A 66,745-nucleotide genomic window follows, 5' to 3' on the forward strand; every position below is an offset into this window, starting at 1 on the left:
GCCTTTTAATTCAAAAACAAGATATGCCAAGATATTATAGTATATCCAATATTAAAATAAATATACACAGTTACACAATATCCACATTATACGTCAATTTAATTAAAATAATCTCAAATATTTAGTATTACCTCTCATCTTTAATGTAAAATTCATTTGACTAATTTAAAGAAATTAAGAAAGTTAAACAAATATTATATTTATTATTTTTTTCCAAACTAATTTATTGGGCTTATAAACTGATATATAATTTAATGATATATATAAGGTTTTAAAAAGATCATGTAAAATATTTAGCTTCCTTAATTTTTTCAAATCAGTCAAATGGATTTTATATTAAGATCAATAATAGTATTATAGTAATATTTTAATTTCTATTTAGTTTAATGCTTAGTAATTAAGAAACATCTCGTGCATAGCAGGAGTGCAAAATTTTTCTCCGAAATTACAAATTCTCATGGCTTTGATTATATATATCCACTCGCACACAAAAACACACCCATCCACGTTCTTATGCTTAGTTATATCCCAACTATTTAACTTGATAATTGTATAATAAGATGGGTCCGCATGCTCTGCTGATCCCCCAAACGGCACTGTTTGGGGGTGAGACCCATCCCTTTTTTTCCCCCTAATTTTAATTAATTTTTATTTTTATTTATTTGGGTTAAGATGGATTCAATATTCTAAAAAATTTTTAGAAGTGGACATTATTCTAAATTGATTAATTTTAGTGTATACAATACCATAAAGTATATTTTTAAAAAGGAAAAACCATATTGAAGGTACCTATACTTTCTCTCAATTTTTAATTTGGTACCTATGTGTTTTTTTCCCTTTAATTAAACATTTAATTTTATTTTTTTAGCAACATTAACTCTTATAACTTTGTTCTATTGATATTTTTAGTCTTTATATAAGGATTAATGATGTTAATAGAGGAAAAATAAAGATTTAGTTAAGAACAAAAAACACATAGGTACCAAATTGAAAATTAAAAAAAAAGTATAAGTACCTCCAATATGGTTTTCCCTTTCAAAAACACTAATATCTTAAATTCATTATTTTTAGTGCATTCAGTATTTAAAAATATTTTTTCAACAGCACTTAATATTCCAAATTAATTAAATTTTAGTGCATTTAATATTAGGAAATATTTTTTGGTCCTAAATTAATTAATTAATTTTTAGCGCATGCAGATGCACTACAAAATTTTTAGTAGGTATTGGGTGCTACTAGGCACTAAAAATTAATTAATTTATGATACTAGGTAAAATTTTTTTTTATAGTACTATATATAATTAAATTCAAATAAAATTAAAAAAATTAGAATTAAAAAAAAAACCAAGAAAGCAAGTTGGCATGTCATCGAATGGATGAGGGAATGTGGATTCCTCCCTCTCAAGTTTCTTAGGATTTCTTAGTTATTTATCTAAAGATTTTAAGGAACTTTTTAGTAATTAATTTTTTTGGATTGGGATTTTTATGTAATTTTCTCTTAGTATTTTTTCACAAGGCAGAATTCTATTTTTTTTCACTGTTTGCAGGTTCTCGGTAAAAAAGCCACTGTTTACTCCACACTCCTATTTTGCTTGTTACTCCCTGCGCTTCTTTCTCTGCGATTTTTTCTGGTAAAAAAAATTTAGATTAGTTGGATCTTAGGTGCTCGTCAGAGTTAGGATATACTTCTAGGTTCAGAGAATGCTTATAGAGATACTTACAGATTGTCTATTAACAAGATTTTCATATCAGTAGCGAGATTTCAGCTTACGACCTTATGAGTTATGAATTGATTTCTTACCAACTGAATCAACTCTTGTTGGTTCCCTATCATTTTTTTTTAATGTGGCCATAAAAATAGAAAAGACATAGTTAGAAAGAATGGATGACCGACAAAAGTTTTTTTTTTTTTTAAATGATTCTGATAGAGTAGCTTCGGCATGGGAAAGAATGAAAAGATAAAGAAGGCTTATGTAATACTACTTCATATGTTAAATATAAAAGTTATATTGACTTTTAATTTGATTTTAAATATAAGATTTCAATTTATCTTGTCTCTTATATTTATATATATTTTTTAAAATAGTCCTTGTAATAGTTGCATATATTTAATATTCAATTATATGATAGTTTTAACTAATACATGAGTAATAAGGGTATTTTAGAAAAAAACAACACCCAATTATTATAAATAACTAATTCAACAAACTTTCTTAATCTACTCAAATTAGTCAACTAATTTTTATATTAAGAACCGGAGGTAATATTTAATTGGGAATTTTTTTTTTTGGTTTTAAAATTTTTATACTCAATTAAAACTCATTCCTCAAGTATAGTCAGTATAACTTAATCTTTCAATTTTTAAATCACTTGCTTAATCTATGATTTGTTCTTTTTCATATTTGGCAATTATATTCTTATTCTTTATAACTCATTACAAGTTATCATTGAGTCAGCCTACATGATAAAAAAAAAAATACCATTAAAAATTCTAGTTCAACATGAAGTGTTGCCTTGGGGATCAGAAGGTCTTTTCATTAAACAAAACTAGTCACCGTAATTAGAATCAGAAGTAGTCAATTTCTAAAGTAATGTACTCAATAGAAGGATTTCAAATAACTAATTTACGGATAATAAATAATTAGTTAAAAATAATAAATAGGTTATAAATATATTTTTATCTTTAAATATGTTCTTATAATAAATGAGAAAAAAAACGAAAGAGAATGTATTGAAAAAAAATGTGATAAAAGGGAGCATAACAAAAAAGAAAGAATAAAAGCTACGTGGGACTTGGTCAAACAGGGTGCAGAGATGGTGCAGAGGAATGGGGTGCCTCAGGTTCGGTGGAAACATGAAAAGAGTGGAGTGTTTTCAGTAAAATCAGCCTACCAACTAGTTGCGAAGGAGCAGAATCGACAGAGCCCTGAGTGGGCGAGAATTTGGAGACTACGGATTCCACAACGGTGCAAGACGACGTTGTGGTTAATCCTGCATGATAGACTATTCACGAATGAAGAGAAATTTCGACGAGGATTGCATCAGGATGGGACCTGCAAGTGGTGCTCTGGGAAGAAGGAGGACATCATACATATACTTCGTGACTGCGATCTAGCTAGTGCAACTTGGGAGGCCTTGGGTATCCCCAGAACAGATAATAGTTTTTGGCAACAGGAGCTGAAAGAATGGATCCACTATAATCTGTACAGTCAACGAAAAGACCAGCAAGGCCGCTGGGATGCGAGATTTGGGATCCTTTGCTGGGTGCTCTGGAAAAAACGGAACGAAAGGGTACATCAGGATACCGACACAAGCGCCCCGGCATGCATCGCGGAAGTTAATGGGATCCTACGTTGCATGGGTAAGGCGGTACAGATCCTTTCTCATAAAAGCAAGATCATTAAACAACCGAGCCCAGAACTAGACAGAACAGAACCCAGAGAACGTGACCGTTTTGTCGCTCTAGTTGACGGGGCATTCTCCTACGCTTCTCAACGTGTTGGTTGTGGGGGAATTATCAAGAGCCCCGATGGTAAGATCGTAGAGGCATTCATGCTTCGTCTGGCAGATGGGGACAGCCTCACTGCGGAGCTGTGGGGGTGTATCATGGGCCTTCGTCGTGCATGGGACGTGGGGATTCGAAAGCTATCTCTCTGTACGGACGCACTGGAAGTTTGCAAGCTAGTAGAATCCGATGACGGTGTAATGCACAAGGATCATAGCCTCATTCGGGATTTACAAGACTTGATAAGAAGACATTGGGATATGCAGCTGATTCCAATTCAACGGGATGAGAACAACAAGGCCGACTTCTTTGCAAAGCGCTCTCTCTCTATGGGCATAGGCCTACAAATCATTTCGGGAGATACGACGGCAAGACTTCTCCTGGAGAGTGGGATCACGTAAGCAGGATGCCACTCCCTGGATTTTATTTAGTTTTATTTAGTTTACCAGCGTTGAGTTTTCTCTTTCCTTTGTATCAAAAAAAAAAAAGAAAGAATAAATAATTAAGGACAAAATTTTAAAAAAAATATACATTAAATATTAAGACTAACATAAATTGGAGTTCATCAAACGGACCACATACAATGTCAAATTTAAAATTTATAAATAGAAGTGGAGAGAGAGTATTTAACAGAGTTACAGAGCTCCTGCTAGAGGCGTTTAGGGAGTTTTCCAATATATGAAAAGCAACATTTTCATTTAAAACAGTTTTAAGGGAGAATTATCAAGAAATTTTTGTAAAAAAATTAATTACTAAAAATTCTAAATAACAAGTAATCAGCCTGAACTTGCTATCATTTCTTATTTTAAAATTTTTTATTATTTACTCTTCACTTGTCAATAAATTTGAAAGTAATTAAATCCTATCCTTAAAACCTAAGTGTAATTCTCCTAAATTTTACTTGTATTTTGGGAGGAAAAAAGGAGTATTGGACCCAAATTATTAAAAGAAAAAAAGAAAAGGGTACAGCTGGCAAAAAAATGTGGAACAGAATCCTACTATTTTGCCTGTTACTCCCTGCGCTTCTTTCTCTGCCATTTTTTTAACGTTATTATGTAAATAGAAAAGAGGCAGCTGGAAAGAATGGATGACCGAAGGAGTAGTCTCGGGATGGGAAAAAATTAAAAGTTTTTTTTTTTTTAACTTGACCCAGATTTAAAAAATAGAATAAAATAAAAAAAAGTACACACTCCTGGCTTCGCTCCTTCCTTCTCCTCGCTCATGCACTCTCCATTTCACGCCACAGCCGAAACCACCCAACCTTCTCGTTGTTCTTCCCATAGCCGGCGATCTCCTCACTCCCTCCATCCATCACCGTCTTCTCACTCACCGTTTCGCCTGCGATAGTGCTGAGGAAGAAGACGCGACAGCGAGAAGTCGGATAGCATGGCTGTCTAACCTTAGACCTTCGATTTCACCGGTAACCACTTTGGATTTTGATTTTGCTGTTTTTTTATGCCTTCCATTTTTGCAATTGTTTTTGCCCTCGATTTTGCTTTTCTGGGCTCGCTATGGGTTGCTTTTCATCCCTGCCTTATTTCTACTTTATTTTTATTCTGTGCATCTAAATCTGTTCGATCACCTCATCCAATTCTTTTTCTTTCCTGTAAATGGACGCAATTATCCTGCAATTTACGAAATTTGATTATTGAGTTGAACAACTGTACTTTTGATTGTGGGTTCCATTGCTGATTTTATGGGCTTGATCTGAAGCTATTGTCGGTTTGTGGGTTTGATTGAACTTTGGGTATATTATTGATGCACTTTAGCCCTAGTAAAATGAACTACAACCTAAATGATGGATAGGGAAGATTTTTAAAGTGAAGTTTTCTCTAGGATAAAATGTGTACTTTTTTCTCGAATATTTTTGAGAGAAATTGTCTCCCAACAAAATCAAAGAGAAACTTCAATAAAATTTTTCTGCCATCAAATGCGCACTTCCTCTCTAATTTTCTCTTATATTTTTCTCATGGTTCATTTTTTCTGGAGAAACTTCGAGAGAAAATCAAAATAATAGAAAATCTAGGAGAAATTTCTAGAGAAATTCTCTCAGATATTTTTATCTGAGAAAAAATTCTTAAAAAAAACATTGTTTTTATTGTTGTGATCATGCCTATGACTAATCAATACTCCTTGCGTTTCTTGTTATAAGAAACATTTGATGCTTATAGCATGTTTCCATATACAAGAGATACTTAAAAGTTGTCTCTATTTTTTTGTACTGATTTCCAATTTTACCCCTATTTATTTTGTCTCCAACTCATACTCTCTCTCCCTTCCATTTCTCTTTTTTTTAATAATTTAATTGTTCTCTCTCATACTCTCTCTCCTTATTAATGAGGACATTGTTGGAAAAAACATTATAGTTTTTGCACATTAATTGTTCTCAATTAATTTTAACTGTTTTTTTAATCAACATAATTTAGTTATTTGTCTCTTATAATAAGAAATGGAGGGACTAGTATTTCTCTTGAGAAGTCAAACAAAACAGTTGAAAAGCTACATTCCTTGCAACGATTCTTTGCTTGTTTTGTGGATGGTAGTCGTCGTCATCATCATCGTCATTTCATTTGGGTTTAACAGTCCCTTCTTTCCCAAATATCCCATTTATTAGTATCGAGTATAGCAGTAGAGAACTAATAATGCATTTATAAAAACTGCACATTATGATCCGTCTTTTTATTTGTGGACGGTGAGATCAGACCTCTTAATATGTTGTTTGATGACTTCCCCGATCCCTTTTTTCACCTTATCCTTGCTTTTTCCCTTTATCACAATATCCACTTCATGAAAAATATGCTTTGATTAAGAAACCTATATTGTTGAATCCCAGATAAGAATCTGGTTATCTACTCAATTTACCTCCTAGGGTCATGGGGTCACATGGAAGAAGACCAGGAAAGCTTCTCTTTGATTCTTTTCGAAGTTGCTCTTGGAGGATTGTGCCGAAAACCCAAATTTTGCTACCCAATAAAAGATTTTCCCAGCATGAACACTTCTTATTGATGCCTGCGTGGAATAGATTGAAATTTCATATTGGGATTTCATCGCACTCTCTTGCATCACAGCGACTAGGATTACAAGGTAGAGCCAACAGGAACTTATGTAACCCATTTCTGAATGAGGCGAGGAGATTTTACTATGTTTATAATGTGCAGCAGCAACAATGTAAGCCACGACGTCTTAGAAGGTGGTTTCTTGTTGGTTTGTTGATTTATTCAGGGGTTTGTGCCAAGATATACTATGATCATTTAGAATCTGTTCCCTATCACAAACGGACTCGTTTAATTCTCATTTCTGAGTCTCAATTGAGGAGCAGTGGAGAGAGTATTCCAAGAGAGAGAAAGAGTCTTTTGGAGACAGAATATTGCCTGATACACACCCTGAAAGCATTCGGGTAAGAAGGATAGCTCAGGACATAATTGATGCATACGAGGTTGAGATTCAGCGAGAGGGGTCACAACTTAGCACTACGCGGTCACATTCGGATGGATTGAAGTGGGAGGTGTTAGTGGCTAGTGGTTCTGGAGATGCCTTTTATTTGCCGTATGGGAAGATTGTGATGTTTGATTGGATGCTTGAGCACCTCACAAGTGACGCAGAGATAGCATTCCTCCTTGGACGTGAGGTGTGTGTATAGATATAGATATATATATATATATATATATATATATATAAAAGACAATATTTCTGTCAAGTTACTTATATTTATGTTAAAGTGAATCCAGTACCCGAAGTCTTTTGTCAGACCCATTTAGTATCTTAAAGTATTTTGTGGTATAAAGTATTTTTTCAAATGTGTCCAGTATCCTTAAATATGTGTCTAGCACCTTGAACTTGTCTTTCAGGTGCATCTATCACCCTAAAAAATACTGAAAAAAATACTTTATATTGTGTTTGATATACATTGATTTAATCAACCTTTTGAGGAGTTCATGATCAAATTAAAACTACTCGTGAAATAATACTTTAAAAGCATTACTGCTTCTGAAAAAATTAATATTTTAAGAGTAAAATTACATCATAAATTATTTTAGGAAGCTAGATGAGCCTAAAAAAATATTTCAAGGTACTGGACGTATTACAAAATACTTTAGGATGTTGAACGTACCTGATAAAATACTTCGGAGTGATGAATACACCTTAACCCTATCTGTTATTATGTCTAAGTTCTCCAATCACAATTTTTAAAATATTATCATTAAATTATAAACCTACGTAAAAAAAAAAAGGCATATGGCTATTTGTGGTGGGAGAAGTTTCACATAATCTATATCAGGGATTTCATATAATTATTTTTCACACCCACATATAAATGGTGTTGTAGTTATTTGGCTCCTTATTTATTGTGTATTTTTATACTTGGAATGTTACGTTGTTATAGATTGGGCATATTGTGGCGAGACACCATGATGAAAACTTGACAATGGCATACTGCTTTCGCATTATGGGGTCCGTACTCAATCCAATTGGCTTGTGGGATGTATTCATGAATAAATATGCTGTTCTTGTCATGCGTATCTTTTGGAAGTAAGCTATATTCACTCTCAATTACTGATTAATTTACATCTTTTAATTGGCTTTATGACTTTGTTGGTAGATTTGATGTGTTGAAATACTACTTTCACTCTTCAGTATAAGTACTATTTAGAGGTTGGATTTGATCATAATTATAAAACCTAATTTTACTTTGTTTCCTAAATTTATAATTTTTTTCCAAAAATGTTCATATTTATTATACCTATTAAGGAGGTTCCTATCAAAAGACAGTTCCAATGCACATGATTGAATATGATACTTTAGGAAACTCAACATATACTTATTATAAATAACCAGTTTATAACTAATTTTTTTTAATATCTACAAGTTAGTTATCTAGCTCTTGTATTAAAAATTAGGGCTAGCTATAAAATTCCTATTCTAAGAATGTAGCATAGCCATTTTGTGATGCAATGCGATTTGGTTGTTTCAGGCAAGAGTTTGAAGCAGATTACATTGGGATGTGTTTAAGTGCTTCGGCTGGATACGATCCCAGGGAAGCTCCGAAATCGTTGGAGAAGATGGACAAGCTTTGGACTCCCAACATTACTCATCCAGCTCCTAAAATGAGGGCAAAATATCTTTCATTTCCTCATGTCATGGAGGAACCTCTTTCTATATACTTACGAGGATGTATAAAGTAGGACTTTGAGGTTTGCCTCCTTGTTTGTTTGGTTGGTTGGTTATTGGGAGGGTTTGGAATAAAGGGCTTTGGAGGGCATGAGTACAATTTAAATTATTTAAATTATGTGATCAGAATAACTTCATTATTTGCTTCAAATTTCGTCGTTCTCAGCCTCGTTTCCACAGATATTGAAAACAATGGTGATGGTGAACGATAGCATAACTGTTTTTAGGCTAAAATCCAAAAAAATTCCCTGATTTGGGTGTGTTGCACATCACTTCTCTAGCTTATAGAAGTTTAAAACTAAGACCCTGGAATTTTATATTTGGACTATCAACTCTCTTACCATTAAAGCTGTTGTTAAACTTAACAGTTTTATGTCATCTCGCATTTTTTTTTTTAATTGAACAATATGCCATATCACTCTAATAAATAGCACTTGGCATTGACATGGAATTTTAAAATACTTAGGGTCATTATGTCATTTTCCCATTAAATTATAGGTTTTCTTCTCCACTTTCCGATCGATTATCAGTAACCAATGCGTTGTGGAAATCAATGATGGCGGCCTGAAGAAAGAAAGGCATGTCCCATCTGAATTGGTTAAATTCTTTCGGCCAGTTCTTCACTTCTTGATATGAATATTGATACGTGTTAGTCCCTGATCTGATGATTGAGAGCTGACAAGATTCTCCCTCGTTTCCTTTCCTTGATTATAGTTGATGCGCGCGCACGTGCATATAAACACTTACAGGATGATGCAATAGTAAAAAAGTCCTTTCAAATCAAGGGGCTGTGAAGAAGCAAATCTTGTAGGCGAGAATAGTCACCTGAAGAGTTAAAAAAAAAAAAGTGATGAAGGAGAAAGCGGTGCACAGTGTCTTTTAGGCGTGGGCACCATTTTTTTTAGGCTTACTCTGCTCCTATATATTACTATCTTATGAGGTGTAAGTTGGGTTGCCTGATAATAAATCTTCTTTAGGATACAATGAAGACCCTTAAATATAAATTGCACTCGCAAGATTAAAGTCAAAACAACAATGACATTTACAAAGCGATAATTTGACTCTATCTTTACGTGTACTCAAAGACAAAAGCAATGAGTTTGAACTTAGTATATTTGTGTTTGTTTTGTGTGTATTTCTTTCTTATCTCTTCAAATGGAGTGATGGTGAGAGGTATATATAAACCATGAAGTGAAAAGATGCCTTCTGGAGTAAGACTTCTTTAATTAAAAGTCACAATCATACGTTAGTTCATGAACTAACATAATTTAAATTACCAAAGGATATTTAAAATCCTTTCCATAAAGAATTACACTTTTTAATATGTAGGGTTGCCTTAAGAAAACAGCACAACCTTTCACCAAGTTATAGTTACTACAACTTTTATATATGCTTTAGAAATCAACATTGGTGTATTTTGGTGTTGTAATTTCCTACATAACCATTTTGGTGTATCACATGTTGTGTTCTCATATATTAATTTATATGAGAACACAACACGTGATGCAAATTTATTAATTTAATAAATTTATACATAATTTTTTTTCAAAAACATATGCTGTTATTTTAAAAATATTCCAACAAGTCTAATCTCCACCGTGAGGCGTGATGGATCATTCTTCTTGGTAGATTATCCAATCACTTCAAATCACAAATGGAATTAAAAAGAACCAACTCAAGCAAAGGCCTTATGAGTTACAGTTTGAAGAAATTTCTCATCTTTCGAAGGCGATATCAGAGTTGATGGTGCGCAGTTTCACGCCTCCTCATCGAAGAAATTCTCCCACCTCCCAATGCTACTTTGACGTAGACTTTTTTCACGGGGAAATGAATATGCATGGCATGAACATGAAAGAAAAATAAGATTAACTTTTCTTGTGCTAACAAAATAATTATAAGAAATGGTGAATTGTAGCCCCTCCTTTTAAAGTAAAAGTGAAGAAAAATGAAATAGACCATCCAACTATCTTTCAAGTTGTTCAGGGAATCCAAACTCCCAAAATCAGAAAACTATAGATTCCACTGAACATTATTAGGGAGAAACAGATTTGATATTTTGGAAGAAACCAAATCACACAAATTGATATACTGTTGGACTTGCTGCGGTTTGGAAAACGTATATGATGCATATGCATTTGGTTTGCATTATTTAGTGACAATGGGTACATATAGGGAGGACAAGCCGCCACAAATGCTTCTATGGCACCATTACGTGCTATGATAATCATAAAGAAAGTCCCACCAACAAATTTATGTAGTTTTCATGGTAAATTTATGAGACCTTAATTTGGAGCTCCTGAGCTCAAAACCAAGAAAGTTCCACACTTAGCGCCCAGAAAAATCTTACAGAGATGACTGAATCAGTGAATCTAAAGATGGCTATTCGGGGTTAGGAGATACTATCTCCAATCCTTAATATAAAAACTTATTTGACTTTTATCTTGGTCTTAAGTATAAGACCCAAATCTATTTTGTCTTTCATATTTATTTATTTTTTTTAAGGTAATCTTTGTAATAATAGTAATTTTAGTCAATAAACTTGATTAGCAATGATATTTTAGGAAAGCCAGTACTCTCTCCATCCCTTATCACAAGTAATATAGGACTCTATTACATAGATCAAAAAGTGAGATAAAGAAAATAAATAAGTAAAAATTAGAAGTTCTTTTTCCAAAATACCCTTATTGATGGGGGAGTAAGAGTGTAAGAAAATTATTATAATAAAGAGAATTATGAAAAAGAGAGGATGTGTGATGGAGAGAAATGATGGTTTGAAAAATGAGATAATAAATATATTGAATATTAAAATAAGTAATTAATGAGGGCAAAATAGAAAACTTGCTACAAAAATTTAAGACAACTTGTAAATGTTGCTTATATTTAAGGACAAAGGAGAGATGATAGTTGTTGCTCATAAAAAGGGAACAGAATGAGTACTTATTTATTACAAATAACTAACTTAATTAATTTAACTAATTTTTTAATATATTCAAATTAGTCAACTAACTCTCATATTAAGAACCGAAGGTAGTATTACTCTTGGGATCAGGACAATAATGTGCAGCAACATCGTAAGTCTCGAGGTCTTAGGCTTCGTTTGGATTACCGTCTGAAACGCTAAACGGCCCTAGGAAATTGTGAAACGGAGGTTTGCATCTGAATTGAGCCAAAATGATTGTTTGGCTGGGACAATTAACGCAACCAGCTTCTGAACCAAATGGTAAACGTTTCCAACGCAGCTGGGAGTTACTTTTGGAGAGTTTGAAACTGAGATATACCGTTATGGAGCATTAATTGCATCTGAAAAATATGACCTACCAGTATTAACCCTCACTCCATTTCCCCTCCCCCGAACGGCCAAACCCACCTTCATTTCCATTTCAGGTCACTCCCTCCGTTCGTAGAGCTCACCCCCAGGCTTTCATCTTCACCGTGACCGGCTGCTCTCCCTCCGTCCCTCTCGCCGGCGCTTCTCCGTCCGTGACTGTCACCGGTGATTCTCCCTCCTTCAGTCTCTCCATTTTCTCCCACACGGCCGAGCGTTCTCCCCTGCTCTTCTCTCTCACGCTCTCCCGTGTTCTTCTTCCATTTCAGGTGGTCCTCCGGTTGTTCGACCGAGCTCGCAATTTCGTTTGCTGTTGGATGTGCCAGAGATTCGCCGGAGTCGATTTGCTGCAGATCGGTGTGGTCTTCTCCCAGATCTTCATTTCATCCTCAGTTTTTTAGTTTCACCGGATCTGTTGAGCTTCACCGTGCTTCCCGTAGATCCAGCCATCTCTGCTCCATTTGATTTCTGCTAGTCGATTTACCGTGGCTGCCTCAACTCGGACGCAAGTCTTCAACTCTGTTCTGCTCCACTCGATTTACCGTGTCCATTGAAGTCGGCACTTCTCCCTCCGTCACTCTCTTCTGCTTGGGGCTGGTTGAAGGTCTTCAACTCGCAGCTCCAATTCGCAGCTCCGATTCGCAAGTAAGGTCACCGTGTCTGATGCATATATACATATATATATTTGAGCTGGACTGATTGTTGTTCCAATTCAGCTCCAATTCGCAGCTCCAATTATGTTTGAGTTCTGATTGTTGTTCTCCTTTTCGTTTAGATACATTGTGAAAGCAGAGGGAAGTTTTGTGCCTTTCGATTGCTACTGCTTCTGTCCGTTTAGCTTCACCCTGCGTCTGCGTCGAACTTGTCTGCTCCTCTGACATTGGTTTGTGGTTTTAATTCTCTTGTAGTATCTGATGAATTTGCCCATTTTTGATTAACCTTGAATGTGATGAATTTGCCATCTGTGATGAATTTGCTTCACGTACAATGACTCGGTGCTACTGCTTCTCTACGTTTGCCTGTGTTGTTTGTGCTGTTAGGAGCCATTGTAGGAATATAATTCAATCTTGAATGTCATATTTGTGATCGGGTTTAACATCGAATTTGGTTTCCTTTTTCAGAATATAAAATAGTTTTTTTTTTCTAATTTGTTTTAGCATGTTGTAAATTCTGTTATTTTCAAAATATCATTCTTAAGAATATGTGAGACTTATTATTTAGGGGTTTCATTTAGAATTTTGTGATCTTGGTGAAGAGGGATGTGGTTAGGTTGCCCTATGGTGAATAAAGTGGATAAGATATATAAACATTATTACTTTAAAAATGTATTGATTGATTGCTTCTAAACAGAAAGTTTAGGCACTGTTAATTGTGGGTTTATTCCTGTGTGTTACTGCTTGATTCTAAACTTATTGTGGATTTGATACATTTTTAATTTCATCAAGAACAATGAGTAACGATAGAGGCAAAGCGCATTGGGATGTAAGCACTACTGGTGTTTTTCTCAAAATATGCGTGGACACAATTTATAGCAAACATCGTCAAGGATCCTCGTTTACAAAGCAAGGCTGGGACATCATTCACAAAACATTCAATGAAAAGACAGGGAGAGGATATGAGAAAAGACAACTGAAAAATAGGTTGGATAACTTAAGAAAAGAGTGGAAGGCATTTGAGCAGCTAATTGGTAAGGAGACCGGTATAGGGTGGGACCCTGAAAGGAACACAGTGGTGGCATCTGATGAGTGGTGGGAGAGAAAGAAGCGGGTATGAACTAGCTTCTGTTAATTTTTAAGCAGTTAATGACTTTTGAAAATAATTTAACTTTTGTTTACTTTTGGCTTTGCAGGAAAATCCAGCATACGAAAAGTTTAGGCAGCATGGGTTAAAGTTCCGGACTGAATTGGAAACTATATTCAAGGGCACTATGGCATCAGGACAGGATATGTGGTCACCTTCTTCGACCCAGCCTGAGCCACAGAGGGCTGATCAGCCAAATGATTACCGACCCACAATGGATTGGGAAGAAGGTTCAGGGGATAGTGAAGACGGGCTGATAGGTGTTGACACTGGACGCCGTGCAGGAGTTTCGGATGATTTGGACGGTATAAATTTAACTGCAAACACATCAAACACTGCACCCAATATACCTAGTGGTTCAGGGAGCCAAGGAAAGAGGAAGAGAGGTGGAGGGTTGGATAAATACAAGAAGCAAAAAATGCCAGCGACAAAAAGAATAGCAGATGCAGTAAGCTCGATTGAGAAGGCTTCCATTAGTACAGCAGCGGCAATAAACAAAATCTCCAATAGTGATAACACTACTGAGCTGACTGCTGATTTGTTGAGTATGGAGGAAATTGTCAATGACACTCATCTTTGTGTCATGTGTTGTAATCTGCTGGCAAACAAGACTTTCAGGGACATATATGCTGGTCTGAGAGAAAATCGGAAGGTATTAGTGGCTTGGTTGAAGCACAATGCTGAAAATCCACCGCCGTATGCTGCACCTAAGAATCCTTGAGTTGTGCCAGGGGACTTGTTATGACTTCTGTTTTTCTACCTTAATGTTGTATTATGTATTATGTGTTATGACGATGTATTTAATGACTAGGTTTAATGTTATGTGTTTCGTGACTATGTTTAATGACTAAGTTTAATATTGTATGTTTCATGACTATGTTTAATTATTATGTTAAAGTTTAATGATAATTTGTGTATTATCTTTTCTTTTCTTTTCTTTTTTGTGAAAATTTTTACTTACCTTTAGTATTTATCTATTCACAGGTAACACACATTTATTATGTCTGATTCAACGGAGGGTTGGGGCGAGGGTTGGGAGGATGATTGGGGAGATGAATTGTCTCAATTAGTTCCCGCTTTACATGAACAGACAACACAATTATCAGAGCTAAGTGTGTTAATGGGTCAGTATGTGACACCTTTTCTGTGCAAACAGCCATGTAGAACTAGTGAACAGACTGGTTATTTGTGGGTTCAAGAACTTTTAGACGGGCATGAAGGACGGTCTAAGGATATGTTTCGAATGGACATAGAGACATTTCATCAGTTATGTTCTAAATTGGTTGAACATGGGTTACAAAATACTAAGTACATAGGTGTCCATGAATCTGTTGCCATGTTCTTGAATACAATTGCGCATGGTCAGTGTAATAGGATGATTCAGGAAAGGTTTCAGCGTTCAGGAGAAACTGTCAGTCGGCATTTTCATAGAGTGTTGGCTGCTTGCCTCAATTTATCTCGAGAAAATATCAGGCCAACTGATCCTACATTTTCCTATTGTCACCCAAAAATAGCAAATGATCCACGATACTTTCCATTTTTTAGGGATGCAATCGGAGCAATTGATGGTACCCACATACATTGTACGGTTAGTCAAGCTAGGCAAGACAAATATATCAATAGGAAGGGATTTCCTAGTCAAAATGTCATGGCCGTATGTGATTGGAATATGTGCTTCACATTCGTGTTGGCGGGCTGGGAAGGTAGTGCACATGATGCTCGTGTCTTTCATTCTGCTATCTCAACTCCATCCATGAATTTCCCTCATCCACCTGAAGGTATATTTCTTTAATTTCCAAATTAATTATTTTTAAATTCAGCTTCACTTGTATTATTTTCACCTTAACATACTTGAGTCATGATTTTTTAGGAAAATATTATTTGGTTGATGCTGGTTATCCATCACAAATGGGATACCTTGGCCCGTACAGACGTGAACGCTATCATCTCCCAGACTTTAATCGTCACCCAGGATTTACAAATCAGAATGAGGCCTTCAATTATTATCATTCAAGTTTGAGATCCGCTATTGAAAGAACTTTTGGGGTGTGGAAGAAAAGGTTTGTAATCTTAAAAAATATGCCCAGATTCAAGTTTCAAACACAGGTCTGCATAGTTTGTGCAACAATGGCTGTCCATAATTTTATCAGGCAAAATTCTCCAACTGATGATCACTTTGTAGAAGCTGAACATGGAAGTGTAATAGATGAAGACAATAATCATGCAGCTGGTGAGGCATCCTCGTCAAGTTTAACATCTGCCGCACAAATGAATCGTGTTCGTGACTCAATTAGGGACCAAATTGTGCAAAGCTTACTATCTAATTAGTTATGTGATTTCATTTACTTTAATTAGAGACCAAATGAATTTTAATTTATATTCATGTTTGTCCATTATGTATACTTCATTAATTATCTATGATGTGTTTTTAATTTTTTTCTCCGTAATAAATATTTTTATTTCATAATTTCACAAATAAACTATTTATGTTTTATCATAATAATTTTATACTTTTTTTAAAACTATTATCAAATTAAAAACATAAAATTTTAAAAACTACTATTCAATAAAATCCATACCCTTTTTAGTCATTTTACACCTAAACTAACTTTTTCATTCATCATCCAAACAACTTTCAGCTTTTTCAACTGACTTTTCAAAAGCACCTATCCAAACATACTCTAACTGACTTTTACTCTAACTTCAGTTACAAAAGTCAGTTGAGCTAGAAGTCAGTTTTGCCCAACGCCAATCCAAACATACCCTTAGACGGTGGCTTCTTTTTGGGGTCTTGATAGTAACATCTTGTTGTTCAGGGGTTATTGTTAAGACATACTATGATCATTTGGAAAGTGCGCATTGTTGTTCAGGGCACATTGTTATGACGCCTAGACTTTTAAGTTGCATTTTTTTTATAAGATTAAACTCACTCTTCAGCTTCCATACTTTTAACGAGTTTTTATTTTGATTTCTATATTTTTGACGAGTTTTGGTTTTGATTTCTACAAAAAATTACATTAATCATCAATTCACATTAGCCTACTTTATAGCGTTAACGCCACATTTCAGCGAAGTGAACACTGTCAGCCATAGATTTAGGTCCTTATAAAATTTCAAAGAACCAATGTTTTTTTTTTTTACCCCAAAATAGAGACTAAAAGCAATTACAGGAACCAACGTTCTTAACACGTATATTTTGTATTTGGTTGGCTGCTTGTGACATCTAATACATGTTGGTCTCAATTGGATATAATGGATGAACGAAAATGTTGATAAACAAATTACAAAATTTGCAAAACAATTAATAATAAATTATTTTATGATTTTAATCAAAATCAAAATAATTTTATTATTCATAATATAAAACATCTTAACATCCATAACTTACTATGAAATTTTCAAATTATTTTTTTATAAAAAATTCAAATTAATTGACAGTAATTTAATTTTGAAGTTTGAAATCCAGGCTTTTTTTTTTTATTAATTTCACTGCTTCTAACGTTAAAATTATAGAAAAGATAAAATTTCGTCTATCTTTTAGGAAAATTTTGTATATAAAATTTAGAAAAAATTCATCTTTTAGTCTATCAAATTTCACTTACTACTTATGGTCCTAACTATAAAATCTCATTTATAGACTACAAACAGGGTCTTATAATTAGAATCGGAAGTAGTATAATTAACATAGTATTGAAGGTAGTATAATTAATATAGTCTCTCAACTATGACTCATTGCAACTTATTCCCTAAATTTTTATCTCGCCCATAACACAATGCCTAATCTTTTACATTTAATAACTTAATTTTACTTCTTAGCATATATAACTTATTTTGAGTCATCAAATTATAACTATCCTACATGGCAAAAAATTACCTAACACTACTAAAATGCACACATTCTTTCTAAATTTCTCTCATGTTTTTCTCACAGCTCATTTTTTCAAGAGAAACTTCGAGAGAAAACAAAAATTAATATAGAAAATCCAATTAAAATTCCCAGAGAAGTTCTCTTGATATTTTTCTCAACAAAAAGTTCTAAGAAAAAAACTTTGTTTTTTATTTTGTTGTGGTTATGGCTATGACTACTTAATCAATACTATTCCTTTTGAAAATCAAACAAAACATTGTGGCTCCGGCTTGAGGGGATTGTTATTTCCGTTGCAATGCTCCCAAGAACATCGCTTCACTAGACGTCCCGTTGACATGATACCAAGAATATCTCTCCCCCCAACCTTCTGCAACTACCATTCGAATGCATCTAACTAACTAACAATCACTTTCAGAATATGAACACGTGTCCACTTTAGCTATTTCTTGGTCTTGCTAGCTAGTTATTGGAGGAACATTGCCTCGGAATAATCACATATTGTTCAATCTCAGACAACAATTTGGTGATCTGCTCAATCTACTTTCTACGACAATCATGGGGTCTCACGTCAGATCAGGAAAGCTTGTTTTTGATTCTTTTCGAAGCTGCTCTTCGAGGTTCATGCCCAACGCCCAAATTTTGATAACCAACAAAAGGATTTCCCAGTTTGAACAGTTACTGGTTCCTGCATGGAATAGAGCCAAGTTTCATATTAGGACTCCATCTTATCACTCTCTCGTATCGCAGAAAGCCAACAAGAACTTATTGTCTAATCCATTTCTCAATGAGGCTAGGAGATTTTACTATGTGGATCAGTACAATAATGTGCAGCAGCAACATCGTAGGCCACGAGGCCTTATTAGACGGTGGTTTCTTGTTGGTGTCTTGATGATAGTAACATGTTGTTCAGGGTTTATTCTAAAGATATACTATGATCACTTGGAGATTGTTCCCTATCATAAAAGGACTCGTTTAATTCTTTTCTCCGAGTCAACGTTGAAGAAGATTAGAGAGCAGTATGTGAAGAAAAAGAAAGAGCGTTTTGAAGAGAGAATATTGCCCCAGACACAAGCTGAAAGCATACGGGTAAGAAGGATAGCTCAGGACATAATTGATGCATACGAGGATGAGATTAACTGACAAGGGTCACAATTTAGTGCGACGTCACATTTGGATGGATTGAAGAAGTGGGAGGTGTAGTAGTGAGTGGTCATGGAAATTCTGCCTTTACTGCTATAGCAAGTGGTGGGAAGGTTGTGGTGTTTGATTGGATGTTTGAGCATGCCACAAGTGATGCAGAGATGGCATTCCTCATTGGAAGGGAGGTATGGATGTGTGTGTCTATATACATACATACATATATATATATGTGCATATTGTATGCTTGGCTCCTTACATATTCCCTCTCGTACTAAAAGTAGGAGCTAGTTAAGCGATTTGCTCTAATCCTAAATTTAAGACTTGAATTGGATCAGCTTTTTCTTCTAAATTCATCATTTTTTTTGGGTAAAATAGCATCCAACGTCGTGATCATTTTTTATGATGCATTTAGCACTCTTATCTTATCTTTTTGGTAAATCTGGCACCGTAATCTTTTTGATGTAACTAAAAAGTATAATAACATTAGAGTAAGGTCAAGGAGTTGGATACATTATAAAATAGATCATGCACCTGCAAAATAAGATTAGGGTGTTAAATGCTGGAAAATAAGATTAGAATGCTGGAAGCACTTTTACTCCCTTTTTTATCTCTCAACTACTCTTAGTGATATTAATTGCACATATTAATATTACATCGAATACATGTTATGGTCTTTTAGAATGGGCATATTGCGGCTCGACATACTGCTGAAAACTTGACAAGAGCTTATGGGTTCAAGATTCTAGAGTACATACTCAATCCAATTGGCTTGTCAGATGCATTCAAGGATGATTTTGCTAAACGTACCATCACCATGCGTATCTTTTGGATATAAGCTACACACACACACACACTCTTAATTACTAATTAATTGTCAACATCACTTATTAATTGGCTCTGTATGTGACTCTATTAAGCTCCTTGTTTATATATTGGTAGGTTTTATGTGTGCTGAAATAAAATTCTGATTCTGAGTAAGAATATGATATATATATATATATATATATATATATATAGCCCAATTAATTTCATCACAACATTGCAGGCAACAATTAGAAGCAGATTACATCGGGATGCGATTAAGTGCTTTAGCTGGATATGACCCCACGGAGGCCCCGAAATTGTTGGAGAAGACGGACAAGTCGTGGGACGACAACAATATTTCCCACCCACCTCCAAAACTAAGGGCAGAATATCTGTCATATCCTAAGATCATGAACGAACCTCTTTCTATATACTTACGAGGATGTCAAAGTAGAAGTTGAGGTTTATTACAAACTTGTTTGCTTAACTCATTTGGTTGGGAGGCTTTTACTGGAAGGCATGGCTACAATTTAAATTTTTAATTATCATGTCAAAAAAGTATCCTTATTAGTATTTGCTTCAAATTTCATCATGTTCTCAGCCTTGTTTATACAAATGAAATATTCAAAACAATGATGATTATATGATGATTTTGACATAATGTTTTCTTAAGAAAATAAAATAAAAAGGCTAAATTATATGAACACCCTCTAACCGGATCATTGTACTTTCATCTCTTACTGGTTTCTTGTGATTGCATAAGCACTCTTATAAACATCACTTCAGAATATAGAATTAATATATGAGGTTTTTTCTTAAACCCCCTTATAAATAATATGATAATATCAGATTCAGAAAAACTATCCAAAATAAAAATCCTCAATCAAAGTAAGCATCACAATTATAACGACAATTGCAGACCAATCAGCCTGATTGAAACCAAATGGACTTTTACATTTTAATGCCAATGTTCATGGCACAAATTCCAATAACAATTCTTCCTACTTCAAATAAAGAGCTAATTGTGTCACAAAATATTCTCTCTTCAAATTTGCAAACAGCATATAAACAGCGTCCATTAGAATCTCAATAGCTACAGAATGCTGGCTGATCTGTTTAATATATGCAGAACACACAACTACCAGTCAAAATTAAATTAGATTCCAAAATGCTTATAAAGCTAAATCAGAAAGAATCAGCAATACTTATCCATGGAGTATGGGAAGAATCAGCACACAACTTTCCAAAATTAATTTGGATTCAAAATTTAGAAATTGGAAGTATAGAACAAGATCGGAAAGAATCAACAATAAGAGTAGCTGCCAATTAATTCGTTCAGGAGGACAAAAGTTTAATCCTTTGTGCCCATGTCCAGCAATGATCAACTGTCCAGATTAACAAGAATTGTAGGCATCTATGTTCCTGTATGCCCATCTCCAGAAAAAGTTATTCTCTTAGTTAACCTTCCCTTCCCTGTGTATATCATCAGAGACGTGTGAGCATGTTGCTTCTGAGAAAATTCAAAAGGAAAACTGAAGGACAAAACCAAAAGGATATCAGAATACTCCCTTTCCTTCACCATTGTAGACGTGGGTTTCCAAACGGAAAACTCTTTACCGGAAAGTATAAGGCATGGGTGAGCAACGTATGAAATCCAAAGCATTTTCTTGAGAAGACGATAAAAAGTGAGGTTGTGGAGGCAACGGACGACGGACCAGCCGAAGGGAAGAATGGAGCAGAGGAAGAGACTATCTCAGAAGAACATGTCGTTTGAAAATTTGAATTTTGAATTTGAATTGGTGTGAAGCGATTAGGAGGACAAAAATTTGAATTTGTCAGATAAAGTGGAGGTGATCCTGGTCTTCTTCATTCTGCTTTTCACTCCTGCTGTTTTGGGTTACTCTCCCTGCTTCTTTCTCAGCCATTTTTTAATCTTTCCTGAAATTAGAAAAGATGCTATTAGAAAGAATGGAGAGTTTTTTCCTAATTGGGATAGAGGTAGGGGTCGGGGAAGGGAAGGGAAAAGCTGAAGAGATAAAGAGGGGCATGTGGTATATTTAATTTAAAAGAGATCAGAAGAGTAACACTCAACATCTTCATCGCTGAGCATTTCTTTGTCTCTTCCATTTTAGCATTCTCCTCCATCGCATTGAACCCTAGGCGTGAGACATCTTAGAGATATCATCAAACGCCTAACTGCCTAACTCATCTACCCCCGAATTCCGAGTTCTCCTCACCTTCGCCGTCGTGGTCCTCAGTCTATAAGTCGTGCAGCTCGGCCATTCCCTCAGTTCGTGGTGCTCGACTGCTCGTCGCCGTCTCCACTGTGTGTAGCTCGGCTGCGTTTCAGTTCATGGTTGGTCCATATGGCTTCTTTCATTCTGGATTTTCGGTAGGCTCCCCCCCCCCAAAAAAAAAAAAGCCGGTGGATATATATACATATATATTTCTCCTTATATTGTGCTAGTTTAATTCAGTAATGTATGTGTTGTAGCTTTATGTCGGTCATTTGCTCCTACCAAGTCGATGTAGCTCTTCTTGGGGCAGAACAGATGTGAAAAAGAGAGAGAGAGCGTTTTAGTAGAACTTGTTAGGTTTTGATGAACTAACATGCTATGTTGCATGTTTCTGAATTACTGCATCATATTTTTTACTAGATGAAGGAATTCTTATTTTTAATGCCCCAATTTGCTATTCTTTTGGTGGTAACACAAGTATTGGAGTTGGTTTTATATCCATTTTGATATCCTGTTAAATCCGCCTGTCCTAAACAGTACACCATTTTGAGATTTTAAAGCCAAAATATATCGTGGAACCTCTAACAGAACCTATTTATGTATATGCAAGGATGGATATTTACAAGTGAGCATTTAGCACCAATTAATAATCTTTGATGATTCATTTATTTTTTTTAAAAAAAATTCCCATTCACACCATAACTGATAAATACTAACCACAAAACTTTCCTGGTTCTTTCTAATCTTCAGAACTTGGAGAGTTGTCTTTTTTGTTCTTCCCCCTCTCCAGAACTTGGGGGGTTGTCTTTTTTGTTCTTTCCCCTTATTTCTCGCAAGAAACCTCTTTGGACCATTTCTGCAATTTGTCTCAAATTTCTTATGTTCTCTTGTAGATACACGGTGGAAATCAGTTTAAATCTATTTTCCTCTTCAGGTACATGCTTGCAAAAGGTCTTGGCATTGTTTTATCTATTTGCCTATTGGAAGCTTGTTTAAATATTCATTTCTTTGTATATTGATCTGTAGACTTTTAAACTGTACTTATTTCCAAACAGCTACAGTGCTCTGTATTAATGTAGAAAAGTTCAAAATACAAATGCGAAGATAGAGATATCTGAGAGCACACTTCGTCAGTTTGGGTGTGGAAGTGGGATTTTCCCCTTATACATGCATTTATGTTCCTGTACTACTTTCAGCTTTGGGATGTGCTATGGCCCCTAGAAGGGAAACGGCAGAGGTTATTCTTCCTATTGGGATTGGGACTAATTCTGGAGCTGGACGTTGAGGGTATTAGAACACTCTTACCTGATTGGTATGATCAATCTTCTCTCATTTGTGATTGACATCTTGAAATTTGATTTATAAAGTTTTCCCTATGTATGATGTGGTTGGGATCCGGTTCATCATTTTGTAGGTAGAAAATTAAACATATGTCAAGGGCTCAGGTAAAGCCTCTACTATATCTGTAGAATGTATTTGTCTTGACTTCAGTATGTAAAATCATCTATTTTCTTCTTCAGAGAAAATCTATTGCTAGTGCTCTTGGCATGTCATGTCAAATATCTATAACAAGTTTGACAGTGTTGTGGAGATTCCATCCTTTTTTCATGTATGTTTCAAAATTTTCCTAGGGGAAACTGAATCTTTATTTCTGTAGGGGATGAATTAAAATTACCTTCAATTTATATTTCCTTTCTCAGTAATATCATACAGAGTCAACTTGTAATCCTTTGTTTTGCTGAGCCTTATATAAGTCATGGCAGATTCTTTGATCATCTTGATATTAATCACTTAGACTTACGTCCTCACTACTAAGAGTTGTCTTTACTTTATTCAAGTATTGAAGTCCCTAGGGACTAGTACGGGATTATATTTTGTACCAAAATTATCTTAATGCTCTAAATTGGAAAAAAATGAAATAACAAGCATAGTTTAAGAGTAATAGTTTTAACATAATAAATGAGAACAACTATTAAGAGGACTTCGCTGATGGTGAGATCTCTTAACATGTTGTTTGACGACTTCCCTGATCCCTTTTTCCTACCTGAGACGCCTATTCTTCCTTTTTCCTTAAGCACAATATCCTCTTCATGAAAATGATGCATATCAGGTTTCATTTCTTACGTCAAGAAACACATATTGTTCAATCTCAGATAAGAATTTGGTGATCTGCTCAATTTACATTCTACGATCATGGGGTCGCACGGAAAAAGATCAGGGAAACTCGTCTTCGATTCATTTCGAAGTTGCTCTTGGAGGATTATGCCCAAAACTGAAATTCTACTATCCAATAGAAGATTTTCCCAGTTTGAACACTTGATGGTTCCTGCATGGAATAGAGCTAAACTTCATATTGGGATTTCATCACACTCTCCTATATCACAAAGACTACGCTTACAGGGTAGGGTCAACAGGAACTTGGGTAATCCATTTCTCAATGAGGCGAGGAGATTTTACTCTGTGAATCAGTATGATAATGTGAAGCAACGGCGTAAGTCACGAGGTCTTAGATGGTGGTTTCGTTTCAGTGTGTTGACAGTAACATGCTGTTCATGTGTTATTGTCAAGACATTCTATGATCATTTGCACGTTGTTCCCTATTACAACAGAACACGTTTAATTCTCTTCTCCGAGTCTGCGTTGAGGAGGCTCACAGAGATGCAGTTCATGGAAAAGAAAAAGTCTTTTGAAGGGAAAATATTACCTGATACTCATCTTGAAACCATACGGGTAAGAAGGATAGCCCGGGACATAATTGGGGCATGCGAAGAAGAGATTCAACGACAGGGGTCACAACTTAGTACTACGTCACATTTGGATGGATTGGACTGGGAGGTGCTAGTGGTGACTGGTTATGGACATTCCTTTGCTACGGTGTGTGGGAAGATTGTGTTGTTTGATTGGATGCTTGAACATGTCACAAGTGATGCAGAGATAGCATTCCTCATCGGACGTGAGGTAGGTGTGTGTGTGTGCATGTGTGCTCGGAATATAATTTGTTGGCTTCTTGATTATATGATTACAAACGAGATCTTATATTCAGAACTAAAGATAAAATTTCGATATTGTGTTTGCTATTTGTGACTTTGAACTCTAACATATGTTCTGCTCTTTTAGATTGGGCATATTGTGGCTCAACATTATGCTGAAAACTTGACAATATCTTATTGCATCAAGATTCTAAAGGCCATACTCAATCCAATTGGCTTATGGCATGCAGTCAGGAATAAATATGGCCCTCCTGTCATTCATATCTTATTGGCGTAAGCTATATTCACTCTCAACTACTAATTAACGTTCAACACCTTTTATGTCTTTATTAAAACTGCATGCTTGTTTACTCCTGGGTTTGATTTGCTGAGATAAAATTCTCATTCTAGGAACGTAACATGGCCATTTTGTGATGCAGTGCAATATAATTGTACCATTTCACCCTTTCACAACTTGCAGGCAAGAATTTGAAGCAGATTACATCGGGATACGTTTAAGTGCTTCAGCTGGATACGATCCCAGGGAGGCTCCAAAATTCTTGGAGAAGATAGACCAGTTTTGGGTTGCCAACATAGACAAGTTTTGGGTTGCCAACATTGTGTCCCCAACTCCAGAAAGGAGGGCAGAATATCTATCATCTCGTAAGAACATGTGGCAACCTCTTTCTATATACTTACGAGGATGTTTAAAGCAGGACAAATGAGGTTTACCTCCTTGGTTGGTTAGGGGGAGGGTTTGGAAAGAAGGGCTTTGGAGGGGATGACTGCAATTTAAATCATTTTAATTCTGTGATCAGAATAACTTTATTATTTGCTTGAAATTTCGTCATGCTCAATCTTGTTACTACTAATGTTGGAAACAATTACGATGATGTGATGAAGAATTGTAACATCAACTGCTTTTAAAGTAAAAATATTTCATGTTTATGAACAAGAAAAAAGATAAGATTACCCTTATATGCTAGAAAAGAAAAATTCATACAAGAAATGGTGAATTCTGACCCCTTTTTTCCTAAATAAAAAGGGAGAAAAATGAAATGGGAAGTCTGACCATTTTTTAGGATGATCGGTTGGTTTGAAGGCTCAAAAAACCATAAAAAAATTTTAGATTCTGCTAAAACATATTGTTGGACTTGTGTGGTCATAAAACTCAGCAGTTGAGCAATCAGTACCAATTAATGTCTGAAAGAAATGTGACTTCAATTTTATTACATGTCATTTTCTCAGACATTTACGGTCTTCAAGAAGTTTAGAAAAAACATTATGCATGTATTTGATTTTTATTATTTAGTGAATATGGATACACACAGGGAGGATTGGCCGCCATAAATGCTTCTATGGTGCCATTACGTGTTATACTAAAGATTAACAATGATATTTTGGAGAAGACAACAACTAATTATTATAAATAATTAACTCAATTAATTTTTTTAATATACTTTAATTAGTCAATTAGCTCTTATACTAATAATTGAAGACAGTATTTAATTGGAAAATTTTTTTTTAAGTTTTAAAATTTTTATACTCAACCAAAACTCATTCCTTAACTATAGTCAATATAACTTAATTTTTAAATCACTTTCTTAGTCTATGATTTATTCTTTTTCGTACTAGGCAATTTTATTCTTATTCTTTATAATTCATTACGAGTCGTCATTGAGTCATCCTACATGATAAAAAAATGAACATTAAAAATTCCAGTTCAACATGAAGTGTTGCCTTAGGGATCAGAATGTCTTTTCATTAAACAAAGCTAGTCACCGTAATTAGAATCAAAAGTAGTTAATTGCTTACTTTTCACTTGTGAATAAATTTTAAGGTAATTAAATCATATTCTTAAAACTTGACCATAATTCTCTTAATGTTATGAATATAATAATATTTTTGTGGATGTCCATATATCTCCCATTATCTTCTATATTTTTATAATTTCTAATATCTCTCATTATCTCTGTATCTGACAATTATTTACTATTATTATGTAATCTGTAGATTCTATCAAAGGTATAAAGCCGTGCCTATAAATAGAAGCCATGTATAATGTATTTAGAACTCTTAAATAGAATGAGAAATACTTTCTCTTGTTGATCCTCTCTTCCTCTATATGACTCTTTTCTATTTCTTCTTTATTTATAACACGTTATCAGTACAAAACTCTAACCAAGGTGCATATAATATACCTTTCTAACCCAGCAAAATTTTAGAGCATCACTCTATAATTTTTCTAGAGTATCTTTTGCTTTGTTCAAATAAAAATATCTTGAGTATCATTTATATAATATTTTGGAGTATCCGTTTTCCTATTTAATTTATCTAGGATAATCTAAACCATTATATGGATTTAAAAGGATTATCAACTGTTGTTTTAAATATCGGGTTCCATGATTAAAATGGAAGATTATTATTACTTTATATTTGTTCACTACAATTTATTTTTAATATGAATATTATTTTTTTGAATTACTTGTGATATGAGAAATTTGTTTTCTTTTCTTAGTGACATGATGTTACTATCTTCGATGAAACCTGAAGTTTCAGTCGATATTTCTATACATCCCTTAGTGACCTAAAGTCACTAATTTTGATAGAACCAAGAGTTCCAATCAATAATTATAATTATATATGGCTAATGCCAAAATTGAAAGAATTTGAGGGAGTAATAATTATAATATGACTAGAAGTCATATTCAAGCAAATACCCTATGAATATATTTATTGAAAGTAAATGACAAAATTCATTGTGAAGCCAAAAGGTCACAAAATATGGAATAACCCTCAAAAAAATTCAAATGCTGAAAATAAATGCAAAATTTGTTGTGGACCTAAAAGATCACAATATATGAGGATAAACTTTTGGAAAGCTTTAATGCTGACAATAAATATAAATTCAATTGATGCTTGAAATCTCCCTAAAGGATTATCATCTAAAACAAAAGCCATATAATTTTGATTTTCTATATTATGATCACAAGCCATATAACTTTTAACTTTTTATCTTATGACTAGAACCCATATAAATATATATATATATAATTTTATATTTTATTACATGACTAGAAGTTATATAATTTGAATTTTCTATTTTACAGTTAGAAACCATATATATTTAATTTTTTTATTTTATTAAATGGCTAGCAGTTGTATAACTTTGGTTTTTTACCTTATAGCCAGAAGTTATATATATATATATATATATATTTTTTTTTTGATATCTTATTAAATGACTAGAAGTCATACAACTTAGATTTTCTATTTTATGGCCAGAAGTCCTATATATATATATCTAATTTTTTATATCTTATTAAATGACTCGTAGTTATATAACTTTGATTTTCTATCTTATGGCCGAAAGTCATATATATTATTTTTTTGTTATTTTATTAAATGGCTAGATCCCATATAACTTTACATTTCTATCTTATGATCAAAAGCCATATATCTTTGATTTTTTTTATTTTAAAATTAAATGGCTAGATGCCATGTATCTTTAATTTTTTTTAATTAAATGAACTAAAGCCATATAATTTTGATTCTCTGAAAGATCACTATATGATTTGTTTATAAGAAAAAAATTACGGTAATTAGAATTTTTATTTGAAGGCTATAAATATTATAACCCACAAGACTAATGGCTCAAATGTCTTTTATTATGAGAAACTATTTATTATATAGTGAAGGATGTATTGGTACAAAAGTTTACTTTTTCTTCTTATTTCATGTTACATTTATATTTTACTTCTTATTAATTTAAATCTTAAATTTTATCCTTATCTTATTCTCATATATTCTTGACATTAAATTTGATATTTATTAATATTATAATTTCTTATTACTAAATGGTCAACAATCAATACACTCATGTTATTGAATGACATAAAAATAATAACATATGATGCTTTTAAAGCCCGAAGGCTTATGGTTCAAATATTAAGTGACACAAATGATCTTTAAAAATATATATATTTATTATATAGAGCCTTGAAGACTAATAACTTATAAATAGTTCTGAAGGCTTATGATTCAAATATTCATATCTATATAGTTTGATTTTAGTCCTTATAGATCTCTTTCTGTTGAATTTATAAATTTATAAATAAGTTTTAAAATATTACATAATATATACAAAGAAATAAAGTTTTCGAATAACGAAATATTGAGAAAATATATATGTTTTGTTAAAAAAATACTTCATTTTTTGAAAAAACATAACAAAAAGTGAAGTATATCATATAGTGAAATAATAATATATGTTAGTTCCTAAAGAACAATATGTAATAAAAAATTAATACAGTTTTAGAAAAACTAATAACAAAATATTGATATAGTTCCTGAAAAACTGGTAACAAAATCGATATAGTTTTTGAATAACTAATATAATTCCTCCCATTATTTTTGTGGGCAAAAAAAGAAATTGATAATGAAAATCATGACTCACAAATATACATATTAGAATATTTATTTATCAAAGGGTCTTAAGGTGATAGCTTAATTAGATTGAAATCTATTATTATATCTAAATCAGGAAGCATTTAGATTTCTAAGTTAAAGATATGTTATTAACTTACTATATAGTATTCACTCTATTTGAAATACAGAAATAAAAAATATATATTTATGACTCACTTGAGGAGAAGATTGTTAGAATACAAGTGTGAATCATGGTGGATAGAATTTGTTATCATTAATATTATATCATTAGTTACATCTCATATTTCTTTTGAAAAAAGGCTAAGAGTCTATGTCACTCAATCCCCATGAGTGTACAAATTTCTATCACGAGGTAAAAGATAAAAAATATAGCTCTAGAAGAGTTATATCAGAATTTGTTATCCTAAAAATAAAATCTATAATTGATACTCCCCCATCTTAAATATAAGACCCTTTTTATAATGTAAATTATACTATAAAAGGGGTCTTATATTTAGGATTGGAGGAGTAACATATTCCTTGTGAAATATTAAGGTAATAAGAAGTTTACCAATAATTGAGAATAATTTTATAATAAACCATAAATTTATGTATTTATAATTTGGCATGACCGATCAGATCATCTCGGATCATAATAATACAAAATATCATGAAAAAAATGTGCATTATCATTTATTAAAGAACTAGAAGATTCTTTAAAAATGATATATGATTCAAGAATTTTTATTTACTATTTGTTCTCAAAAGAACTAAATAAGAGAACATCACTAGCTGTACTCAAAATCGGATCTGTGCAGATTTATAATTATCAAATTTATATATGGGTCCATTTAGACACCATGTGGATCAAAGTAATACTTTATAAGTGAAAAATGCATTTATAAAATAGTCACAGGTGTTTATGATCAACTTGCAACCTGAAATTTGCAAATATGTCCAAATAATTACATTGAGTACATAAGTTCCTGATTATGAAATCAATATGATTCTCGTTGAGATTGCTAGTGATTGTTCCTCACGTTGCTGATAATTATATGCTTAGTAAAAGCCTCCATAAATAGTTAGACCAGAGTTTATGAGAATAAAATTCTCATTTGAGTGTTGGGATGATTGATTTTATATATTTTTGCACATAAATACATCAAGCCAACAATATATTGTGAATTCTCCCATTATAATTTGCTTTTGGTCAGGAGCCAAATATTTTTCATCTTAGAATGTGCAATATCTATTATTGCACCGCAATAATGCACATAGATGGATATTAAAAGTAAGTTGGGATTACTGTTGGATAAGAATCTCTTTATTCTTGTGTTGTCTCTAAATGAAACAAAATAATATTTCTAAAGGAGATTTATGGATTTAGGAGACCTATACTGCATGTTCCCAATATGAGGGGGAGAAAATATAACTGGAAAAGAAAACACATAAAATATATTTTTACTATCAAATGTAGATCTTCAAATATAGTAGTATGAACTAGAAGTTCATAAAGTATTGCGTTCATAAAATATTATTAATATCTGTTAGATGCAATTACCGATTCAAATGAGAATTTTTAATTCTTAAATTTCAATTAAAAGTGCTCCTATTCTTGAAGACATGCTAAAAACATGAGAGTATGATCAGTTTTTTGAAAGAAAAAAAGAGAGCAAATGATCATGATGGTTATACTAAAGAGGCATGAATTGCAAAAGAAGTTAAGGCATAACTATTTGACCCTGAAGAGGTTTAAGTGTCTGAAAGTAATGAAGAGATCTTGATATGTTATGTCATAAAAGAAAAAGGGACTAATAAAAGAATAAAATTGTTGATAATAATTTTATTGATGATATTACATGATCCAATGAGGATATTATATATAAATCTGTCATGACATATAGATAGAAAAACGGTTGGCCAACAGAAAAGAAAAAAACGCAATAGAACAGGGATTTGTGTATCCCTAGCTCACGTACTTAAAGTGTTATGCTAGTATCATGTAAATAGGCACTTGCATAATAAAGAGTCCTGTGGTAGATTAAATTACATGTCTTTTCAATCTTACAGTCTGATAATAAATGAAGTTTTTTCATGTGCGTCTTAGAAATATATAACTGTAACGTATAATTCACTTTATAGTGAAATTATATGTAAATCCCAGAAAGATTCAAATCCCTGTATAAATTCAAATGATCCGACACATGAATATATTTGGATCATAGTGTATAAAAATCCTTGAAGGATTTAAGTTTCTAGAAACGTATAATTATGTTCTCAAGAATACTATTCAATTAAGTCTCTATATGAGGCATATGTGGTTAATATCGATTGAAGGAATGATCTAAACATATTTCAACTTGTCTATTTGTGAAAAGATTCAAAATGAGTTTGCTATCAGTACTATTTATGATAATAGCATCGAAACTCCTGATGAGTTTTCAAAAGCTGTGAATTACTTAAAGAAAAATTTTGAAATGAAAGTTTTGGAAATAACATATAGATAAGTCACATCCATTATGTGGATAAGTAACATCTATTATATGTTTCGGTAATTGCAAGATATTTAGATATGGACTAAAGATCAATTTAGACCTCCATAAAGTAATGAATAAACACTTGGTCTAGAAGCACCACATCTTAGTGCTACTAATCCATTTATATATCTATCTAGCCATATAGGATCTGATATATCATTTGTTGATTAGCATGATATACTTTTTTATCAACATGAAGATGTTAGAATGAAGTTAAAAATATTCTTTGTTATTTTAAAGGTGTTGTGGAGGTAATATTATTTTATTTGAAGGTACCCAAGACTAATCTTAATGGCTATATAGATCAAGTATTTTTGTTTGATCCTTATGTCAAGAAATCACAGTATGATCTATGTATGGGTAAATCATAAAAGGACTATTCGTCTCATAATTTTCAGAAGATTATGAAATTCATATTTAACATTTTTATCTCACTATAATATTTGAAAGGCTTGTTCGTTATATTAGACTTTGTAGGCTCGAAAATGTTAACTGATATTGCCAAGATGGGGAGTTGATACACGTTGTACTCTTTTTTCTTTCTTGTCTATGATTTTGTCCCACTGAGTTTTTCTAACAAGGTTTTTAATGAGATAGGATTACATAGTGTATCAATGAATGATGTACTCTCTTTTTTCGCTAGGTTTTTGTCCCACAGGGTTTTTCCCAATTAGAATTTTTTAACAAAGCACATTCATATACATTGGACATTCAAGGGGGAGTGTTATGAATATAATAATATCTTTGTGGATATCTATATATTTCCCATTATCTTCTATATCTCTTATAATGTCCAATATATCCCATTATCTCTATATCTCACAATTATCTCCTATTATTATGTAATTTGTAGATTCTATCAAAGGTGTAAAGTTGTGCCTACAAATAGAAGCCATATATACTGTATTTAGAACTCTTGAATAGAATGACAAATACTCTCTCTTGTTGACCATCTCTTCCTCTGTATGATTCTTTTTTATTTTTTTCTTTATTTATAACACTTAAGTTTTAATTGTATTTAAAAAAAAAAGGAGTACTTGACTCAAATTTTTTTTTAAAAAAGATACAGCTGGACAAAAAAAGGGGAGAGAATTACAATCAGGTTCCAAGCAAGGAAAACAATTGAAAAACAAATCCCAGAAATTGTCATTCTCACTATAGAACTTGTCATTATACGCTGTCAAAATTGTTATTAGAACTTTTTAGTAATTATTTCTCTTTATAAAATTTGATTGTAATTCTCCTAAAAAAGAGCGACAGAATCCTACTATTTTACCTGTTATTCGCTGCGCTTCTTTCTCTGCCATTGTTTAACGTTGTCACGTAAATAGGAAAGAGGTGGCTCGAGAGAATGGATGACCGAAAAAGTTTTTTTTCTTTTTTTTTTTAATTGTGAGGAGTAGCCTCGGGATGGGAAAAAAATTATTATTATTTTTCACTTGACGACCCAGATTTAAAAAATAGAATAAAATAAAAAAATACACACTCCGGGGCCCTGACTTCGCTCCTTTCTTCTCCTCGTTCATGCACTCTCCATTTCACGCCACAGCCGAAGCCACCCAAACTTCTCGTTGTTCTCCCCATAGCCGGCGATCTCCTCACTCCCTCTCACCCACCACCGTCTTCTCTCTCACCGTTTCGCCTGCGATAGTGCTGAGGAAGAAGACGCGACAGCGAGACGGCCGATAGTGTGGCTCTCTAAACTTAGACCTTCGATTTCACCGGTAACCATTTTGGATTTTGATTTTGCTGTTTTTTTATGCCTTCCATTTTTGCTTTTGTTTTTGCCCTCTTGCTTTTCATCCCTTCCTGTTAAATTTCTACTTTATTTTTATTCTGTGCATCTAAATCTGCTCGATCACCTCATCCAATTCCTTTTCCTTCCTGTAAATGGACAAAATTATCCTGCAATTTACGAAATTTGATGATTAAGCTGAACAACTGTGTTTTTGTTTGATTGTGGGTTCCATTGCTGATTTTATGGGCTTGATCTGAAGCTATTGTCGATTTGTGGGTTTGATTGAACTTTGGGTATATTATTGATGCACTTTGGCGCTAGTAAAATGAACTACAACCTAAATGATGGTTAGGGAAGATTTTAAAGTGAAGTTTTCTCCAGGATAGAACGTGTATTTTTTCTTGGAATATTTTTGAGAGAAATTGTCTCTCAACAAAATCAAAGAGAACCCTTGACAAAATTTTTCTACCATCAAATGCGCACTTCCTCTCTTATATTTTTCTCCTGGTTCATTTTTCTAGAGAAACTTCGAGAGAAAATCAAAATAACAGAAAGTCTAGGAGAAATTTGTAGAGAAGTTCTCTCAGATAATTTTATCCGAGAAAAGAATTCTAAAAAAACAATGCATTTATAAAAATTGCACATTATGATCCGTCTTTGATGGTGAGATCAGACCTCTTAATGTGTTGTTTGATGACTTCCCTGATCCCTTTTTTCACCTTATGCTTCCTTTTCCCTTTATCACAATATCCACTTCATGAAGAATATGCTTCGATTAAGAAACATATATTGTTGAATCCCAGATAAGAATCTCGTTATCTGCTCAACTTACCTCCTACGGTCATGGGTTCACATGGAAGAAGATCAGGAAAGCTTCTCTTTGATTCTTTTCGAAGTTGCTCTTGGAGGATTGTGCCGAAAACCCAAATTTTGCTACCCAATAAAAGATTTTCCCAGCATGAACACTTCTTATTGATGCCTGCATGGAATAGAGTGAAATTTCATATCGGGATTTCATCGCACAGTCTTGCATCACAGCGACTAGGATTACAAGGTAGAGCCAACAGGAACTTATGTAACCCATTTCTCAATGAGGCAAGGAGATTTTACTATGTTTATAATGTGCAGCAGCAGGATCAACGTAAGCCGCGACGTCTTAGAAGGTGGTTTCTTGTTGGTTTGTTGATTTATTCAGGGGTTTGTGCCAAGATATACTATGATCATTTAGAATCCGTTCCCTATCACAAACGGACTCGTTTAATTCTCATTTCTGAGTCTCAATTGAGGAGCAGTGGAGAGACGTATTTCAAGGGAAAGAGTGAGTCTTTTGGAGACAGAATATTGCCTGATGCACACCCTGAAAGCATTCGGGTAAGAAGGATAGCTCAGGATATAATTGATGCATGCGAGGCTGAGATTCAGCGCGGAGGGTCACAACTTAGTACTGCGAGGTCACATTTGGACGGATTGAAGTGGGAGGAGTTAGTGGTGAGTGGTTCTGGAGACGCCTTTCATGTGCCGTGTGATAAGACTGTGATGTTTGATGGGATGCCTGAGCATCTCAAAAGTGACGCAGAGGTAGCATTCCTCCTTGGACATGAGGTGAGTGTGTGTGTATAAAAGACAATACTTGGGGCAAGTTACTTATATTTGTGTTAAAGTGAGTCTGGTAAATCAAAGTATTTTGTTAGATGTGCTCAGCATCCTAAAGTGTTATGTGGTTTGAAGTATTTTTTTAAAATACATCCAGCACCTTTAAATATGTGTCTTGTGCCTTTAAATTGTTTGTCAGATACATTCAGCATCCTGTTTGATATTCATTCATTTAACGAACCTTTTGAGGAGTTAATGACGAAATTAAAAGTACTAATGAAATAATACTTTAAAAGCATAACTGCTTTTGAAAAATATTAATACTTCAAGAACAAAATTACATCATAAAATATTTTAGGATATTGTGACAAAATAATTCGGGGTGATGAATACACTTTAACCCTATATGTTATTATGTCCAAGTTTTCCAATTACAATTTTTAAAATATTATAATTAAGTTATAAATGTACATGAAAAAAAAGACACATGGCTATTTATGGTGGGAGAAGTTGACATAATCTGTATAAGGGATTTAATATGAGTAATGTTCACACACACATATAAATGGTGTTGTAGTTATTTGGCTCGTTATTAATTATGCATTTTTATATTTGGCATGGTACTTTGTTATAGATTGGGCATATTGTGGCAAGACATTATGCGGAAAACTTGACAACAGCGTATCGCTTTCGCATTATGAAGTCCATGCTCAATCCAATTGGCTTGTGGGATGCATTCATGAATAAATATGCTGCTCATGCCATCGCTACCTTTTGGAAGTAAGCTATATATCTTCACACTCAATTACTGATTAATTTACATCTTTTAATTGGCTCTATGGCTTTATTGGTAGGCTTGATGTGTTGAAACCAATGTTTTAAAAACCGGACCGGACATCGAACCGGAAAAGTCAGCGGGTCATGGTTCAAACGGTCAGATCAGTCGGACCGTTTGGTCAGACCAGTAATATAAAAATTAAATTAAAAATAATATTATGTATATATAATAAATATATAAAATTAAAATATCAAATTTTTAAATAGCATAAAAATAAATTTAAATAGTTTAACTTGATAATGATTTTGAGTTTTTTCATTCTGCTCCCATTTGATTGTTTCTGGCAAGCGTTGATTTTGGGCCTTCACTACACATTCTCATAAGTTAAATTAGACGCGCACACTAGGATGAGCAGTACACTACACGTGGATTATGCTGGACTAATCACAAGAAGAAAAGTTTAGAAAACATAAAATAAATCTTCACAGATAAGGACAAGGGTAGGGAGAAGAATCTAGAGACGGAAAAAAAAGGACCTTTTGCGGAGAGAGTGAGAGTGAGTTGCTGCATTCTTCCATTAGCTTCGCCATTATCTAAGACGTACAACTTTGGGCAAGGGGAGATTGGAAGTCACGATAGAGGGAAGAAGTGAAGCTTGCTCACTTGCTTGAGGATGAAGATTAACCAACGAACAACAATGACGGAGGAAAGGAAGCACAGAGAATTGAAGAAGACGTGGTATTTTAGCAAAAGTGTAAAATCATCCCAGAGGAATGACGAAATATATCAGATCTAAAGGTTTTTTTTTGCTAGAAAAGGTAAGCTCAAAACCGTCCAGTTTACTCAAATCCGCTCCGGTTCCGGGCTCAAATCCGGATTCCGGCTCAAAAGGCGGTTCGAAACGGCTGAATCCGGCTGAAAGCATAAGACGGCCTGAAGTATTTGAACCAACCGCTTGTATCACTGGGTGACGGTCAAACCAGTTGGACCATCTGGTCCGGTCCGGGTTTAATAACATTGGTTGAAACACAACCTTCACTCTTTAGTATAAGTACTATTTAGCGGTTGGATTTAGTCATAATTATAAAACCTAATTTTACTTTGTTTCCTAAATTTATAATTTCTTCCAAAAATGTTCCTATTTATTATATATATTAAGGAGGTTTCTATCAAAAGATATTTTCACTGCACATGATTAAAGATGGTACTTTAGGAAACTCAACATATATTTACTATAAATAACCAATTTATAATTATTTTTTTAATATTTACAGATCAGTTATCTAGCTTGTATTAAAAATTGGCGCTAGTGATAAAATTCTTATTCTAAGAATGTAGCATAGCCATTTTGTGATGCAATGTGATGTAGCTGTTTCAGGCAAGAGTATGAAGCAGATTACATTGGGATGTGTTTAAGTGCTTTGGCTGGATACGATCCTAGGGAAGGTCCGAACTTGTTGGAGAAAATAGACAAGCTTTGGACTCCCAACAGTGCTTATCCAAGTCCAAAAATGAGGGCACAATTTCTCTCATGTCGTGAAGTCATGGAGGAACCTCTTTCTCTATACTTACGAGGATGTATAAAGTAGGACTTTGAGGTTTACCTCCTTGTTTGTTTGTTTGGTTGGTTATTGGGAGGGTTTGGAATAAAGGGCTTTGGAGGGGATGACTATAATTTAAATTATTTAAATTATGTGATCAGAATAACTTCATTATTTGCTTCAAATTTCGTCATTCTCAGCCTCTAATTTCCACAAATATTGAAAACAATGGTGATGATGAACGATAGCAAAATTGTTTTTAGGCTAAAATCCCAAAAAGTTCCCTGAACTTTGGGTGTGTTGCACATCACTTCTCTAGCTTATAGAAGTTTAAAACTAAGACTCTAGAATTTTATATTTTGACTGTCAACTCTGTTACCGTTAAAGCTGTTGTTAAACCTGGAGTTTTATGTCACCTCACTTTTTTTTTTTAATTGAACAATATGCCATATCTCTAATAAATAACACTTGGCATTGACATGGAATTTTAAAATACTTAGGGTTATTATGTTATTTTCCCATTAAAATAGGTTTTCTTCTCCACTTTCCGATCGATTCTCAGTAACCAATGCGTTGTGGAAATCAATGATGGCGGCCTGAAGGAAGAAGACAAGAAAGAAAGGCATGTCTCATCTGAATTGGTTAAATTCTTTGGGCCTGTTCTTTACTTTTTGATATGAGTTTTGATACAAGTAAGACCCCGTGATCGAGTGCTGACGAGATTCTCCCTCGTTTCCTTTTCTCGATTATAGTTGATGCGCACGCACATACATATAAACACTTACAGGATGGTGCAATAGTAAAAAGGTCCTTTGAAATCAAGGGGCTTGTAAAGAAGCAAATCTTGTTGGCGAGAATAGTTCTCTTTGAAGTAAAAAAGAGGCGATGATTTCACCCAAAAAAAAAAAAGAGGCGATGAAGGAGAAAGTAGTGTACAATGTTTTTAAGATCCTCTTTGGCAAAGAGATAGAAATAACTTATAAGCACATTTCATGTAAGCCGAAACAAAATTTCTTTCATATGTTTATCTCGTATTCTGTAAATCATGATTGAAAAATTATTTATAAGCTATTTTAAATGGGCCTCAAGGCGTGGGCATGACTTTCTTTTATGCTTAATATGCCCTTACTTATTCTTATCTTATAAAGTGTAAGTTGGGTTGATTGATGAATTTTTTTCAGGATACAATGAAGACCTTTTAATATGAATTGCACTTTTAATATTCAAGTCAAAACAACAATGACTTTTACAAAGTGATAATTTGACTCTATTTCAAAATTTCATCTCAATGCCAAGTGTTATTTATTAGAGTGACATGGCATATTGTTCAAATTAAAAAAAAAAAAAAAGTGAGATGGCATGAAATCGTTAAATTTAACGGCAGCTTTAACGGTAACAGAGTTGATGATCAAAATATGAAACTTCATAATCTTAATTTTAAACTTCTATGACTTACGGAAGTAATGTGTAACACACCCAAGGTTCAAAGAGGTCTTTTGAATATTAGCCCTGCTTTTAAGGTACAAAGTTTCATGGCTTCTTAGGAAAAAAAAGAAAAGAAAAGAAAAGAAAAGAAAGAAAGAATATGCATGGAAGATTAACTTTTCTTATGCTAAAAAAATATGTATAAGAAATGGTGAATTCTAAACCCCTCTTTTTAAAATAAACGTGGAGAAAAATGAAATAGGCCATCTAACTATCTTTTAAGATGTGAAGACATACTATGATCATTGGGAAAGTACGCATTGTTGTTCAGGGCACATTGTTACATGACGCCGAGAATTTTAAGTCGCATTTTTTTCTTATAAGATTAAACTCACTCGTCTTGACCCAAAAAAAAAAAACTCACTCGTCAGTTTCCATACTTTTAATGAGTTTTTATTTTGATTTTTATATTTTTAACCAGTTTTGGTTTTGATCTTTATATTAAGTGACATTAATAATCAGTTCACATTAGCCTAATTTTTTTTTTGTTGACAAAATTTTAGGAAAGGAATCGGGCTCACCCACGATCTAAGGGCAGGGCACCTAACGCTTGATCCACTGGAGCCTGTCCTTATGGGGTACGGGAGCATGACAAGCAAGCCCTTTTTTTCTGGCCTAATAAGTAGGAATCACCCAGCTTCACTACGCTGTGGAGATGCCTCCCCCAGCGCTGCGACTGGAGCCACAACAAAGTAGCACTCCCCAGGGTTTTGATGAGAAAGTCCAACCCCTTCGCCAGCTGAACCCACGGATGAGGGGTCACATTAGCCTAATTTATGTAGCGATAACGCTACATTTCAGCGAAGTGAACACTGTCAGACTTAGATTTAAGTCCTTGTAAAATTACAAAGAACCAATGTTTTTTACCCCAAAATAGAGACTAAAAGCAATTATAGGAACCAACGTTCTTAGCACGTATATTTTTGTATTTGGTTGGCTGCTTGTGACATCTAATACATGTTGGTCTCAATTAGATATATAACAGATGAACGAAAATGTTGATAAACAAATTATAAAATTTGCAAAACAATTAATAATAAATTATTTTATGATTTTAATCGAAATCAACATAATTTTATTATTCATAACATAAAAGATCTTAACATCCCTAACTCATTATGAAAACTTCAAATTATTTTTTTACAAAAAAATTCAAATTAATTGACAGTAATTTAATTTTGAAGTTTGAAATCCGGGGTTTTTTATTAATTTCACTGCTTCGAATGTTAACATTACAGAAAAGATAAAATTAAACTTGTATATATAATTTAAGGAAAATTCATCTTCTAATCCATCAAATTTTAAATCACGTACTATTTCCTGTTTTAACTATAAGACCTTATTTATAAACTACAAACAGAATCTTATAAGTAGGAACAAAGGTAGTATAATTAACACAGTCTCTCAATTATAAACTCCAGGTGTACGCAAGAATTTCTCCCGTTGGTATGATACAAATAATATCTCTCTCCACAACCTTCTGCAACTACCATTTGAACGCATCTAACTAACTAACAAACACTTTCAGAATATGAACACGTGTCCACTTTAGCTATTTCTTGTCTTGCTATTTAACGAAACACTGCCTCGAAATAATCACATATTGTTCAATCTCAGACAACAATTTGGTGATCTGCTCAATCTACATTCTACGACAATCATGGGGTCTCGCGTAAGATCAGGAAAGCTTGTTTTTGATTCTTTTCGAAGCTGCTCTTCGAGGTTCATGCCCAACGCCCAAATTTTGATAACCAACAAAAGGATTTCCCAGTTTGAACAGTTACTGGTTCCTGCATGGAATAGAGCCAAGTTTCATATTAGGACTCCATCTTATCACTCTCTCGTATCGCAGAGAGCCAACAAGAACTTATTGTCTGATCCATTTCTCAATGAGGCTAGGAGATTTTACTATGTGGATCAGTACAATAATGTGCAGCAGCAACATATCGTAAGCCACGAGGTCTTATTAGACGGTGGTTTCTTGTTGGTGTCTTAATGATAGTAACATGTTGTTCAGGGCTTATTCTAAAGATATACTATGATCATTTGGAGATTGTTCCCTACCATAAAAGGACTCGTTTAATTCTGTTCTCCGAGTCAACGTTGAAGAAGATTAGAGAGCAGTATGTGAAGAAAAAGAAAGAGCGTTTTGAAGAGAGAGTATTGCCCCAGACACAAGCTGAAAGCATACGGGTAAGAAGGATAGCTCAGGACATAATTGATGCATACGAGGATGAGATTAACCGACAAGGGTCACAATTTAGTGCGACGTCACATTTGGATGGATTGAAGAAGTGGGAGGTGTTAGTGGTGAGTGGTCATGGAAATTCTGCCTTTACTGCTATAGCGAGTAGTGGGAAGATTGTGGTGTTTGATTGGATGTTTGAGCATGCCACAAGTGATGTAGAGATGGCATTCCTCATTGGAAGGGAGGTATGGATGTGTGTGTCTATATACACACACATATATATATGCATATTGTATGGTTGGTTCCTTACATACTCCTTCCCGTACTAAAGGTAGGAGCTAGTTAGGCGTTTTGCTCTAAGCCTAAATTTAAGACTTGAATTGGATCAGCTTTTTCTCCTAAATTCATCATTTTTTTGGGGGCAAAATAGCATCCAACATCGTAATCATTCTTTATGATGCATCTAACACTCTTATCTTATCTTTTTGGTAAATCTAGCACCCTAACCTTCTTGATGTAACTGAAAAATATAATAATATTAGAGTGAGATCAAAGAGCTAGATACATTATAAAATAGATCAGAGTACTGAATACACCTGTGAAATAAGATCGGGGTGTTGAATGCTGAGAAGTGAGGTCAAGGTACTGGAAGCACCTTTACTTTTTTTTTTTTTTTAATCTTTAAACTACTCTTATTGATACTGATTGCACATATTAATATTACATCTAATACATGTTATGGTCTTTTAGATTGGGCATATTGTGGCTCGACATACTGCTGAAAACCTGACAAGAGCTTATGGCTTCAAGATTCTAGAGTCCATACTCAATCCAATTGGCTTGTGGGATGCATTCAAGGATCATTTTGCTAAACGTACCATCAACATGCGTATCTTTTGGATGTAAGCTACACACACACACACACTCTCAATTACTAATTAATTGTGAACATCACTTATTAATTGGCTCTATATGTGACTCTATTAAGCTCCTTGTTTATATATTGGTAGGTTTTATGTGTGTTGAAATAAAATTGTGATTCTAACCAAGAACATGATATATATATATATATATATAGCCTAATTAATTTCATCACAACATTGCAGGCAACAATTAGAAGCAGATTACATTGGGATGCGATTAAGTGCTTTAGCTGGATATGACCCCAGGGAGGCCCCGAAATTGTTGGAGAAGACGGACAAGTCGTGGGACGACAACAATATTTCCCACCCACCTCCAAAACTAAGGGCAGAATATCTGTCATATCCTAAGATCATGAACGAACCTCTTTCTATATACTTACGAGGATGTCAAAGTAGAAGTTGAGGTTTATTACAAACTTGTTTGCTTAATTCGTTTGGTTGGGAGGCTTTTACTGGAAGGCATGGCTACATTTTAAATTTTTAATTATCATGTCAAAAAATTATCCTTATTAGTATTTCCTTCAAATTTCATCATGTTCTCAGCCTTGTTTCTACAAATTAAATATTCAAAACAATGATGATTATATGATGATTTTGACATAATGTTTTCTTAAGAAAATAAAATAAAAAGGCTAAATTATATGAACACCCCCTAACCGGATCATTTTATTTTCATCTCTTACTGATTTCTTGTGATTGCATAAGCACTCTTATAAACATCACTTCAGAATATAGAATTAATACACGAGGTTTTTGCTTAAACCCTCTTATAAATAATACGATAATACTACCTCCGGTCCTAATTATAAAAGCCAGTTGACTAATTTGAGGAGATTAAAGAAATAAGTTGAGTTAGTTATTTGTCCTAAATATGTGTTGTCTTTCCTAAAATATCCTTACTAATCAAGTGTATTGACTAGAACTATTATTATTAGAAAGGCTACTTTGGAAAAAAAATGTATAAATATAAGAGACAAAGTGGATTGGGGTTTTATATTTAGGACCAAAATAAAAGTCAAATAGGGTCTTATATTAAGGAATGGAGGTAGTATCAGATTCAGAAAAAATATTAAAAAAAAATCCTCAATCAAACTAAGCATCACAATTATAACGACAATTACAGACCAATAAGCCTGATTGAAGCCAAGTGCACTTTGACATTTCAATACCGATGTTCATGGCACATATTCCAATAACAGTTCTTCCTACTTCAAATAAAGAGCTAATTTGTCACAAATTCCAATGTTTTGTTAACCCAAAATAGAGACTAAAAACAATTACCAGTACATATTTTTGTATATGGTTGGCTGCTTGCGACATTTGATGCATGATGGTGTCAATTAGAACAATAGATGAACGAAGATGTTGATAAAAAAAATTATAAAATTTGGAAAACAACTAATAATAAATTATTTTTATGATTTTAATCAAGATCAAAATAATTTTATTATTCATAATATAAAAGATCGTAACATCCATAACTTATTATGAAAATTTCAAATTATTTTTTTGATAAAAAATTCAAATTAATGACACTAATTTAATTTTAAATGTGAAATCCCTAGTTTTTTTTAATTGATTTGACTGCTTCTATTTTTAACAGTAAAAAAAGATAAAATTAAGCTTGTATATAAAATTTAGAGAAAATTTATCTTTTTACTCTATCAAATTTTAAATCACTTATAATTAACACACTCTCTCAATTATGACTCATTGCAACTCATTCCTTAAATTTTTAACTCGCTCGTAACTCAATTTCAGAATTATACCAAGTATATCTCTTTCCACAACCTTCTGCAACTACCATATGAATGCATCTAACCAACTAACAATCACTTTCAGAATATGAACACGTGTCCACTTTAGCTATTTCTTCGTCTTGCTCGTTACTGAAGGAACGTTACCTCCGAATAATCACATATTGTTCAATCTCAGATAACAATTTGGTGATCTGCTCAATCGACTTTCTACGACAATCGCGGGGTCTAACGTAAGATCAGGAAAGCTTGTTTTTTATTTATTTCGAAGTTGCTCGTCGAGGTTCATGCCCAATGCCCAAATTTTGATACCCAACAACAAGATTTCCCAGTTGGAACAATTACTGGTACCTGCATGGAATAGAGCTAAGTTTCATATTGGGATTCCATCGCTGAGAGCCAAAAAGAACTTATTTTCTAATCCATTTCTCAATGAGGCTAGGAGATTTTACTATGTGGATCAGTACAACAATGTGCAGCAGCAACATCGTAAGCCACGAGGTCTTATTAGACGGTGGTTTCTTGTTGGTGGCTTGATGATAGCAACATGTTGTTCAGGGTTTATTCCAAAAGTATACTAGCTCCTGTCCTAAATATAAGACTTCGTTTGATTTTTATTTTTGTTTTCAATATAAAACCCCAATCTATTTTGTCTCTCATGTTTATCTGTTTTTATTTAAGGTAATCCTTCCAATAATGATAATTCTAGTCAATATACTTTATTAACAAGGATATTTTAGGAAAGACAACACTTATATTATAAATAACTAAATTTATTTTTTTAATCATTTCAAATTAGTCAACTAACTTTTATATTTAGCACTGACAGTATATAATGATTTGGAAATTGTTCCCTATCATAAAAAACTCGTTTAATTATTTTCTCCGAGTCAACATTGAAGAAGATTACAGAGCTGTATGTGAAGAAAAAGAAAGAGCCTTTTGAAGAGAGAATAGTAGTGCCCCAGACACAAGCTGAAAGCATACGGGTGAGAAGGATGGCTCAGGACATAATTGATGCATACGAGGATGAGATTAACCGACAACGGTCACATTTTAGTATGACGTCACATTTGGATGGATTGAAGAAGTGGGAGGTGTTAGTGGTGAGTGGTCATGGAAATTCTGCCTTTACTGCTATAGCAAGTAGTGGGAAGATTTTGGTGTTTGATTAACAAGAATTGTAAGCATCTATGTTCCTGTGTGCCCATCTCCAGAAAAAGTTATTCTCTTAGTTAACCTTCCTTTCCCTGCATATATCATCAGAGACACGCGCGGATGTTGCTTCTGAGAAAATTTAAAAGGAAAACTGAAAGGCAAAACCAAAAGGATATCTTAAAACTCCCTTTCCTTCACCACTGTAGACGTTTGGGTTTCAAAACGGAAAACTCTTTACCGGAAAAGTATAAGGCATGGATGAGCAACATATGAAATCCAAAGCACTTTCTTGAGAAGAAGATAAAAAGTGAGGTTATGGAGGTAGCGGACGACGGACCAGCCGAAGGAAGAATGGAGCAGAGGAAGGAAGAGACTATTTCAGAAGAACATGTCGTTTGGAAATTTGAATTGGTGTGAAGCGATTAGGACGACAAAAATTTGAATTGTCAGATAAAGCGAAGGTGATCCTGTTCTTCTTCATTCTGCTTTTCACTCCTGCTATTTGGGGCTATTCTCCCTGCTTCTTTCTTAGCCATTTTTTAATGTCCCGAAATTAGAAAAGATGCTGTTAGAAAGAATGGAGAGTTTTTTCCCAATCGGGATAGAGATAGGGGTCAGGGAAGGGAAGGGAAAAGTTGAAGAGATAAAGAGAGGCATGTGGAATATTTAATTTAAAAGAGATCAGAAGAGTAACACTCTAACATCTTCATCGCTGAGCATTTCTTTGGCTCCTCCATTTTAGCATTCTCCTCCATCGTATTGAACCCTAGGCGTGAGACATCTTAGAGATATCATCAAACGCCTAACTTCCTAACTCATCTACCCCCGAATTTCGAGTTCTCCTCACCTTTGCCGTCGTGGTCCTCAGTCTATGCGTCGTGTAGCTCGGCCATTCCCTCAGTTCGTGGTGGTCGACTGCTCGTCGCCGTTTCCACTGTGTGTAGCTCGGCTGCGTCTCAGTTCGTGGTGATCCATGTGGATTCTTTCATTCTGGATTTTCGGTAGGCTCTCCCCACCCCAATCCCTCCCCCCCCCCCCCGGGGCGGGAGTCGGTGGATATATAGATTTCTCTTTATATTGCGCTAGTTTAATTCAGTAATGTATGTGTTCTAGCTTTTATTTTGGTCTTTTGCTTCTACCAAGTTGATATAGCTCTTCCTGGGGCAGAACAGATGTGAAAAAGGGAGAGAGCGCGTTTTAGTAGAACTTGTTAGGTTTTGATGAACTCCCATGCTATGTTGTATGTTTTTGAATTATTAAATCATATTTTTTACCAGACGAAGGAATTCGTATTTTTAATGCCCCAAGTTGCTGTTCTTTTGGTGGCTATACAAGTATTGGAGTGGGTTTTATATCTGTTAAATCCGCCTGTCCCAAACAGTACACAATTTTGAGATTTTAAAGCCAAAATATACCGTGGAACCTCTAACAGAACCTATTTAAGTATATGGAAGGATGGATATCTACAAGTGAGCATTTAGCATCAATTAATAATCTATGGTGATTCATTTTTTTTTTTAAAAAAAAAAAATCCCATTCACGCCGTAACTGATAAATACTAACCTCAAAACTTTTCTGATTCTTTCTGATCTTCAGAAATTGGAGATTGTCTTTTTTGTTCTTTCCCCTTATTTCTCGCAAGAAATCTCTTTGGACCATTTCTTCAATTTGTTTCAAATTTCTTATGTTCTTTTGTAGATACACGATGGAAATCAGCGTAAATCTATTTTCTTCTTCAGGTACATGCTTGCAAAAGGTCCTGGCATGGTTTTATCTATTCGCTTATTTGGAATCTGGCCTAAATATTCATTTCTTTGTATATTGATCTGTAGACTTTTAAACTGTACTTATTTTCAAACAGCTACACTACTCTGCATTAATATAGAGAAGTTCAAAATACAAATGTGGAGATAGAGCTATCTGAGAGCACACTTCGTCAGTGTGGGTGTGGAAGTGGGATTGTACCCTTATATGTGCATTTATGTTCTTTTACTACTTTCAGCTTGCGATGTGCTTTGGCCACTAGAAAGGAAACGGCAGAGGTTATTCTTCCTATTGGGATTGGCACTAATTCTAGAGCTGGACATTGAGAGCATTAGAACACTCTTACCTGATTGGTATGATCTATCTTCTCTCATTTGTGACTGATATCTTGAAATTTGATTTATGATGTGGTTGGGATCCGGTTCATCATTTTGTAGGCAGAAAATTAAACACATGTGAAGGGCTTAGCGAAAGCCTCCACTATATCTGTGGATGTATTTGTCTTGACTTCAGTATGTAAAATCAACTATTTTCTTCTTCAGTGAAAATCTATTGCTAGTGGTCGTGGAATGTCATGTCAAATATCCATAACAAGTTTGACAGTGTCCTGGAGATTCCCTCCTTTTTTCATGTATGCTTCAACATTTTCCTAGGGGAGACTGAATCATTATTCCGCAGGGGATGAATCAAAATTACCTTCAATTTATATTTCGTTTCTCAGTAATATCATACAGAGTCAACTTGTGATCCTTTGTTTTGCTGAGCCTTATATAAGTCATGGCAGATTCTTTGATCATCTTGATGTTAGTCACTTAGACTTACCTCCTAACTCCTAAGAGTTGTCTTTACTTTATTCAAGTATTGAATTCCCTAGGGACTAGTACTGGATTAAATTTTGTACCAAAATTATCTTAATGCACTTAATTGGAAAAAAAATGAAATAACAACCATAGTTTAAGAGTAACAGTTTTAATATATTAAATAAGAACAACTACTAAGAGGACTTCCCTGATGGTGAGATCTCTTAATATGTTGTTTGGCGACTTCCCTGACCCCTTTTTCTACCTGAGACGTCTCTTCTTCCTTTTTCCTTAATCACAATATCCTCTTCATGAAAATGATGCATATCAGGTTTCATTTCTTACTTCAAGAAACACATATTGTTCAATCTCATATAAGAATTTGGTGATCTGCTCAATTTACCTTCTACGATCATGGGGTCGCACGGAAGAAGAGCAGGAAAGCTGGTCTTCGACTCATTTCGAAGTTGCTCTTGGAGGATTATGCCCAAAACTGAAATTCTACTATCCAATAAAAGATTTTCCCAGTTTGAACACTTGATGGTTCCTGCATGGAATAGAGCTAAACTTCATATTCGGATTTCATCACACTCTCTTATATCACAAAGACTACGCTTACAGGGTAGAGTACACAGGAACTTGGGTAATCCATTTCTCAATGAGGCGAGGAGATTTTACTCTGTGAATCAGTATGATTATGTGCAGCAACATCGCAAGTCCCGAGGTTTTAGATGGTGGTTTCGTGCTGGTGTGTTGATAGTAACATGTTGTTCATGTGTTATTGTCAAGATATTCTATGATCATCTGCACATTGTTCCCTATCACGATAGAACACGTTTAATCCTCTTCTCCGAGTCTACGTTGAGGAGGCTCGCAGAGATGCATTTCATGAAAAAGAAAAAAGTCTTTTGAAGGGAAAATATTGCCTGATACTCATCTTGAAACTATACGGTTACGAAGGATAGCTCGGGACATAATTGATGCATGCGAAGAAGAGATCCAACGACAAGGGTCACAACTTAGTACCACGTCACATTTGGATGGATTGGACTGGGAGGTGCTAGTGGTGACTGGTTCTGGACATTCCTTTGCTACAGAGTGTGGGAAGATTGTGTTGTTTGATTGGATGCTTGAGCATGTCACAAGTGATGCAGAGATAGCATTCCTCATCGGACGTGAGGTAGGTGTGTGTGTGTATGCATGCATGTGTGCTTGGAATTGTAATTTGTTGGCTCCTTGATTATATGATTACAAATGAGGCCTTATATTTAGGACTAAAGGTAAAATTTTTATATTGTGTTGGCTAGTTGCGACTTTGAACTCTCATATATGTTCTGCTCTTTTAGATTGGGCATATTGTGGCTCAACATTATGCTGAAAACTTGACAATATCTTATTGCATCGAGATTCTAATGGCCATCCTCAATCCAATTGGCTTATGGGATGCATTCAGGAATGAATATGGCACTCCTGTCGCTCATATCTTATTGGCGTAAGCTATATTCACTCTCAACTACTAATTAACCTTCAACACCTTTTATGTCTTTATTAAAACTGCATGCTTGTTTATTCCTGGGTTTGATTTGCTGAGATAAAATTCTCATTCTAGGAACGTAACATGGCCTTTTTTTTCGATATAATTGTACCATTTCATCCTTTCATAACTTGCAGGCAAGAATTTGAAGCAGATTACATCGGGATACGTTTAAGTGCTTTAGCTGGATACGATCCCAGGGAGGCTCCAAAATTCTTGGAGAAGATAGACGAGTTTTGGGTTGCCAACATTGTGTCCCCAACTCCAAAAAGGAGGGCAAAATATCTGTCATCTCCTGAGAACATGTGGCAACCTCTTTCTATATACTTACGGGGATGTTTAAAGCAGGACAAATGAGGTACCTCCTTGGTTGGTTATTGGGAGGGTTTGGAATGAACGGCTTTGGAGGGGATGACTGCAATTTAAATTAGTTTAATTCTGTTATCAGAGTAACTTTATTATTTGCTTCAAATTTCGTCATTCTCAATCTTGTTACTACTAATGTTGGAAGCACTGATGAATTGATGATGATCTGATGAAGAATTGTAACATCAACTGCTTTTAAGGTAAAAACATGTCATGTTTATGAACAAGAAAAAAGATAAGATCACCCTTATATGCTAGAAAAGAAGAATACACATAAGAAATGGTGAATTCTGACCCCTTTTTTCCTAAATAAAAATGGAGAAAAATGAAATGGGCAGTCTGACAATCTTTTAGGATGATCGGCGGGTTTGAACGCTCAAAAAACCATAAAAATTTTTAGATTTTGCTAAAACATATTGTTGGACTTGTGTGGTCATAGAACTCAGCAGTTGAGCAATCAGTACCAATTAATGTCTGAAAGAAATGTGACTTCAATTTTATTACATGTCATTTTCTCAGACATTTTCAGTCTTCAAGAAGTTTAGAAAAAACATTATGCATGTATTTGATTTTTATTATTTAGTGAATATGGATACACACAAGGCGGCCATAAATGCTTCTATGGCGCCATTACGTGTTGTAATGATCATAAAGAAAGTTCCAGACTAGGCGCCCAGAAAATATTACAAATTGAATCAGTGTCATTGAATCCAAAGATGGCAAGCTGCTTGAGATGAAAAATAATTGCAGAAAATTATATGTGCTGCATTTAATTTTTTTAGTATTATGTTATTCAACTGTGTTGTTAGTACTAACCAACTATTCATGCGTTTGTAATATTATGATCCACATAATAGTAAAGTTAACAAATCATAAGATTAATTTCTTTTATACCATATTATGTTAATTATAAATTATATGAAATTTTATAAGAAATAAAACTCATTTTTTGTTTAACTTTTCTGAAACTAATTTAAAACAGCTAAGTATATTTTATAGATTTTCAATAAAAGAATATTAAGAATAAATATCATTGTTGACTCTTACAGTTTAATGAAATTTTGCTTTGATAGTTTCATATTACAGTTTTTGGTCCTTATAGTTTTATAATGATTTGATCTGAGTTAATGTTATTACATATAGGGATTAAAACAAAAACTCATTAAAAGTACATGGACTCATCCGGTCAATATACTTTTAACTGGTTTTGGTTTTGGCACTTATACATTTAGCAGATTTCAGTATTTTCTTTACATTTAAAGAAAATACCGTTAAACCAAGTCTTATGAAATTAAACCAAGTCTTATAAAATTATAGGAATCAAAACTTATTATTTGAAATTAATCAAATTATAGGAATTAAAACTAGTTGATGGTTCAAAGATTAAATTCCGGTCAGACTATTGGATTAATGATTATGGCCCTTTGAAGCATCTTTCTTTAGCTCCTCTCTCTGACGCTGATCTCTCCAAGACAATTTTAGATTATATAGATGAGAATGGTTGCTAGAATTGGAATTTATTTCACCATCTTCTACCTCAGAATATTTTGCAAGGTATATCTGAAACTACTCTGGATAGAAATCAAATAGAGCCTTTGTGTTCTTGGAACCTAACATCAATTGGGAAATTCACAATCAGATCAGCTTACCGAGCATTAGAAGCCCCCAAATGGAACAATGCAGAACATATTTGGACACATTTATGGAAGCTCCCTATGCCACAACGTGTTCGGACCTCCATGTGGCTTCTTCTTAAAAGAGATTACTTACTAATGTGAAAGATGCAGAAGAGGGATCACTTCAGAACATCGGTGTGGGCTTTGCCAAGGAGGGACGGAAGATATTGATCACGTCTTTAAAAATTGCCCTACGGCTTCCACCATTCGGAAGAAAATTTTACCCCATGATCTGCATATTGACTTCTTTGGTCACAGTCTAGTGTCTTGAATAGAGAAGATGCTGCTCAAAAGCTCTCAAAGCTGGACATTTCTTGGATAATTGGGTTTTGCATTGTTTGTTGGAAGCTTTGGGAGGCTCGCAATCATCGCATTTTTGCAAATGGATCTTATACCACAGAAGCAATTTTGACTCACATTAGAGCTACAAATAAACAAACTGTACAGAGCTATACTACCTTTGGACTTCTTTTGTAAATATTTGTAGCTACTTCTGCTTTGTACAGACTTTACATTAAATGAATTCCTTCTTCTATTTTTTAAAAAAAACCAAAAACTAGTTCAGGCGGGTACATGCCAAGCCCAAAATATGGGTCGCATGGTTCACGGTTGATGAATAGTAAAGTTTTTCACAGGTTACATACTTTAAAGAAATGTTTATTACATTGATATTGACAGGTTATGATTATATTGATTTTATGTTTGTAATATTTTTAAATAAAAATCAATACTTCAGTTTCATTTGATTATTTATATAATTTTAGCTATCAATACTGTACGCTGTAAGCAGCATATGTCTTGGCCTGCTCTCTATCTTCTGTTTCTGAAAGTCTGGATTGGATGACGGAGAGAGTAGTTCGGACGGCGAAGGAAGTAGATCGGATGGTGGTGGCACACCGGTGGTTGCTCCTTCTTCCTTGACGACAAGCAACGAGCGTTAACTAGGAAGCGGAAAAAGGAAATTGAGCAAAGAAAAATGAGAGAATTATAATTAGGTTTCAAAAAAGAGATTTAACTATCTTAAAATTCATTGACAAATGAATAACAAACAATGACAAGTTTATGATAAAGAAATGACAGTAAGTCTTGACATTATGACTATTTAATAATTAAATTTCTTTTTTGGGACCTCTTGTTAATTCTCCCGATAAAGATTTGCTTATGGACAAAATATGAACTTATAAAGTGCTACCTTTGATCTTTAACATAAAAGCTAATTTCACAATCAATTTGATCCTAAATATAAGACTCCAATCCACTTTGTTTTTATTTTTATTTATTTTTTCTAAGGTAATCCTCATAGACATAGTGGTTGTACATTGTAGGTTTCATCAAATAGTAATCCCAGCTAATACATATTATTAGGAAGAGTATTTTAGGAAAAACAATACATATTTATTACAAATAATTAATTTAATTATTTTCTTAATTTATTTAAATTAGTCAATTAGTTTTTATATTAAGAATGAAAAGTAGTATTAAAACATAACATTTGAGTCCAAGGAACAAGGGCCTGTTTATCAGGGCATTTTGGGAGGTAATCATGCGATATAAACGGCAAACTGTGCGATTGATAAAATTTGGTTATTTGTATTAGCGTTTAGGAGATTGTGCTTTTCCATCAAAAGCCAAAATAAGTCAAAAGTAAAAATTTGTTACTTATATTTTTCAATCATTGAGAGAGAAAAGTGACGAGTGTTAAAATTAAAGGCGGAGAGAAGTTTTTTTTTTAAAAAAAGGTTGGGTTCCCCCTTTAAAGAATTTTTACTCCTTCTAATTCTTATTATAAGCTTAAAATAACTAATTTATGAATAATAAAAAATTATTTAAAATTAATTAAAAGTAATAAATAGGTTACAAACACACTTTTGATTTCAAATATTCCTCTTGTCTTATTTATAAGTCAAAAAAAGAAGGTTTTTCTTGATCTTATTTATAAGTCACTTCTTTAAATTTTTAATATGAATATGCTATTTTATCCTCTATTTATTATAGTGTAAACGATTATTTTTGAAGTGTATATATTAAATAAAGATAAAGTTAGAAAATTATTATATTTTAAAGATGAATTAATGCAATTCAAGATTTTTCTTAATATGTGTTAAATATATTAAAAATGCTTTATAACTAAGATGACATGAGTATGCCCTCATAATCTAAGTAATTTTTTTACTTTACAAACTAACTTTTATAAAAAAATCAATCCAAACACAAATCAAATTAGCCAATCTAATTTTTACCTAATCTTACTTTTTTAAAAGTCAAATTAAAAATAAATTACCTTTTTTACCGCTAATCCAAACATACCCCAAATTGATAGGCTTGACATAGAAAGATTGAAGAACTGCCTAACTCATAAGATTATGCCACATAAACTTTGAAATCCAAGTAATTATGTCAACCAAACAAGTGAAACTTATATGGCATTAGGGTGATGGTGATTCAAAACAATGCTCATGAATTAAACGAGAATTCTCCTTTAAATTTGTTACCATTTATGAAGGATTTCGGGGTGTACATGGATACGACCACTACATGATTACACAACAAATAACACTAAATGGAAGAGAGAAGAAGAATACCGTTGGCCAAAAAAACAAAGAAAGAAGACTATTCATAGAGAACATACACATGCTTGTAATTAAACTAACTCCCTAGAACTGATATTATCACATATCTCACATATGGGTAGTTAAAAGGATTTAAATTTTAAACCATAAAGGCAATACTTCATTTTTGGATCTATATATTCCGTTATTCACAAAATAGTCCTACTAGTATTGGAATTGGGTCCTAATCCACTAAGAATGGATTAAACATAATTTAACAATTTACTGATACAAATCCTGGGCTATTTTATTTTCTACTCTAAAAATGAATGGTGGTGCATACTAGTGGTGGTTTATTAATTTCATGGAGAAATGAAGAGGACTTCACTAAAAAGTAGAATAATTTCATGGAGAAATGAAGAGGGCTTCACTAAAAAGGTCTCTACGACTGTATGAACTTGGTTTTTAAATGATAAAACTCCACATAAAGAAATTTGAAAGGAAAAATTGCAAATAAAAACCCTCCAGTATATAAAATAGTAATGAGAGACCCTGAATTTGGAAAATAGCTAGAAAGGACGGGATCCCAAATTGCAAATATGGAATCTTGGTTAAAAGATAAAAACATCCTTCTGCTTTTTATATCCTATTCCCATATCCATCTCTCTCAATTTCTTTTGCGATCTCTATTTTCATTTGCTACATCCTCACAAACCCACCTTCTAAAACTTTAATTGCATTCACCATCTCTCTCACTAGATTCCTCTCTCTTTCTCTCTCTCACCCAAAATGATGAAAACGATGAGGCTCATTATTAATCACCTGGAAGTTGCTTTTCACTGAAAACAAAAACCCAATATCCATTCAATGCTTCTCATAACTTTGATTATGAGTTGTGGGCTGTAACTAAAGGACACAATTCATTCACTCGATCGCGAGTAATAGTACGCCACCTAATGATATTAGAAACTAGGATCCATCGTCACAAACCCACCTTCTATGGATAGCTGAGAAGTAAGAACTATTATATACGATCAACTAATGATATTTATACTGAATGGAAATGGTACACCACCTATTTAGTATTTGAATGTAAATTGATTGGGAGTAACATTGTGATGAAATAAGAAGGGAGATTAGTCTTGATGTCATTTTGATTCTCATTATAACTTTGTGCCCACGATATGGATGCTCCTGATTGAACCTCAATCTTCACAACATATATATAGCAACATTGTAGAGCTATTTAAATTCTCATTTCAACAGAGAAATTTAAAATTATACGAAAACCTTATCGGAACATGTTATTGGCCTTACTTAACTTGTCATTGGCCTAATTGGACTTGTCATGAATCTTATATCAAAAGTGCTTCTGTCAAATAAATTACAAATTCTCATTTCAACAGAAAAATTTAAAATTGTATGAAAACCTTATCAGAACTTATCATTGGCCTTACTAACTTGTCATTGGCCTAAGTGAAATTGTCATGAATCCTATATCAGAAGTGCTTGCTGTCAAAGAAATATGCAAATTCTCATTTCAACAGAGAAATTTAAAGTTGCACAAAAACCTTATCGGAACTTGTCATTGGCCTAACTGAACTTGTCATGAATCCTATATCAGATGTGTTTGCTGTCAAGAAAATCTGTAAATTCTCATTTCAATAGAGAAATTTAAATTGTATGAAAACCTTATCGAACTTGTCATTAGCCTTACTTAAATTGTTCTGTTGAAATGAGAATTTGTATATTTCTTTGACAGCAAACATTTCTGATATAAGATTCATGAAAGTTCAGTTTAAGGCCAATGACAAGTTCCGATAAGGTTTTGTGCAAATTTTAAATTTTTCTGTTGAAATGAGAATTTGCAGATTTCTTTGACAGCAAGCACTTCTGATATAGGATTCATGACAAGTTAAGTTAGGCCAATGACAAGTTCCGATAAGGTTTTCGTACAACTTTAAATTTCTCTGTTGAAATGAGAACTTGCATATTTCTTTGACAGCAAGCACTTCTGATATAGGATTCATGACAATTTCAGTTAGGCCAATGACAAGTTAAGTAAGGTAATGACAAGTTCTGATAAGGTTTTCGTACAAATTTAAATTTCTTTGATGAAATGAGAACTTGCATATTTCTTTGACGGCAAGCACTTCTGATATAGGATTCATGACAATTTCATTAGGCCAATGACAAGTTAAGTAAGGCCAATAACAAGTTCTGATAAGGTTTTGTACAACTTTAAATTTCTCTATTGAAATGAGATGTTGCATATTTCTTTGACAGCAAGCACTTCTGATATAAGATTCATGACAATTTCAGTTAGATCAATGACAAGTTAAGTAAGGCCAATCACAAGTTCCAATAAGGTTTTTGTACAACTTTAAATTTCTCTGTTGAAATGAGAATTTGCATATTTTTTTGACAGCAAGCACTTCTAATATAGGATTCATGACAAGTTCAATTAGGCAATGACAAGTTAAGTAAGGCCAATGACAAGTTCCGATAAGGTTTTCATACAATTTTAAATTTTCTGTTGAAATGAGAATTTGCAGATTTATTTGACAGCAAGCACTTCTGATATAGGATTCATGACAAGTTCAGTTAGGCTAATGACAAGTTAAGTAAGCCAATGACATGTTCCGATAAGGTTTTTACAATTTTAAATTTTTCTGTTGAAATGAGAATTTAAATAGCTCTACAATGTTGCTATATATATGTTGTGAAGATTGATATTCAATCAGGAGCATCCATATGGTGGGCACAAAGTTATAATGAGAATCAAAATGACATCAAGACTAATCTCCTTCTTATTTCATCACAATGTTGCTCCCAATCAATTTACATTCAAATACTAAATAGGTGGCGTACCATTTCCATTCAGCATAAATGTCATTAGTTGATCTTATATAATAGTTCCAACTTCCCAGCTATCCATAGAAGGTGGGTTTGTGACGATGGATCCTAGTTCCTAATATCATTAGGTGACATACTATTACTCACGATCGAGTGAATGAATCGTGTCCTTTAGTTACTGCCACAGCTTATAATCAAAGTTACGAGAAGCATTGAATGGATATTGGGTTTTGTTTCAGCGAAAAGCAACTTCCAGGTGATTAATAACAGCCTCATCGTCTTCATCATTGTGGGTGAGAGAGAGAAAGAGAGACGAATCTAGTGAGAGAGATGGTGAATGCAATTAAAGTTTTAGAAGGTGGGTTTGTGAGGATAGAGCAGATGAAAATGGAGATCGCAAAAGAAATTGAGAGAGATGGATATGGGAACAGGATATGAAAAGCAGAAGGATGTTTTTGTTTTTTAACCAAGATTTCATATTTGTAATTTGGGACCCAGTCCTTTCCAGCTATTTTTCAAATTCAGGATCCCTCATTGCTATTTTATATATTGGAGGGTCTTTATTTGAAATTTTTCAATTTGAAATTACCATACATCATATTTGGTAACAATATTTTATATGGGATTCTCTTTTTTTAAATTGACCCCTGGGTTTATGGATTTAGACCTCACACGAAATGAAGTAATCGGTCATCTTTAATTCATTTGCTGTGGCCACTTCTTGATTTTGAGGTTCTCTTTGACTTGTCTGAGTGTGGCCAAATAGAAAGTTGGATTGTGACAAAACACAAACCATATGAAGTGCAAGAAGATACATCAGAATTCATAACCTCTTGCTCGCTGTCCAGTCCTTTTTTCCCCCTGGGGTATGATGTCCAGTCTTGTTTTGTGGGCTCCTTCAGCTATTAAATTTGAAATGTGGTGGGACCAACCATTGGTCGAGATGATAAGTAACTTCACTCACTTAAAAAAGAAAACACAAATTTTAATTACATAAATATGTTTGTTAGGGGGATTTTAACTTTAAACACTCTCAACCGGACATGGATTAATACACAACAAATGCCTCAAATCTAACTGAGGTTAGTTTATGGACTAAAGTGACTTAGGCTATCCTAAACTCACACACACACACACAAAATGATGTCATATTTAATTGCTAAACAGATAAGATATAATTTGAAGAAAAATTTTCGACTTATATATATATATCAAGTATTAGGGACTCAATTTTTCTTCAGTAACGTCAAAGGTTTAAATTTTTATAAATAAAAATTTTACATTGAAAATATTTATCATAATTGATATTGACAATATTTAAATATGACCTACGAGTATCGAAGGCTGGACGGTTGAGTGAAAAATTAGTGAATATGATGAGAAATAATACTCGTAACTATTTTATTAAAATAATAAGGATATATTTTTTTAAAAAAAAAATACTTTTTCTTTGTGCACCTCAATTACCAAAGGCGGAATAAAAGAAAACAGCTCAACAGCCCGTAATGCTGGCGGCCCAAGAAGAAGAAGAAGATAGGCTTTGTCCTAATTAAATATTAATTAGACGCCATAGGATAATTAATTAAGCAAGTAGGCACTGAACTAGATGCTCATTCTATTCGATGATCCACATAATTGTAAAGTTAACAAATTATAAGATTACTTTTTTTAACGATATTATGTTGATATTTTGATTATAGATTATATGAAATTTTAGTAAAAACAATTTTTGTTTAACTTTTCTGAAACTAATTTAAAATAGAAAAGTATATCTATATTTTATAGCTTTTCAGTAAAAGAACTAATGGTTAATATCATTATTTGTCCTTAAAATTTGTTCAAATTTTGATTTTGGTTCCTATAATTTTAAATTGTGGTCTTTGGTCTTATAATTCCTAAAGAATTTTGCCTTACCTAAGGCAGTTAAGTATAAAAATCAAAATCAAAACTCACAGTAAGTCTTTATAAAATCGATAGGAGGAAGAAAATTTTACTTATAGGCAAGGATTAATATAATCTTTAGTCCTTTAAGTATGCCTTTATTGTGGTTTTGGTCCCTTAAATTTTAAACATAAGTTTTAGGGGTTGTTTGAATAAATCCAAACCATGGTTTAGAGAATAGCTTCTGAAAAAAAAAAATTTTGACAATAGATTTTAGAAGAATAGATTTTGTCAAAAAAAAATGATTTTGATAAAATAAGAGTGTTTGGATAATTATTATCAAAAGCACTTTTTCATGTATAAATTACTGAAAAGAACATAAGTTAATATGATGATACATAATTGATAGATTTTAATTTATATTTTTATTTGAAATAACATATTTTTCCAACATAATAATAATATATGAAAAATATAGTTAATTGATAATTATTATGTGTATATATTTATAAAATATAAGATTAAATATATTTTTAGAAAAATGCTTATTTTACTTTAAAAGTTTTAAGCATGAAATCCCATAATATTTCTTCAAAAATTAAATAAACATATGTAAGAACAATTTATTAGTTATGTAATTATTAATAATAATCTATTAATATATAAAAGTAGAGTACAAGACAGGAGTAGTTGATAGCACGACACGTGGCATCGTCTATGGGTAGATAAATGTTCTTTTTTAAACAAAAACCCACTTTTTTGAACAATTTTTTTAAACCATTTTCTACCCATGTTTCTAATAGTCTTATATATCCACGTTGGTAATCGTGTTTAGTTTAAACTAATAAACCTAGAATTTCTTCTTTTTTCAAATTATTTTATATGATCTTATTTATAAATTGATAAATTATAGGAAGGGCTATAATCACAAAATCCAAAACGTGGGGCAATTTTTATTATTTCTTTATGAACAATTTCCTAAAATAAATTGGTTATGAGGATATTGGGATATATTTATCCGATTGTGATTTTATGATCATGACGGTTTTTTATTATATGATCATGGCAGTTTTTTAAATATATTTCGATTTTATTATATCTTTATCAGCAATTTCCTAAAATAAATTGGTTATGAGGATATTGGGGTATATTTATCCGATCGTGATTTATATGATCGTGGCAATTTTTTATTATATGATCGTGATAGTTTTTTTAAATATATTTTGATAATTGGAAGTTTTTAAATTGGTTATGAGGATATTGGGATATATATAATCGTGACAGTTTTTATTATATATTTAAATATAGTGATTCAATTTTGTATACTATACAAAGAGGTACTAAGTCACCCCACATGCTTGCACGAACACTGTGCTAGTCTATTAATATATAAAAGTAGAGTACAAGGTAGGAGTTGCTAGCAATACAACACATGGCATCACCAATGTGTAGATAAATGGTCCTCATTTTTAAATTTTTGTAAAAGTCATGTTTCTACCCATGTTCCCCTACACATGTGCTCCTATTCATGTGTTTTTCCTTTCTTTGTTTTTTTTGGCAAATTATTCACACAAAAAATTGTCCTCACAAAATTTAAAACATGATCTATCTCATGATTATTTGGTGGTTAGTTACAAAGCAAGAGTTGGCTGCAGGCCAACATGCAACAATCAGCCTTTTCGACTATAACAACCCATGGGTGTGGGGTTAGTGATGATTACAGGTAGTAGGGTTGGTTGCATGTATGAGTTTGTGGCTATATACATGTGGTGGTTCGAAGCAACTGTTTTAAGGTAGTTTTTTGGGTAATTCTTTCAGTCTTCACCTCTCCAATTTTAGTCAACAATGAAAGCACCAAATTTTCATTCCATTGATTTGGGTAAAAAGATTTGTCTTAACAATTATGTAGTCACTAAATTTTCATTCCAAAGCTAAAGGCTGATTTACAACTAATTATTTAGTTTTATGTGGATCCAACTGAAAATATAAATATTATCAAATCAAGGTCATAAACTGATTTTCTATTTGAGTTATGATCCTTTCATCTATTAGGTTTTTTCCCCCTTCCCAACAATTGTTGCATGTAAAAAAAAAAAAAAGATAAAAGGTGTCAATTGTACAACTTTTTAGTTGTCTTGAATGTATCTCGTGCATTGTACGGGTATTGAACTAGTTACTATATAAAAGTAGAGTACAAAGCAGGATCTGATGAGAGATTATCAAGTGGTCTCACCATGATGCAGATAAATAGGTTTTATTTTTCTATTTTTGTAAAAATTGAAATTTTATGCACATCTCCCCTATCTATGCGTTCCTCACCCCATCTTAATAAAATTGGCAGTTATCTCTCATAATGAATCTGCCACTTATCTCACATTATTTCTGTTTAAATTATTTTAGTTGAGTTGTTATTTACATTTTAGAATTAAAAGTTATCTTAAAAAGTATCTTAAGTTTAAAGTTAACAAGAGTTATTTATTCCAAAAATATTTATTGTTTATTCTCATTTGAATTGCGTGAAATAACTTCTTTGATTTGAAAATCATGGCAAGTATAAAAGTCATGATATATTATTTTAAAATTTGAAATTTACATTAATTTTAGTGTAATAAATATTTTAAATTTAAAATTAAATAATACAAAAATAATATAACTTCCCATCCTATTAACCAATTATCTTTTATCTATACAGTTTCAAAAATTTAAAAATATATTTAATTTCTCTCTCATACCTTCTTGTTTTTCTTTATTGGTTGCTTCTTCAATAATTTTAAATAGAAAAATAAGTGTGAGCATTATTTTGTAGATGAGAAATGGCCCATTTTGTCATTTCTTAGTTAATAGAACGGTTTTGGATTTTAGATTTTTATAACTGAAATATCTACAATATTTAATTTTTAAAAAGCATTATATATATTATCATCAGTTAAATAATATTCCAACTTGAAAATATAACTGTCTAAAATATAACCAGCAACTTTAAAAACAATAGTATTGCATCAGTGTTATTTTAATTATAATAATAATAATATTTACTTAGATATTTAAAAAATAGAGTAAGTGATGAGTATCCCAATGAAAACAATGAATGCCCCTTTGAGTGTGATTGGAAGGAAAATACACTTCATACTTTGAGAGACTATGAGGCAGCAAAAAGAATGTGGTTACTTATCATTAACCCTCTTTATTATTCTGTTTTTTTCTCTGGAAATTTACAGGTATGGCTACGGTGGAACATGAAGAACAACCTAGGAGGCAGGAAATTTACAAGATGGCCGTGGAATAGAATCTTTGGAACCTTTTGCTGGGTCATCTGGAAAAACAGATGTAGGAAAGCATTCGGGGAGAGTGTAGATCAACCTAGAGACTTAATGCACAAGATCCTATTCCATCTCATGGAAGGGGTAGCTGAAGATAAATATCATCACAAAATCTTCCAGCTTCAAGATCAGAAAGAAACACAACGAGTTTTGCCACCAATGGGTTATGTTCGAGTGGATGTAGATGAATCAAAGAGAGGACAAGGTGAGGCAGCTTGCGGAGGTTTCATCATTGATGAGAACAGACAGTGGAAGTATGGTTTTCAACAAAAGTTAGGCTTCATTCCATCAACTGCAACTGAAATTCACGCTATTGAGTCAAGTCTAAGACTTTGTCAAAAGCTAGGATACAAAAAGATCAAACTGTACACTGGTTCTCTGGAGGCTATTCAACTGTTATTTATGGATTGTGATTAGTCACACCTGTTAAGGAAAAATATTCAGAGACTGAGAGACATCATTTTCACTAACTGGGATTTAGAGATCATACACTCCTTTAGAGAAAACTTAGAATGTGCTAATAAGCTTGCGAGGATGGCCCATTTGATACAACAGAAATTTTTAGTACTACAGGATATTCCTGGTTTTTGTACAGGATATTTAGAAGCTGAAATAGGTAATATGCCTGAAATAGCTAGTGGACTTGTACAGGTAGTTAACTATCCTTGAACTATCTCAAGCTCTAAGCTTCCCTTTGTAATATTAAAAAAAAAAAAAAAGAATCAGAGTCAGAGTAGATAACGGTATTGTAAAAACCCATTTGCCAACTTCTAGCCCCGTATGTATAGCTATCAATTTATTTACTTCCACAATTGAACATATTAGAGATTTGAACGGTACAATGAGTTCTGTGGTTCTGAATAAGAGCAAGTAGAGGTCTAAAATTTGGTAGCTTGTAGTTGTAGGTTGGAGTTGGACTTGGAGAATTTTTTGGGTCCACGCAAAAACTTAGTTCATGTACTATACACATATATACCCATTTTTACTAACAATAAAGCCATTCTACCATTATGGTGATAACAAGGTCACAAAAAAGTGGAGTAAGCTCCAAATCATTTTCAAACATGTTTGAAAATCTAGTATTGGAGCACTGTGCCAGAGGAAAGGGATGGAGAGAAGCTTCTTGGTTCTGCCACCTTGCAACTCGCATGCCTTGGTCTTTTGAGTTTGAAAAAAGTGACTCACAGATCGCAATCATATTTATAGCCCTCGAAGAGGCAATCAATTCACGGTGACCGGTGGGGGAAAAAAAAAACCAAACCTTAATGAAGATCTCACTACCTAGAAAGGGGACCCCACGGTGCTGTAGAAGGATCATCGTGCCAAAAAAAGTGAGATAGGACCAAAGATAACACAGAGAAAACCTAAACGAATGGTGAATTCATACCTGCGCATTGCACGGGTGCTAAACTAGTTTGTATAAAATATAAGATTAATAAGTATTTTTTTTAAAAAATTAAATGAACATATTGTACCTTTTTGCTTTGCTTTCAAACCTGAAGGATATTTTTGTCCATGTTTAGTTGCCCTCCTTTTAACATCCCAAAAGCAAAAAATTTTCACTTTTCTAAAAACCTTGGTTTCCAGCCTCAAACCATGGTTGAAGCAAAAAATCAATTGTCTAAAAATATGTAGGTGTTTGGATGATTTTGAGGTGAAACCATGGTTTAGAGTGTAAAAGTGCTTTTCCTTAGTTATCCAAACACCTTTTTAGTCCCTCAATGGGTAAAATGGTCTAAGTTTTTATTAAATTATAGAGACTAATGTTTTCAATGAAAAAAACTTGATGGACAAAATTTATGATTTGAAATTTAAGAGACCAAAATCAAAATGAAGGCAAACTTGAAAGACCAAAATTTATATTAATCTTATAGGCAAGATAGGAATTTGCAAAATATTACATGGACAACTATTCAATCTCAAGACTATTTTTCAAGATCAGAGGATAGTGGCAATGAGAAGCATCACTAGACATGAATACAACTTCAAAGGAAGTATGATTGTACAACAAAATATAAAGCCCAGGCCCAACAATATGTCACCTCTTCAAATATTTGCCCAAAGAAATTTTACCATGACACCGATTGTGGAGGAATGGGCTTTGCCAAAATCATCACCTAAACTTTAAAAGAGCCCAAGAACTTTTACATTAAGAACACAGTCAGAATGAGTTAATCTTCACAACGTGGCAAATCAATATTCAAATCCCAAATGAAAGGTGTCTATACTTAGTACCCAACTATACCTCGAGCAAAATCTCCTTCAATAGGAGGATACTTATATTGATCGCAAAGGGAGGGGAAGGAATCTAAAATTAATTTTTTCATTACAAGCCTATTACTAGAATTGCAAATTTGTCAAAATAAGCATAAAATGTAAATAGTATCATATAAGATTTTTTTTTTTTCCACACAAGAATAGTAGGTAGAGGTTTAGGCTTGGCCAAGCCAAGGGCAAGGATTATGAAAGGCTCTTCCTAAACGATGCTAATATTAAGTAAGATGAACCTATATTATATTTTCAGGCGTTAACCTAGACACCTTGTTCTAGGATGTTTTTCTAAACGCCGCAATCGAACCCCCTACTTTTTGAGTGAGAGGATGCAGTTGTTACTGCTAACCCATGGACAACGAGTATCATGGAAGATATTACTATGGAACACGAATAAAACATCGTCCCCCCTCCTTCTAGGCTTCTAGGAATGGTTTAGAAGATCTCCTCATGGTAAATGGCTACAAGGCATTTAATTATAAAAAAAAAAATGATCTCCGCTTTTAAATATAAAAACTAAATGAGAAGTTTACTCTAATTCTAAGAATAAAACTTTAATTCACTTTGTGCATGCTAAAAGGGTTTCATTGATAAGAATGACTTCTAATGCAAGTAACTATGGAAACTATGGTTATGAATAATAAAAAGGAAAATTGATGTCGTGTAAAAATGAATGGTGGTGCATGCTAGTGGCGGTTGATTTTCATGGAGAGAGATGAAAAGGGCTTTACTGAATGGGGTTTCTATGATTGTGTGAACGAACTTGGTTTTAGAATTGGCCCCCACCTGGTTATAGATTTAGACCTCACACCCGAATGAACTAAATGCAGGTGTCAAAACTCATCTCTCTTAGGATCAAATGAGCTTCTCTTTGACTTGCCGAGTGTGGCCAAATAGAAAGCTGGATGCTGACAAATTATAAGAAGGCACTTTCTCCACCATTTTTTACGAGAAACAATCTCTCTCGTAATGGTTTTTCTAAATATAATAAACAAATTTTTTTAAACTAGTCTTTTTATTTTTATCCCCATTAAATATATGCTTTATTATCTTTCTTCAATAAATTTTTACTCATTATTTTTATGTACTTTTTTTATAAACAATAATATAATTGAAAAAATATGCATATATCTTAGGCATTTACTGCTTTTAACTAAATTTAATTAATATTCTGAATCACATGATTTTGGTAATTGTTTCTTATAATGAGGATGGAGAGTATATCATGATTCATAAGATTGTGCGCTATCCAGTCTTTTTTGGACTCTGTTGCTATTAAATTCAAAATGTGGTGTTACCAAAATTGTTAATTGAAATGGAGATAGCTCTAAAAAAAGAGAACACAAGTTTAAATTTTAATGGTTTTAACTTAAACACTTTCGGCCTTGTAAAGATTACTCTATTTAAACGCTGTCGATCTTATAGCGATAATAATTAGGATATGTATGCATAGTTGTAAAGAATACTCATATAGTTTTAGGAAAATACTTTTCTTTGAGTATGTCGATTACCAAATGGGGAATAAATGAAAGAAAGCAGATGAACTGAACCGAAACTACAAGTGATGTAATGTTGGTGACCGAAGAAGAAGATAGGCTTTGTCCTAATTAATTAATTAGATGCCATAAGATAATTTAATTAAAAAATTAGGCATTATGCTTTATCACTATATTATCTCAAGTCATTAACATAAGAGCTCATTTGATTTTTATTTAGTCTTAAATATAAGACCCCAATTCACTTTGTCTCTTTATATTTACTTTTTTTTCTAAGGTGGTCTTTGTAATAATAGTAATTTCTAAACCAATATATATACTTAATTAACAATGATATTGTAGGAAAAACAACACTTATTTATTACAAAAACTAACTTAACTAATTTTCTTAATCTATTTAAATTAATCAATTAGCTCTTATATTAAGGACTTGAGGTAGTATTTTAAAATAAAAATTACTTTCATGCTTATTCATTCTTATTTTTATCCTTTTTAATGGAAAATCGATATGACAGGTCACCATTTGAAGGCTTCAGTAAACACTTGACATTGGCACTTTGTTCCCTATAACTAGCAAAAAAAAGGAAAAAAAAAAAAGCTTTGTTACCAATGCCTTGAGGGAAAATGACGCCATCTTGACATCTATTTATCATTTAACTAAGTTTACCTTCATGGATAATATTTTTAGATACTCGTTTATACATATAAAATAATGGTGTATAAATAGTCCCACAAGGTACATTCATATTCCAAACATTAAAAAAAATTCTTTCCATGGACTTTCAAAAATGGTTTAAACTTCATTCGATGTAAGTTTATTTTCATTTTAAATTTTCTATCTAATGGTTTGATTGCTTAGGTATTTATATTCGTAGTAAGATAAATTATTTATAGCCCTTTATTTTTATTATTTTTATATAAAGTTTTAGTTTAACCCCTTAATTTAAAAATATATATTTTTAATTCTTTAACCCTAATATTGTTATTAGTCTTAAATGATAATTTTCTGTTGCAATCATAGTTATTTTTAAAAATTAAATTTAATATATTACTATTTGGAATGTTGTATTGACATTCAAGCAGTATATCGTTAAAAGACTAAAAATTATTTTTAAAAATTAATAGACTAAATTAAAATATTGTAAAATTAAAAGACTAAAAGTATACTTTAGTCTTATTTATATTATATATGACAATTTGTAAAAATGCATTATTGATAATGATGCTCTTAATAAGCTACATATATATAGTGGGTTCCTATATGGATTTCAGTGCAAGTTTGCTCCCGG

General features: G+C 33.2%; 5 protein-coding genes across 7 annotated transcripts; all 5 read left to right on the forward strand.

Annotated features, from left to right (window-relative positions):
* The first annotated feature begins 13,926 nt into the window (after positions 1-13,926).
* LOC114752961 (uncharacterized) lies at positions 13,927-14,520 on the forward strand. Its single transcript, XM_028941635.1, has one exon. It carries the CDS (start codon positions 13,927-13,929, stop codon positions 14,518-14,520), a length of 594 nt encoding a protein of 197 aa, XP_028797468.1.
* Positions 14,521-20,688: 6,168 nt separating this feature from the next.
* LOC114752956 (metalloendopeptidase OMA1, mitochondrial-like) lies at positions 20,689-25,760 on the forward strand. 3 transcript variants are annotated; one of them, XM_028941630.1, is made up of 6 exons: positions 20,689-21,967; positions 22,742-22,782; positions 22,904-23,160; positions 24,002-24,806; positions 24,966-25,111; positions 25,299-25,760. In XM_028941630.1, the coding sequence occupies exons 4-6, from the start codon at positions 24,042-24,044 to the stop codon at positions 25,540-25,542; spliced, it is 1,155 nt and encodes a 384-aa protein (XP_028797463.1). In that variant the 5' UTR covers positions 20,689-21,967; positions 22,742-22,782; positions 22,904-23,160; positions 24,002-24,041; the 3' UTR covers positions 25,543-25,760. The 3 variants fall into 3 exon arrangements, with proteins under 3 accessions (XP_028797463.1, XP_028797462.1, XP_028797464.1); XM_028941629.1 differs by having other exon boundaries at positions 23,045-23,160; XM_028941631.1 differs by having other exon boundaries at positions 21,949-22,003.
* An 8,603-nt stretch (positions 25,761-34,363) lies between these two features.
* LOC114752962 (mitochondrial metalloendopeptidase OMA1-like) lies at positions 34,364-35,897 on the forward strand. Its single transcript, XM_028941636.1, has 2 exons — positions 34,364-35,122; positions 35,748-35,897. The coding sequence occupies exons 1-2, from the start codon at positions 34,364-34,366 to the stop codon at positions 35,895-35,897; spliced, it is 909 nt and encodes a 302-aa protein (XP_028797469.1).
* A 4,680-nt stretch (positions 35,898-40,577) lies between these two features.
* LOC114752963 (mitochondrial metalloendopeptidase OMA1-like) lies at positions 40,578-42,011 on the forward strand. The gene is made up of 3 exons (XM_028941637.1): positions 40,578-40,865; positions 40,949-41,350; positions 41,856-42,011. The coding sequence occupies exons 1-3, from the start codon at positions 40,578-40,580 to the stop codon at positions 42,009-42,011; spliced, it is 846 nt and encodes a 281-aa protein (XP_028797470.1).
* Positions 42,012-45,621: 3,610 nt separating this feature from the next.
* Positions 45,622-49,458, forward strand: LOC114752957 (uncharacterized). The gene is made up of 5 exons (XM_028941632.1): positions 45,622-45,944; positions 46,946-47,060; positions 47,839-48,687; positions 48,854-48,999; positions 49,179-49,458. Exons 3-5 carry the CDS (start codon positions 48,634-48,636, stop codon positions 49,396-49,398), a joined length of 420 nt encoding a protein of 139 aa, XP_028797465.1. The 5' UTR covers positions 45,622-45,944; positions 46,946-47,060; positions 47,839-48,633; the 3' UTR covers positions 49,399-49,458.
* Positions 49,459-66,745: the final 17,287 nt, after the last annotated feature.

Source organism: Neltuma alba, unplaced genomic scaffold, assembly GCF_004799145.2.
Source record: "Neltuma alba isolate B1F8T4 unplaced genomic scaffold, ASM479914v2 tig00007615_pilon, whole genome shotgun sequence".
Classification (NCBI taxonomy): Eukaryota; Viridiplantae; Streptophyta; class Magnoliopsida; order Fabales; family Fabaceae; genus Neltuma; species Neltuma alba.

Bases quoted from the DNA above. Each gene is read 5' to 3' on its own strand.
- LOC114752963 (XM_028941637.1), top strand. From the start codon at position 40,578: ATGGGGTCTCGCGTAAGATCAGGAAAGCTTGTTTTTGATTCTTTTCGA. The intron at 40,866-40,948 runs GTAAGCCACGAG...CTTATTCTAAAG, and splicing joins ATGTGCAGCAGCAACATATC to ATATACTATGATCATTTGGA. The intron at 41,351-41,855 runs GTATGGATGTGT...ATGGTCTTTTAG, and splicing joins CATTCCTCATTGGAAGGGAG to ATTGGGCATATTGTGGCTCG.
- LOC114752961 (XM_028941635.1), top strand. From the start codon at position 13,927: ATGGCATCAGGACAGGATATGTGGTCACCTTCTTCGACCCAGCCTGAG.
- LOC114752962 (XM_028941636.1), top strand. From the start codon at position 34,364: ATGGGTTCACATGGAAGAAGATCAGGAAAGCTTCTCTTTGATTCTTTT. The intron at 35,123-35,747 runs GTGAGTGTGTGT...ACTTTGTTATAG, and splicing joins CATTCCTCCTTGGACATGAG to ATTGGGCATATTGTGGCAAG.
- LOC114752956 (XM_028941630.1), top strand. From the start codon at position 24,042: ATGGGGTCGCACGGAAAAAGATCAGGGAAACTCGTCTTCGATTCATTT. The intron at 24,807-24,965 runs GTAGGTGTGTGT...CTGCTCTTTTAG, and splicing joins CATTCCTCATCGGACGTGAG to ATTGGGCATATTGTGGCTCA. The intron at 25,112-25,298 runs GTAAGCTATATT...CACAACTTGCAG, and splicing joins GTCATTCATATCTTATTGGC to GCAAGAATTTGAAGCAGATT.
- LOC114752957 (XM_028941632.1), top strand. From the start codon at position 48,634: ATGCTTGAGCATGTCACAAGTGATGCAGAGATAGCATTCCTCATCGGA. The intron at 48,688-48,853 runs GTAGGTGTGTGT...CTGCTCTTTTAG, and splicing joins CATTCCTCATCGGACGTGAG to ATTGGGCATATTGTGGCTCA. The intron at 49,000-49,178 runs GTAAGCTATATT...CATAACTTGCAG, and splicing joins GTCGCTCATATCTTATTGGC to GCAAGAATTTGAAGCAGATT.